Genomic DNA, 70,642 nt, shown 5'->3' with positions numbered 1-70,642 from the left:
CCTTTCCAGATGACATAAACAGTGGTTTCAGAAGTGTCAGCTACTACACTTCCCTTGTGGCTCAGCTGGTCAAGTATGCACCTGCAATGCGGGAGACATGGGTTCAATCCCTGGGTTGGGAAGAGGCCCTGCAGGAGGGAAAGGCTACCCACTCCAGTGTTCTGGACTAGAGAGCTCCAAGGACTATACAGTCACAGGGGCCACAGAGAGTCAGACACGACGGAGTGACTTTCACTTTCAACTCTGGAAAGGACTCCATCCAACAACGCCTCCTGCTTAGGTATGGTCCATTTTACCTTTAGTCTAGAGAGTCTCTTTATTTCTAAAATTCATTTAGGTCAGCTCCTTTACCTCATCCCCTATGGTGAAGTTTTTCCATATATTTCCAATACAGTTTGATTCTTCTGTATTTGAAATTCCATTCTGTGCACTCCTAGAACCTAAAAAAGGAAATTTGAATGGATCATGATTGACCCCTTGGACTATATGAATTGATATGTTTAACAAACGCAGAATAACAGGAATCCATCTGAAGGATCACTTCAAATTCCCCACCCCAGGATCTCTTTTCACATCTGTGTAAATTTGCCATTCCAAAAATGTCATCAAAGGGGTCATACTGTACTCAGCCTCTTCAGACTGCATTCTTTCACTTAGCCACATGCATCGAACATTTATCCCTGTCTAGCAAGGGCTGACTTTTCACTCCTGTCCACTGTTGAGTATTATTTCTTTGCATGTGTATAGGAGGAGCAGCACGTGGAGCTGCTCGCCGTGTGTCAGGGCTGGACACAGTGCGATGCCCCAAGAGCAGGGCTAGGAGTCCAGTCACTGTGTCCGTGTGCTCAGAGTCCTGGGACGTGCTTCCACGCATCCTCTCGACGCACCACTTTGTCCTCTGCAGACAAAATGGTCATGACACACCTCTGCCCTTCCCAAGCCCTGTTTCACATTCAAGGGAGCAAGGACTCCTGTTTCAGGATGGGTTTGGAGATCCTCTGCTAGCCTATTAGAATAAATTATTCAGTCAAAAACCACCCGCAAGCACCATCACATGCTGCTCCGACCTTGGAGGTCTATTCGTTGTTGTTTGGAGTCGAGGGCGTGGCCTAGGGCGAGTGAATTTTCTGCAAGGAAGCACCTGAGACACTGAATCACAGAATCACTTTGCTGTATGCCTGAATCTAAAATTCATTACAAATCAACAATGTTTAAATTAAAAAAAAAGGATTCACTCATCAAAAATTGTTCTAAAATGTGTCAAGTTTTTCTTTGAAGTGTTGGTTCTTGGTATGTGTCTAATCTTTGGTGGTTTCTGTGAGGTAGGGACCTGACGTCCTTTCCCAATGGATATCAACGAGTCCCAGTGGGCCTCCTTTCTCCCTTTACATGTTTAGAAAGACTTCTCCAAATCCAAAGTATCAAAGGCTTCAGGTCTTTGGTCATTTGGGAAGCACCCAAGAGGCAGGTGTCCTTTTCCGAGTCTTCTCCTCGCATTTGGCCACTGCCAGGTTCTGGTATACACAAGTGCCCCAGAAAGTTCTGTGTAGTGAACCGTGCATGTTTCTGTGAGGACAGAGGATGTGAGCACGGAGGAGGGGCTGAGTCCATAGCGACCACTGACCATGCTGAGCAACTCCACCGTCAAGTCTGGCTGAGACTTCCAAAGGCAAGTTCTGTGTTTCTTCCTTTGGTGTCTGGCTGCACACAGGAAGGTTGGTGGATTGGGACTTTGGTCTCTGGGATCAGCAGTGGAGTTGAATCTAACCAGCAGATTAGACTCACAGCCTGATTGTCCATTCTGTTTCCACCATGTGGGCTCTCCTGAGCTGGAGTGGAGATATTTCTGATACATTTCTGCTAAAGGCCTGAAAAGCAGTCAATCCTTCTGCTTTCCACCCCCTGCCTTGTCTGTACTTCTGTCATTTTTTAAAAATAGAGTTCCTCTTCAATGTTGCTAGTCCTTGTGTCATTCTGACAGTTAGGCACCTGCGGATTAATAGACCTAAAGCTCCCGAGAGCTCTTGGCCTGGTGGACACATGGAGAACTCAGGGAGCAGCACCACATCACACTGGAGCCTGGACAAGAGAGAAGGTCCTTGCCAGGAAGAGGCCAGCCCTGCGGTGGGGGTTCCGAGTTATCACTTCTGATCTTGCATCCCCCGCTCCCGGGTTTAGGCCCCACTCTGAGATCTGGAAAGGAGATGGCCTCCTTCCCGGACCCACGACGACTATCATTTTCGTCCTGGTCGTCGACCAGCCCCATCTGGCTCCCCAGCTCCACACTTGACCCTTGCCCACAGGATGAGGAGAGCACAGGTCCAGAGAAGTTGGACACAAGGAGAGGCTGCTGGAGACCCTCCAATCCCCTGGTCTAAATAAGCATTTCCCTTTAGTTTCACAACCCTGGCAAGGAGGTACTGGTTTTGTGTCCATCTTGCAGTTGAAATGGTTGAGCCTCAGATCATTGTCTCATTTGCCCAGGGTCACTCAGCAGGTTAGCAAGTGAGCGGGGATATCAACCCAGAATTCCCACCTCAGAATCCAGGACTCTGTGCAAGTCTTTCAGCTCCTGGTTGAAATTGATTTCAAGGTACTTCACTCCTTTGGATGCATTTAGAAGTTCAGTCACTCAGTCGTGCCCAACTCTGTGACCCCATGAATCACAGTACGCCAGGCCTCCCTGTCCATCACTAACTCCCGGACTCCACCCAAACCCATGTCCATCGAGTCAATGATGCCATCCAACCATCTCATGCTCTGTCGTCCCCCTCTCCTCCTGCCTTCGATCTTTCCCAGCACCAGGGCCTTTTCCAATGAGTCAGCTCTTCGCATCAGGTGGACAAAGGATTCGAGTTTCAGCTTCAACATCAGTCCTTCCAATGAACACCCAGGACTGGTCTCCTTTAGGATGGACTGGTTGGGTCTCCTTGCAGTCCAAGGGACTCTCCAGAGTCTTCTCCCCAGGCTCAAAAGCATCAATTCTTCGGCGCTCAGCTTTCCTTCTAGTCCAAATTTGTCATCGATACATGACCACTGGAAAAGCCATCGCCTTGACAAGATGGACCTTTCTTGACAAAGTCATGTCTCTGCTTTTTAAGATGCTCTCTAGGTGGGTCATAACTTTCCTTCCAAGGAGTAAGCGTCTTTTCATTTCATGGCTCCAATCACCATCTGCGGTGATTTTGGAGCCCAGAAAAATAAAGTCAGCCACTGTTTCCGCTGTTTCCTTCCCCATTATCTGCCAGGAAGTCATGGGACCAGATGCCAAAATCTGAGTGTTCTGGATGTTGAGCATTGAGCCAGCTTTTCCACTCTCCTCTTTCACTTTCTTCAAGAGGCTCTTTAGTTCTTCTTCACTTTCTGCCATAAGGGTGGTGTCATCTGCATACCTGCGGTTATTGATATTTCTCCCAGCAATCTAGATTCTAGCTTGTGCTTCCTCCAGCCCAGCGTTTCTCATGATGTCCTCTGCATGTAAGTTAAATAAGCAAGGTGACCAGATAGAGCCTTGAAGTACTGCTTTCCCTATTTGGAACCAGTCTGTTGCTCCATGTCCACATCGAACTGTTGCTTCCTGACGTGCATACAGATTTCTCAAGAGATCCTTTAGATGGATTCCTGTTCATATGCATTCACTAAACATGTCGATCTGTATAGTCCAAGGGGTCAATCATCATCTATTCGAATATACTTATTTAGGCTATAAGAGTGTCACAGAATGGAATTCCAAATATGACAGAATCTAACTGTATTAGAAATGCATGGAAAAACCTCACAGTAGGGGATGGGGCAAAAGATGCTGACCTAAGTGAACGTTAACAATGAACAGACTCTCTGAATTAAAGGCAAAATGGACCATACAGAAGCAGGAGGCTTTGTTTGATGGAGTCCTTTCCAGAGTGTGAAAGTGAAAGTCACTCCGTCGTGTCTGACTCTCTGTGGCCCCTGTGACTGTATAGTCCTTGGAGCTCTCTAGGCCAGAACACTGGGGTGGGTAGCCTTTCCCTCCTGCAGGGCCTCTTCCCAACCCAGGGATTGAACCCATGTCTCCCGCATTGCAGGTGCATACTAGACCAGCTGAGCCACAAGGGAAGTGTAGTAGCTGACACTTCTGAAACCACTGTTTATGTCATCTGGAAAGGTCCAATGCACAGATAAATGGCAGATGGTGGAAGTCTGGCTCCTGCCTGTGGGAGTGGCAGTTATAGAGTAGCAAGGGGACAAAAGAGATATAGAGAAACCCTCCACATCCTGGATCTAGACTTCCTGCGAGGATGGTGTGGGGAGTCGACGACCTGGGGAAATGCACAGATCTTCATACCTGGAGTGCCATGCAGATGGACTCACCTCACACCCCATCCTTCCACCCACACTAGCTGGAAATGAGGCAGAAGAGAGATGGGCCCCAGGCTGAGAACCTGGAGGCCCTCCCATGTGGACAGACACAGTAAGATGAAGACAATAGCAGGAGGGAATACGACCCGATCCCTGTCCAGAGAACTGACGAAAGACCATAGAGTCCTCATTGTCAGGGTCGAGGAGACCTGTTCGACTACACAGGTGCAGAAAAGCTCCCAAGGGTCAAAGGACGAGAGGGCGCCACCCTACAGTCAGTCAGTGACATCAACTCCCCTTAGGCTTCCTTGCTAGAACCTGCCTTGGCTAAGTGATGCACACACATGGGAAGGAACCTGAGAGAAACCAAATACAGACTCAGAACCAGACAGAGCAAGATGGTGGGCCAGAGGAAACCTGAGAGAAACACTGCATGTGAGTGATTTAAGCCACCGCAATGGGGACATCTCTTTCTGAGCGCACAGTTTTGGCTATTCACACAGACGGTCTTTCCACTTAATAAACACTTGACTTGTTTCAATCCTTTCTGCTTCTTTGTGGAAATTCATTTCTACAAAGCCACTCAGCCAGGGCCTTCTCACTGACCACTGGTCTACTGGTTAGGATTCAACTCTTTCACTGCCATTGCCTGACTTCATGCTACTGGAGTCGGTAGCCTTTCCCTACTCCAGGGCATCTTCCCAACCCAGGGATGGCACCCAGGTCTCCCGCATTGCAGGTGGATTCTTTACCAGCTGAGCCACAAGGGAAATGTAGTAGCTAACACAGGGGAAGCGTGAGCTTACTACTTCTGCATGGCATTCCAGCCATGAAGGTCTGTGCATTTCCCCAGGTAGTCAACTCCCCACACCATCCTCCCAGGAAGCATAAAGCTAGGATGTGGAGGGCTTCTCTGTATATCTTATCTCCCTTTCCTTATCCATAACTTCCACTCCCACAGTGAGAACCAGGCTCCCACCATCTGCCATTTGTTTGTGCATTGGATCTTTCCAGATTACATACACAATGGTTTCAGAAGGGTCAGCTACTACACTTCCCTTGTGGCTCAGCTCGTGAAGAATCCGCCTGCAGTGCGGGAGACCTGGGTTCGATCCCTGGGGTGGGAAGATCCCCTGGAGAAGGGAAAGGCTACCCACTCCAGTACTCTTGCCTGGAGAACTCTTTGGACTATCCATAGGGTCACAAAGAGACAGACACAACTGAGTGACTTTCACTTTCACACTCTGGACAGAACTCCAGAAAACAAAGCCTACTGCTTAGGTATGGTCCATTTTGCCTTTAGTCTAGAGAGTCTCTTCATTTCTAAAGTTCATTTAGGTCAGCACCGTTACCTCATCCCCTATGGTGAAGTTTTTCCATGCATTTCTAATACAGTTTGATTCTGTGGTATTTGGCATTCCATTCTGTGCACTCCGATAGCCTGAAAAAGGAAATTTGAATAGATCATGACTGACCCCTTGGACTATATGAATCGATCTGTTTAGCAAACGCATATTAACAGGAATCCATCTGAAGGATCACTTCAAATTCCCCACCCCAGGATCTCTTTTCACATCTGTGGAGATTTGCCGTTCCAAGAATGTCATCAATGGGGTCATACTGTACTCAGCCTCTTCAGACTGCATTCTCTCACTTAGCCACATGCATCGAACGTTTATCCCTGTCTTTCAAGGGCTGACTTTTCACTCCTGTCCACTGTTGAGTATTATTCCTTTGCATGTGTATAGGAGGAAACACAATTTCCCTCTGCCCTTTTGGTTCTTGGTTGAGCCTTCCTTCTCCATCATGAAAGCCAAAATATCAGGAGAGAAACAGAAGTTGAATAACATGTATATCTTGCATGTGGGGAAGAGGCCAAGGAAACTGAGTCACTTCCTGCAGTGACCAAAGCCATCAGCGTAAATACCGTCTACAGCTCAAAACATAGCAAAGACCTTGGGGGAAGCTGGGAGGCCAGTTATGGCAGGTTATCATGGAAAGCACAGTAAACAAGCATATGATTCTCTGCAGACTTATGCCGGGACCTCTTCACTGAGAAGAGTTCCTTCAGATGGAACTATCCTATTTCAGGTGCAAGGCGGGACATACCCTTACAAACAGAGACTTCCCTACTAAACGGAAATGGAACTCACAAAAGGGCAACCTCGGGCTCCCCTGGTCTTCTACCAGTTAAGGAGCTGCCTGCTAATGCATGGGATACGGGTTTGGTTCTCTGTCCAGGCGTATCTCACATGCCTCAGAGGAGCTAAACTCATCCACCACACGCACTGAGCCAGCGCTCTACAGCCTGGGAGTCACAACTCCTAAACACATGCAGCACAACGACTGAAGCCTGGACACCTGCACCCGTGCTCTGCAACAAGAGGAGCCCCACTCACCAGAACTAGAGGAAGCCCTCTCAAAGCAATGAAGCCCTAGCACGGCCAAAAATCAATTAGTAAATCTTAAAATCAAGAAGGGCAACTTCTACTCAGGTTTTCTCTTTTTTTATTTTATTGAATTAAACACAGCAAACTCACCCGATGTCGGAGACACATCTTAGGATGACATGTTCTGCCCCCAGTGACTTGGATGTAATCCAATTGACCTACACATTCATCTACTGAAGGATATCACGACTTCTTAACATGGATAGCCATTTTGAACAGAACTGCTGTACATAATTGCATCCATGGTTGCATTTTCAGAGCAGTTGCCTGAATGCAGGGAGCCATTCTATGCTCAGCCACCCACAGAAGCCAAGCTGGGAGACTTGAACCAGAATCTCGATGGAAAAAGAGGACCAGAAAGTTGGCTCCTCTTTCATATAAGAGAAGGCGACCTTCCAGTCTTCCTTTCAGCCCCGCAATTGGGGGGTGGGGTCTTGAAAAGGCAGCAAGGGGAGTGTCTTTTCCTAGGTCCCAGAGCCTGTTTCTGCCCCATTCCGTGCTAGGTCAGCCCTGTATTGAATCCTTCCTTTGGGAAGTCTCAGTGCACAAACTCCATGTGATACCAGCCCCAGGTGGAAAGGCATGGGGGTCTCGGAGGCCAACAGATCTGGGCAGGAGATGGGAGAATGACCCCCGCTCGGCAGATGGAAAGACTGGGGAAACCCTGAGGGGCACATGCTTGTCTAGGGCCACGTGACCTAGGAGAAGGAGGAGCCTGGTCTGAAAGCAGCTGTGTCCTCAGAGCTCAGGCCCTGGCGGAACCCAGGCCTCCCCCAAGGCTGAGGGCTGGGCGGTGTGCGTGCCACTGTGCCCGCACGGGGCCTAAGGGTGTGGTTGCACACTCAGAAACACCCAGGTTCCCTTGGGGAGCTCTGTGGAAGGGACCTCAGCAACGAACCCAAGAAATGATGTCACTTCCTGGCAACAGAACTCAACAGAACCCAGAACCCAGGGACCCAGGCACCACTGCGAGAGGAGACCCCAGCCAGATCACTTGCTGCCAAGATGTTCTGCTGTTTGCCCCTGCCCAGAGGCCGGGGCCTCGGGAGGGCTCACAGGCAGAGTGTGTGGGATCGCTGGCGACGCTGGCTCAGGGCCCCCCGAGGAGGCCTCTGGCCCTTTGCCCGAAGGAACAGGAAGGTAACCCGGGAGCCCCAGGCCGGGCCCGGCCGCCTCTCCCATCCCACCCGGGCAACCCCGAGTCCTTTCCCTGGGAATGGGGACGGGGGGTTCTCGGGGTGTGTCTGCCTCAAGCAAGCCCAGAAGGATGTGCGGTCAGAAGCCTGTGCACCGGTGGCATCCCCACCCCAGGGGAGAGCAGGCTGGGCGGGAGGGGGAGAGCCCAGGCAGCGCTGACTGCCCAGGTTGACCTGATGCCCTAAGAGGTGTCTCCTTCCTCCCGGGTGGGTATCTGAGCAGACACACATCTCCGCTGGGACCAGAAATTCAAGTGGGCAGAAGCAGCAGCCATACTGGCCAGGCCCAGCTCGGAAAACACCAAGCAGGCCTGGCTGACGCTTACTGTCATTGCAGAGCTTCCCACCGGATGTGGCCGATGAGGGGGACACGCCGTCCACCTCCTCGAGGGAGGGGTCGGAGCCCCATCCCCCTGCCCGTGAGGCCCAGTGCAGGGTCCAGGTGAGCGTGCCCATGGAGGGGTCAGCCCAAGGGGCAGTGAAGAGCAAGAGGGGAAGGCCTCCCCAGAAACCACCCAGGACACACCGCGGGGCCCAGTCTCGGGCTGCTTCGCGGCTCAGCACACCTGGCTCCGACCCAGAGCCCCGAGCACCCCTCCCTCTGAGGCAGCACGAGGACCTGGAGCCCAGCGCCGCAGAGCACAGAGGTGAGGAGCCCGGGGCTGGGAATCTGAGTGTGTGGGGAGGGGCGCTGAGCTTCACAGGGAGGAGTCCTCCAGAGCTGGGGCTGGGCCTGGAGCAACGGCTGGCCTCACACCATCTTGCAGACTGCAGTCAGAGAAGGCATCCTATGCTGGGTATTCTACTGGAAGTCCTGGGAAGCTTTAGAGCCCAGTTAGGCCCGTGACAAGGGAGACCTCTGGGTAATCTCTTCTTCTCTCCCAGCTCTAGCTCTGACCTTCCAACTCAACCAGGCTCCATTTCCAACACCTGTCCCTACAGAGGTGCTTGCTGCACATGCAGGACCCAGGGATCCACTGAGGGGACATCGAGACCTGATCCATCCTGCCTCAAAGACACTGGACCAGCTGGTTCCTGGCCACCACACTGGGCAGATCGGACCTCTGTGCCTGCAGGACCCCCAGCCCCAGGCACCGATGTCCCTTCCCCTCGGCCCAAACGTCCACCTCCACCTGCACCTGCACCCGCTCGGGCTTTGGCAGGAGAACCCGAGTCAGGGCATGAGTTACCACCTCTGCAGGGACAGCCTGCCCTGGCTCCTGCTCAACACCCAGACGCCCACGATGACTGACCAACCGCTGCAGGGACAACGGGCCCCTCTTTTGGACAGAGACCCAGAGCCCGTTCTGGAAACACCAGGTCCAGGGGAGCCGTGGGCTCTGCAGCCGCTATCCCTGTCTGCCCCCCATGGATGCCATCAACTCGCTCCCCACCCAGGGGAGACTGACTTCCCTTCCCTTGAGGGTCTGTTTATTTGGTTTTTCTCTACCTATTTTGTGCTCTTTTACTTGTTCTATGGTGTTCTGTACTTTTCTTGGTTCAGTTTGAAAGAATAAAATTATTCATTTATTTAATAATAACAATGTCATAGTAACAATTATTGTTGTTTAATAATTGTTATTGTTGTTAACAATTATCGTTGTCTAATAATAACAATTATTGAAAACGGCTGCAATCTGGGGACACTGAGGACCGACAAAGCGCTGTGTAACCATGGCCACCTTGTAGTTTCAGACCCTTTGAAGATTTCCGCCTCACCTCCCAGCAAACCCTGTATTCACGGCAAGCACTCCCTGTTCTTCCGTCTCCCTGACCACGAACAAACTTGAAACCTTTTCTCTTCATTTCTCCGTATATTCTGGGTGTCCCCATCAATGACTATCAGTGAAACAATGAGGTCCTTTTGTTCTGACTCCGCACATTTTCAAGGCTACGTTTGAGAATTCTTGTTTTGATTTTATTTGAAGTACCTTTGAGTATCTGAAAGGATGGTGTAGGTACTTTCAAGATATCATGGGCCAGATGAAGCCCTTTAGGCAAATGCCGTCATATTCCCCAGGCAGTCATTGCTGTTGTTAAGAATGACATCTCAGCCAGAACGCGAATGCTGAACTTTTCCTGTGGCACAAACAAAGTCACATAATCAGCCAAGAAAGAGAGCTGGATAAACAAACAACCCCAACAACTAGGAAGCCATTCCTCAGGAGACAAGGTTAGAGAATGACCTAACATCCTGGTGACCCAAAAACCCTCTAGAAAATTCATGTTCTGGAAAGAAGAGAACACATGGGAAGAACGAAGGAGAGGCAATGCACATGGCCAGTCTAGCTTAGAGATGGCCTGACCGCTCCAATGGAGACGCACCACTGGAAACCCTTTGCAGACAGCAGTGATGGTCATCACCATGGTAACTGTTCTGTCTGGTGACAACCTGCCCTGGGCACCAGCCGAGGGAGCAGACCTGCTTCTCGTCCTTTGGCCCCACACCACCCCCTCGTGAAGGCGGCTCAGGTGCCATCCTGCCCCGCCTGCCTGTCTGACTCATCCATGGGCTCTCACCACCTCCAGGGCAGGCCTCCACTTTCTCCTCTCTCTGCACCGTGAACCTGCACACAGTGGGCCTTCAGAACCTCAGGAGACTCGAGCCATTCCCACTATAGCCAGGACTCTCCCCAGGCATTCAAACGCCTGTGGAGTCACTTTGGCGCAAGCACAGGTTCCAGAACCCTGGAGGCTACGACACCCTCTCCACTGTGAAGAGTCAGGCCCCTTTGTACAGAGCTTCTGAGTTGTCAGATCTGAGCTGTTGTTTCATTGTCAGCTCTGTCCGGCCGGTGGCAGCCAGGCGGGCCACGCTGCAGACAAAGGAGCTCACAAGCTGAGTTTCAAGGGAGCTATGGCAAGGACAGTGAGGGATACAAACTGAGTGAGGGGCCCCACAACATGTGGAAAAGGCCTGTGGTGTGCAAGTGGGGACTAGGGCCCCCAAGGTCCACAGAAAGAGAGGCACTCGGGAGCAAAGGCCGTTGGCTTCTCCTCTAGCAGCTCCACATGGCAGCCCGTGAACAGGAGTCAGCAAAGGTGGTCACGAGAGAGTGACTCTGTCACTTCCTCAGAAATCGAGAGAAAGGTGTCAGTGTCAGTGGGAATCTGGAGGGTGTGGTGGGGTGGATGAAGCCAGGTGCCCTTCCTCCCTTCAGCGCAAACTGCTTTTGGAAATCTCAAAGCTACCACATGGCAGTTACCAAGTCAGGCCCCAACAGTGTCCAGTATGGGCTGATGCCTTAGCCCCTGACACACGGACAACCCACACCAGTGGCTTCCCTGCGTTCAAACGGCAGGATCCGGGGCTTCTGTCTGGGTGCACGCCTCCTTGCTGGAGCCACGTCACCCCCTTCTCTGAGCAGCAGTCTCATGCTCTAGAATGAGGACATGGACTGCTCCCTTAGCAGGTTTCTATCTCACTGCTGTGAAGACTACTTCGGGTTATCCTAGAATTAATATCTGACCCGAAGAGATATCACCTCATCCAGATTCAACTGGAGTCTCCCAGCGGCATCTGGCATTTCTTCCTGAAGCCAGCCAAAACCCACACAGTTGCATTTCCATGTCTCCACTTAGCCAGCTGAATAGAAAACCCAGCGAGGTTCAAACAAGCTGACAGACAAGCAGAAGAGGACTCACGAGCAGACGGTTTCCCCTCAGGTCTCAGGAGGAGCTCCGGGTCCACACCGGGAACGGGCGCTCTCAACCCCTGGGCTCAGCAGCGCCCTCATCCTCAGGCTGGCGGCTCTGCCCTGACGGGAGCTGGAAGGCCACCAACCGCCCCAGGCCGACCTCACTCCCCTTCCACTGCTGGAGCCTGACGACAGCCAGCCGCACCCCTTCCGGCAGAACCAGAGCCCCTCTGCCCCTTGATGCCAGGGTCAAGCCTGGCCCTGGGTCCTGATTGCTCACTGCCCTAGTCCTGAGCCAATCACGGTGGCCAGGGAGGACGGAACACACCCACTGGCCAGGTCCGGGTCATGTCACCTTCCCTAGGGCACGTGGGAGCTGCTCGCCGTGTGTCAGGGCTGGACACAGTGCGATGCCCCAAGAGCAGGACTAGGAGTCCAGTCACTGTGTCCGTGTGCTCAGAGTCCTGGGACGTGCTTCCACGCATCCTCTCGACGCACCACTTTGTCCTCTGCAGACAAAATGGTCATGACACACCTCTGCCCTTCCCAAGCCCTGTTTCACATTCAAGGGAGCAAGGACTCCTGTTTCAGGATGGGTTTGGAGATCCTCTGCTAGCCTATTAGAATAAATTATTCAGTCAAAAACCACCCGCAAGCACCATCACATGCTGCTCCGACCTTGGAGGTCTATTCGTTGTTGTTTGGAGTCGAGGGCGTGGCCCAGGGCGAGTGAATTTTCTGCAAGGAAGCACCTGAGACACTGAATCACAGAATCACTTTGCTGTATGCCTGAATCTAAAATTCATTACAAATCAACAATGTTTCAATTAAAAAAAAAGGATTCACTCATCAAAAATTGTTCTAAAATGTGTCAAGTTTTTCTTTGAAGTGTTGGTTCTTGGTATGTGTCTAATCTTTGGTGGTTTCTGTGAGGTAGGGACCTGACGTCCTTTCCCAATGGATATCAACGAGTCCCAGTGGGCCTCCTTTCTCCCTTTACATGTTTAGAAAGACTTCTCCAAATCCAAAGTATCAAAGGCTTCAGGTCTTTTTGGTCATTTGGGAAGCACCCAAGAGGCAGGTGTCCTTTTCCGAGTCTTCTCCTCGCATTTGGCCACTGCCAGGTTCTGGTATACACAAGTGCCCCAGAAAGTTCTGTGTAGTGAACCGTGCATGTTTCTGTGAGGACAGAGGATGTGAGCACGGAGGAGGGGCTGAGTCCATAGCGACCACTGACCATGCTGAGCAACTCCACCATCAAGTCTGGCTGAGACTTCCAAAGGCAAGTTCTGTGTTTCTTCCTTTGGTGTCTGGCTGCACACAGGAAGGTTGGTGGATTGGGACTTTGGTCTCTGGGATCAGCAGTGGAGTTGAATCTAACCAGCAGATTAGACTCACAGCCTGATTGTCCATTCTGTTTCCACCATGTGGGCTCTCCTGAGCTGGAGTGGAGATATTTCTGATACATTTCTGCTAAAGGCCTGAAAAGCAGTCAATCCTTCTGCTTCCCACCCCCTGCCTTGTCTGTACTTCTGTCATTTTTTAAAAATAGAGTTCCTCTTCAATGTTGTTAGTCCTTGTGTCATTCTGACAGTTAGGCACCTGCGGATTAATAGACCTAAAGCTCCCGAGAGCTCTTGGCCTGGTGGACACATGGAGAACTCAGGGAGCAGCACCACATCACACTGGAGCCTGGACCAGAGAGAAGGTCCTTGCCAGGAAGAGGCCGGCCCTGCGGTGGGGGTTCCGAGTTTTCGCTTCTGATCTTGCATCCCCCGCTCCCTGGTTTAGGCCCCACTCTGAGATCTGGAAAGGAGGTGGCCTCCTTCCCTGACCCACGACGACTATCATTTTCGTCCTGGTCCTCGACCAGCCCCATCTGGCTCCCCAGCTCCACACTTGACCCTTGCCCACAGGATGAGGAGAGCACAGGTCCAGAGAAGTTGGACACAAGGAGAGGCTGCTGGAGACCCTCCAATCCCCTGGTCTAAATAAGCATTTCCCTTTAGTTTCACAACCCTGGCAAGGAGGTACTGGTTTTGTGTCCATCTTGCAGTTGAAATGGTTGAGCCTCAGATCATTGTCTCATTTGCCCAGGGTCACTCAGCAGGTTAGCAAGTGAGCGGGGATATCAACCCAGAATTCCCACCTCAGAATCCAGGACTCTGTGCAAGTCTTTCAGCTCCTGGTTGAAATTGATTTCAAGGTATTTCATTCCTTTGGATGCATTTAGAAGTTCAGTCGCTCAGTCATGTCCAACTCTGCGACCCCATGAATCACAGCACGCCAGGCCTCCCTGTCCATCACCAACTCCCAGACTCCACCCAAACCCATGTCCATCGAGTCAGTGATGCCATCCAACCATCTCATGCTCTGTCGTCCCCCTCTCCTCCTGCCTTCGATCTTTCCCAGCATCAGGGCCTTTTCCAATGAGTCAGCTCTTCGCATCAGGTGGACAAAGGATTGGAGTTTCAGCTTCAACATCAGTCCTTCCAATGAACACCCAGGACTGGTCTCCTTTAGGATGGACTGGTTGGGTCTCCTTGCAGTCCAAGAGACTCTCCAGAGTCTTCTCCCCAGGCTCAAAAGCATCAATTCTTCGGCGCTCAACTTTCCTTCTAGTCCAACTTTGTCATCCATACATGACCACTGGAAAAACCATCGCCTTGACAAGATGGACCTTTCTTGACAAAGTCATGTCTCTGCTTTTTAAGATGCTCTCTAGGTGGGTCATAACTTTCCTTCCAAGGAGTAAGCGTCTTTTCATTTCATGGCTCCAATCACCATCTGCGGTGATTTTGGAGCCCAGAAAAATAAAGTCAGCCACTGTTTCCCCTGTTTCCTTCCCCATTATCTGCCAGGAAGTCATGGGACCAGATGCCAAAATCTGAGTGTTCTGGATGTTGAGCATTGAGCCAGCTTTTCCACTCTCCTCTTTCACTTTCATCAAGAGGCTCTTTAGTTCTTCTTCACTTTCTGCCATAAGGGTGGTGTCATCTGCATACCTGCGGTTATTGATATTTCTCCCAGCAATCTAGATTCCAGCTTGTGCTTCCTCCAGCCCAGCTTTTCTCATGATGTCCTCTGCATGTAAGTTAAATAAGCAGGGTGACCAGATAGAGCCTTGAAGTACTCCTTTCCCTATTTGGAACCAGTCTGTTGCTCCATGTCCACATCGAACTGTTGCTTCCTGACGTGCATACAGATTTCTCAAGAGATCCTTTAGATGGATTCCTGTTCATGTGCATTCACTAAACATGTCGATCTGTATAGTCCAAGGGGTCAATCGTCATCTATTCGAATATACTTATTTAGGCTATAAGAGTGTCACAGAATGGAATTCCAAATATGACAGAATCTAACTGTATTAGAAATGCATGGAAAAACCTCACAGTAGGGGATGGGGCAAAAGATGCTGACCTAAGTGAACATTAGCAATGAACAGACTCTCTGAACTAAAGGCAAAATGGACCATACAGAAGCAGGAGGCTTTGTTTGATGGAGTCCTTTCCAAGTGTGAAAGTGAAAGTCACTCCGTCGTGTCTGACTCTCTGTGGCCCCTTTGACTGTAAAGTCCATGGAGCTCTCTAGGCCAGAACACTGAGGTGGGTAGCCTTTCCCTCCTGCAGGGCCTCTTCCCAACCCAGGGATTGAACCCATGTCTCCCGCATTGCAGGTGCATACTTGACCAGCTGAGCCACAAGGGAAGTGTAGTAGCTGACACTTCTGAAACCACTGTTTATGTCATCTGGAAAGGTCCAATGCACAGATAAATGGCAGATGGTGGAAGCCTGGTTCCTGCCTGTGGGAGTGGCAGTTATAGAGTAGCAAGGGGACAAAAGAGATATAGAGAAACCCTCCACATCCTGGATCTAGACTTCCTGCGAGGATGGTGTGGGGAGTCGACGACCTGGGGAAATGCACAGATCTTCATACCTGGAGTGCCATGCAGATGGACTCACCTCACACCCCATCCTTCCACCCACACTAGCTGGAAATGAGGCAGAAGAGAGATGGGCCCCAGGCTGAGAACCTGGAGGCCCTCCCATGTGGACAGACACAGTAAGATGAAGACAATAGCAGGAGGGAATACGACCCGATCCCTGTCCAGAGAACTGACGAAAGACCATAGAGTCCTCATTGTCAGGGTCGAGGAGACCTGTTCGACTACACAGGTGCAGAAAAGCTCCCAAGGGTCAAAGGACGAGAGGGCGCCACCCTACAGTCAGTCAGTGACATCAACTCCCCTTAGGCTTCCTTGCTAGAACCTGCCTTTGCTAAGTGATGCACACACATGGGAAGGAACCTGAGAGAAACCAAATACAGACTCAGAACCAGACAGAGCAAGATGGTGGGCCAGAGGAAACCTGAGAGAAACACTGCATGTGAGTGATTTAAGCCACCGCAATGGGGACATCTCTTTCTGAGCGCACAGTTTTGGCTATTCACACAGACGGTCTTTCCACTTAATAAACACTTGACTTGTTTCAATCCTTTCTGCTTCTTTGTGGAAATTCATTTCTACAAAGCCACTCAGCCAGGGCCTTCTCACTGACCACTGGTCTACTGGTTAGGATTCAACTCTTTCACTGCCATTGCCTGACTTCATGCTACTGGAGTCGGTAGCCTTTCCCTACTCCAGGGCATCTTCCCAACCCAGGGATGGCACCCAGGTCTCCCGCATTGCAGGTGGATTCTTTACCAGCTGAGCCACAAGGGAAATGTAGTAGCTAACACAGGGGAAGCGTGAGCTTACTACTTCTGCATGGCATTCCAGCCATGAAGGTCTGTGCATTTCCCCAGGTAGTCAACTCCCCACACCATCCTCCCAGGAAGCATAAAGCTAGGATGTGGAGGGCTTCTCTGTATATCTTATCTCCCTTTCCTTATCCATAACTTCCACTCCCACAGTGAGAACCAGGCTCCCACCATCTGCCATTTGTTTGTGCATTGGATCTTTCCAGATTACATACACAGTGGTTTCAGAAGGGTCAGCTACTACACTTCCCTTGTGGCTCAGCTCGTGAAGAATCCGCCTGCAGTGCGGGAGACCTGGGTTCGATCCCTGGGGTGGGAAGATCCCCTGGAGAAGGGAAAGGCTACCCACTCCAGTACTCTTGCCTGGAGAACTCCTTGGACTATCCATAGGGTCACAAAGAGACAGACACAACTGAGTGACTTTCACTTTCACACTCTGGACAGAACTCCAGAAAACAAAGCCTACTGCTTAGGTATGGTCCATTTTGCCTTTAGTCTAGAGAGTCTCTTCATTTCTAAAGTTCATTTAGGTCAGCACCGTTACCTCATCCCCTATGGTGAAGTTTTTCCATGCATTTCTAATACAGTTTGATTCTGTGGTATTTGGCATTCCATTCTGTGCACTCCGATAGCCTGAAAAAGGAAATTTGAATAGATCATGATTGACCCCTTGGACGATATGAATCGATCTGTTTAGCAAACGCATATTAACAGGAATCCATCTGAAGGATCACTTCAAATTCCCCACCCCAGGATCTCTTTTCACATCTGTGTAGATTTGCCGTTCCAAGAATGTCATCAATGGGGTCATACTGTACTCAGCCTCTTCAGACTGCATTCTCTCACTTAGCCACATGCATCGAACATTTATCCCTGTCTTTCAAGGGCTGACTTTTCACTCCTGTCCACTGTTGAGTATTATTCCTTTGCATGCGTATAGGAGGAAACACAATTTCCCTCTGCCCTTTTGGTTCTTGGTTGAGCCTTCCTTCTCCATCATGAAAGCCAAAATATCAGGAGAGAAACAGAAGTTGAATAACATGTATATCTTGCATGTGGGGAAGAGGCCAAGGAAACTGAGTCACTTCCTGCAGTGACCAAAGCCATCAGCGTAAATACCGTCTACAGCTCAAAACATAGCAAAGACCTTGGGGGAAGCGGGGAGGCCAGTTATGGCAGGTTATCATGGAAAGCACAGTAAACAAGCATATGATTCTCTGCAGACTTATGCCGGGACCTCTTCACTGAGAAGAGTTCCTTCAGATGGAACTATCCTATTTCAGGTGCAAAGAGGGACATACCCTTACAAACAGAGACTTCCCTACTAAACGGAAATGGAACTCACAAAAGGGCAACCTCGGGCTCCCCTGGTCTTCTACCGGTTAAGGAGCTGCCTGCTAATGCATGGGATACGGGTTTGGTTCTCTGTCCAGGCGTATCTCACAGGCCTCAGAGGAGCTAAACTCATCCACCACACGCACTGAGCCAGCGCTCTACAGCCTGGGAGTCACAACTGCTAAACACATGCAGCACAACGACTGAAGCCTGGACACCTGGACCCGTGCTCTGCAACAAGAGGAGCCCCACTCACCAGAACTAGAGGAAGCCCTCTCAAAGCAATGAAGCCCTAGCACGGCCAACAATCAATTAGTAAATCTTAAAATCAAGAAGGGCAACTTCTACTCAGGTTTTCTCTTTTTTTATTTTATTGAATTAAACACAGCAAACTCACCCGATGTTGGAGACACATCTTAGGATGACATGTTCTGCCCCCAGTGATTTGGATGTAATCCAATTGACCTACACATTCATCTACTGAAGGATATCACAACTTCTTAACATGTATAGCCATTTTGAACAGAACTGCTGTACATAATTGCATCCATGGTTGCATTTTCAGAGCAGTTGCCTGAATGCAGGGAGCCATTCTATGCTCAGCCACCCACAGAAGCCAAGCTGGGAGACTTGAACCAGAATCTCGATGGAAAAAGAGGACCAGAAAGTTGGCTCCTCTTTCATATAAGAGAAGGCGACCTTCCAGTCTTCCTTTCAGCCCCCCAATTGGGGGGTGGGGTCTTGAAAAGGCAGCAAGGGGAGTGTCTTTTCCTAGGTCCCAGAGCCTGTTTCTGCCCCATTCCGTGCTAGGTCAGCCCTGTATTGAATCCTTCCTTTGGGAAGTCTCAGTGCACAAACTCCATGTGATACCAGCCCCAGGTGGAAAGGAATGGGGGTCTCGGAGGCCAACAGATCTGGGCAGGAGATGGGAGAATGACCCCCGCTCGGCAGATGGAAAGACTGGGGAAACCCTGAGGGGCACATGCTTGTCTAGGGCCCCGTGACCTAGGAGAAGGAGGAGCCTGGTCTGAAAGCAGCTGTGTCCTCAGAGCTCAGGCCCTGGCGGAACCCAGGCCTCCCCCAAGGCTGAGGGCTGGGCAGTGTGCGTGTCACTGTGCCCGCACGGGGCCTAAGGGTGTGGTTGCACACTCAGAAACACCCAGGTTCCCTTGGGGAGCTCTGTGTGAGGGACCTCAGCAACGAACCCAAGAAATGATGTCACTTCCTGGCAACAGAACTCAACAGAACCCAGAACCCAGGGACCCAGGCACCACTGCGAGAGGAGACCCCAGCCAGATCACTTGCTGCCAAGATGTTCTGCTGTTTGCCCCTGCCCAGAGGCCGGGGCCTCGGGAGGGCTCACAGGCAGAGTGTGTGGGATCGCTGGCGACGCTGGCTCAGGGACCCCCGAGGAGGCCTCTGGCCCTTTGCCCGAAGGAACAGGAAGGTAACCCGGGAGCCCCAGGCCGGGCCCGGCCACCTCTCCCATCCCACCCGGGCAACCCCGAGTCCTTTCCCTGGGAATGGGGACGGGGGGTTCTCGGGGTGTGTCTGCCTCAAGCAAGCCCAGAAGGATGTGCGGTCAGAAGCCTGTGCACCGGTGGCGTCCCCACCCCAGGGGAGAGCAGGCTGGGCGGGAGGGGGAGAGCCCAGGCAGCGCTGACTGCCCAGGTTGACCTGACGCCCTAAGAGGTGTCTCCTTCCTCCCGGGTGGGTATCTGAGCAGACACACATCTCCGCTGGGACCAGAAATTCAAGTGGGCAGAAGCAGCAGCCATACTGGCCAGGCCCAGCTCGGAAAACACCAAGCAGGCCTGGCTGACGCTTACTGTCATTGCAGAGCTTCCCACCGGATGTGGCCGACGAGGGGGACACGCCGTCCACCTCCTCGAGGGAGGGGTCGGAGCCCCATCCCCCTGCCCGTGAGGCCCAGTGCAGGGTCCAGGTGAGCGTGCCCATGGAGGGGTCAGCCCAAGGGGAAGTGAAGAGTAAGAGGGGAAGGCCTCCCCAGAAACCACCCAGGACACACCGCGGGGCCCAGTCTCGGGCTGCTTCGCGGCTCAGCACACCTGGCTCCGACCCAGAGCCCCGAGCACCCCTCCCTCTGAGGCAGCACGAGGACCTGGAGCCCAGCGCCGCAGAGCACAGAGGTGAGGAGCCCGGGGCTGGGAATCTGAGTGTGTGGGGAGGGGCGCTGAGCTTCACAGGGAGGAGTCCTCCAGAGCTGGGGCTGGGCCTGGAGCAACGGCTGGCCTCACACCATCTTGCAGACTGCAGTCAGAGAAGGCATCCTATGCTGGGTATTCTACTGGAAGTCCTGGGAAGCTTTAGAGCCCAGTTAGGCCCGTGACAAGGGAGACCTCTGGGTAATCTCTTCTTCTCTCCCAGCTCTAGCTCTGACCTTCCAACTCAACCAGGCTCCATTTCCAACACCTGTCCCTACAGAGGTGCTTGCTGCACGTGCAGGACCCAGGGATCCACTGAGGGGACATCGAGACCTGATCCATCCTGCCTCAAAGACACTGGACCAGCTGGTTCCTGGCCACCACACTGGGCAGATCGGACCTCTGTGCCGGCAGGACGCCCAGCCCCAGGCACCGATGTCCCTCCCCCTCGGCCCAAACGTCCACCTCCACCTGCACCTGCACCCGCTCGGGCTTTGGCAGGAGAACCCGAGTCAGGGCATGAGTTACCACCTCTGCAGGGACAGCCTGCCCTGGCTCCTGCTCAACACCCAGACGCCCACGATGACTGACCAACCGCTGCAGGGACAACGGGCCCCTCTTTTGGACAGAGACCCAGAGCCCGTTCTGGAAACACCAGGTCCAGGGGAGCCGTGGGCTCTGCAGCCGCTATCCCTGTCTGCCCCCCATGGATGCCATCAACTCGCTCCCCACCCAGGGGAGACTGACTTCCCTTCCCTTGAGGGTCTGTTTATTTGGTTTTTCTCTACCTATTTTGTGCTCTTTTACTTGTTCTATGGTGTTCTGTACTTTTATTGGTTCAGTTTGAAAGAATAAAATTATTCATTTATTTAATAATAACAATGTCATAGTAACAATTATTGTTGTTTAATAATTGTTATTGTTGTTAACAATTATCGTTGTCTAATAATAACAATTATTGAAAACGGCTGCAATCTGGGGACACTGAGGACCGACAAAGCGCTGTGTAACCATGGCCACCTTGTAGTTTCAGACCCTTTGAATATTTCCGCCTCACCTCCCAGCAAACCCTGTATTCACGGCAAGCACTCCCTGTTCTTCCGTCTCCCTGACCACGAACAAACTTGAAACCTTTTCTCTTCATTTCTCCGTATATTCTGGGTGTCCCCATCAATGACTATCAGTGAAACAATGAGGTCCTTTTGTTCTGACTCCCCACATTTTCAAGGCTACGTTTGAGAATTCTTGTTTTGATTTTATTTGAAATACCTTTGAGTATCTGAAAGGATGGTGTAGGTACTTTCAAGATATCATGGGCCAGATGAAGCCCTTTAGGCAAATGCAGTCATATTCCCCAGGCAGTCATTGCTGTTGTTAAGAATGACATCTCAGCCAGAACGCGAATGCTGAACTTTTCCTGTGGCACAAACAAAGTCACATAATCAGCCAAGAAAGAGAGCTGGATAAACAAACAACCCCAACAACTAGGAAGCCATTCCTCAGGAGACAAGGCTAGAGAATGACCTAACATCCTGGTGACCCAAAAACCCTCTAGAAAATTCATGTTCTGGAAAGAAGAGGACACATGGGAAGAACGAAGGAGAGGCAATGCACATGGCCAGTCTAGCTTAGAGATGGCCTGACCGCTCCAATGGAGACGCACCACTGGAAACCCTTTGCAGACAGCAGTGATGGTCATCACCATGGTAACTGTTCTGTCTGGTGACAACCTGCCCTGGGCACCAGCCGAGGGAGCAGACCTGCTTCTCGTCCTCTGGCCCCACACCACCCCCTCGTGAAGGCGGCTCAGGTGCCATCCTGCCCCGCCTGCCTGTCTGACTCATCCATGGGCTCTCACCACGTCCAGGGCAGGCCTCCACTTTCTCCTCTCTCTGCACCGTGAACCTGCACACAGTGGGCCTTCAGAACCTCAGGAGACTCCAGCCATTCCCACTATAGCCAGGACTCTCCCCAGGCATTCAAACGCCTGTGGAGTCACTTTGGCGCAAGCACAGGTTCCAGAACCCTGGAGGCTACGACACCCTCTCCACTGTGAAGAGTCAGGCCCCTTTGTACAGAGCTTCTGAGCTGTCAGATCTGAGCTGTTGTTTCATTGTCAGCTCTGTCCGGCCGGTGGCAGCCAGGCGGGCCACGCTGCAGACAAAGGAGCTCACAAGCTGAGTTTCAAGGGAGCTATGGCAAGGACAGTGAGGGATACAAACTGAGTGAGGGGCCCCACAACATGTGGAAAAGGCCTGTGGTGTGCAAGTGGGGACTAGGGCCCCCAAGGTCCACAGAAAGAGAGGCACTCGGGAGCAAAGGCCGTTGGCTTCTCCTCTAGCAGCTCCACATGGCAGCCCGTGAACAGGAGTCAGCAAAGGTGGTCACGAGAGAGTGACTCTGTCACTTCCTCAGAAATCGAGAGAAAGGTGTCAGTGTCAGTGGGAATCTGGAGGGTGTGGTGGGGTGGATGAAGCCAGGTGCCCTTCCTCCCTTCAGCGCAAACTGCTTTTGGAAATCTCAAAGCTACCACATGGCAGTTACCAAGTCAGGCCCCAACAGTGTCCAGTATGGGCTGATGCCTTAGCCCCTGACACACGGACAACCCACACCAGTGGCTTCCCTGCATTCAAACGGCAGGATCCGGGGCTTCTGTCTGGGTGCACACCTCCTTGCTGGAGCCACGTCACCCCCTTCTCTGAGCAGCAGTCTCATGCTCTAGAATGAGGACATGGACTGCTCCCTTAGCAGGTTTCTATCTCAATCCTGTGAAGACTACTTCGGGTTATCCTAGAATTAATATCTGACCCGAAGAGATATCACCTCATCCAGATTCAACTGGAGTCTCCCAGCGGCATCTGGCATTTCTTCCTGAAGCCAGCCAAAACCCACACAGTTGCATTTCCATGTCTCCACTTAGCCAGCTGAATAGAAAACCCAGCGAGCTTCAAACAAGCTGACAGACAAGCAGAAGAGGACTCACGAGCAGACGGTTTCCCCTCAGGTCTCAGGAGGAGCTGCGGGTCCACACCGGGAACGGGCGCTCTCAACCCCTGGGCTCAGCAGCGCCCTCATCCTCAGGCTGGCGGCTCTGCCCTGACGGGAGCTGGAAGGCCACCAACCGCCCCAGGCCGACCTCACTCCCCTTCCACTGCTGGAGCCTGACGACAGCCAGCCGCACCCCTTCCGGCAGAACCAGAGCCCCTCTGCCCCTTGATGCCAGGGTCAAGCCTGGCCCTGGGTCCTGATTGCTCACTGCCCTAGTCCTGAGCCAATCACGGTGGCCAGGGAGGACGGAACACACCCACTGGCCAGGTCCGGGTCATGTCACCTTCCCTAGGGCACGTGGGAGCTGCTCGCCGTGTGTCAGGGCTGGACACAGTGCGATGCCCCAAGAGCAGGACTAGGAGTCCAGTCACTGTGTCCGTGTGCTCAGAGTCCTGGGACGTGCTTCCACGCATCCTCTCGACGCACCACTTTGTCCTCTGCAGACAAAATGGTCATGACACACCTCTGCCCTTCCCAAGCCCTGTTTCACATTCAAGGGAGCAAGGACTCCTGTTTCAGGATGGGTTTGGAGATCCTCTGCTAGCCTATTAGAATAAATTATTCAGTCAAAAACCACCCGCAAGCACCATCACATGCTGCTCCGACCTTGGAGGTCTATTCGTTGTTGTTTGGAGTCGAGGGCATGGCCCAGGGCGAGTGAATTTTCTGCAAGGAAGCACCTGAGACACTGAATCACAGAATCACTTTGCTGTATGCCTGAATCTAAAATTCATTACAAATCAACAATGTTTAAATTAAAAAAAAAGGATTCACTCATCAAAAATTGTTCTAAAATGTGTCAAGTTTTTCTTTGAAGTGTTGGTTCTTGGTATGTGTCTAATCTTTGGTGGTTTCTGTGAGGTAGGGAACTGACGTCCTTTCCCAATGGATATCAACGAGTCCCAGTGGGCCTCCTTTCTCCCTTTACATGTTTGGAAAGACTTCTCCAAATCCAAAGTATCAAAGGCTTCAGGTCTTTTTGGTCATTTGGGAAGCACCCAAGAGGCAGGTGTCCTTTTCCGAGTCTTCTCCTCGCATTTGGCCACTGCCAGTTTCCGGTATACACAAGTGCCCCAGAAAGTTCTGTGTAGTGAACCGTGCATGTTTCTGTGAGGACAGAGGATGTGAGCACGGAGGAGGGGCTGAGCCCATAGCGATCACTGACCATGCTGAGCAACTCCACCATCAAGTCTGGCTGAGACTTCCAAAGGCAAGTTCTGTGTTTCTTCCTTTGGTGTCTGGCTGCACACAGGAAGGTTGGTGGATTGGGACTTTGGTCTCTGGGATCAGCAGTGGAGTTGAATCTAACCAGCAGATTAGACTCACAGCCTGATTGTCCATTCTGTTTCCACCATGTGGGCTCTCCTGAGCTGGAGTGGAGATATTTCTGATACATTTCTGCTAAAGGCCTGAAAAGCAGTCAATCCTTCTGCTTCCCACCCCCTGCCTTGTCTGTACTTCTGTCATTTTTTAAAAATAGAGTTCCTCTTCAATGTTGTTAGTCCTTGTGTCATTCTGACAGTTAGGCACCTGCGGATTAATAGACCTAAAGCTCCCGAGAGCTCTTGGCCTGCTGGACACATGGAGAACTCAGGGAGCAGCACCACATCACACTGGAGCCTGGACCAGAGAGAAGGTCCTTGCCAGGAAGAGGCCGGCCCTGCGGTGGGGGTTCCGAGTTTTCGCTTCTGATCTTGCATCCCCCGCTCCCTGGTTTAGGCCCCACTCTGAGATCTGGAAAGGAGGTGGCCTCCTTCCCTGACCCACGACGACTATCATTTTCATCCTGGTCCTCGACCAGCCCCATCTGGCTCCCCAGCTCCACACTTGACCCTTGCCCACAGGATGAGGAGAGCACAGGTCCAGAGAAGTTGGACACAAGGAGAGGCTGCTGGAGACCCTCCAATCCCCTGGTCTAAATAAGCATTTCCCTTTAGTTTCACAACCCTGGCAAGGAGGTACTGGTTTTGTGTCCATCTTGCAGTTGAAATGGTTGAGCCTCAGATCATTGTCTCATTTGCCCAGGGTCACTCAGCAGGTTAGCAAGTGAGCGGGGATATCAACCCAGAATTCCCACCTCAGAATCCAGGACTCTGTGCAAGTCTTTCAGCTCCTGGTTGAAATTGATTTCAAGGTATTTCATTCCTTTGGATGCATTTAGAAGTTCAGTCGCTCAGTCATGTCCAACTCTGCGACCCCATGAATCACAGCACGCCAGGCCTCCCTGTCCATCACCAACTCCCAGACTCCACCCAAACCCATGTCCATCGAGTCAGTGATGCCATCCAACCATCTCATGCTCTGTCGTCCCCCTCTCCTCCTGCCTTCGATCTTTCCCAGCATCAGGGCCTTTTCCAATGAGTCAGCTCTTCGCATCAGGTGGACAAAGGATTGGAGTTTCAGCTTCAACATCAGTCCTTCCAATGAACACCCAGGACTGGTCTCCTTTAGGATGGACTGGTTGGGTCTCCTTGCAGTCCAAGAGACTCTCCAGAGTCTTCTCCCCAGGCTCAAAAGCATCAATTCTTCGGCGCTCAACTTTCCTTCTAGTCCAACTTTGTCATCCATACATGACCACTGGAAAAACCATCGCCTTGACAAGATGGACCTTTCTTGACAAAGTCATGTCTCTGCTTTTTAAGATGCTCTCTAGGTGGGTCATAACTTTCCTTCCAAGGAGTAAGCGTCTTTTCATTTCATGGCTCCAATCACCATCTGCAGTGATTTTGGAGCCCAGAAAAATAAAGTCAGCCACTGTTTCCCCTGTTTCCTTCCCCATTATCTGCCATGAAGTCATGGGACCAGATGCCAAAATCTGAGTGTTCTGGATGTTGAGCATTGAGCCAGCTTTTCCACTCTCCTCTTTCACTTTCATCAAGAGGCTCTTTAGTTCTTCTTCACTTTCTGCCATAAGGGTGGTGTCATCTGCATACCTGCAGTTATTGATATTTCTCCCAGCAATCTAGATTCCAGCTTGTGCTTCCTCCAGCCCAGCTTTTCTCATGATGTCCTCTGCATGTAAGTTAAATAAGCAGGGTGACCAGATAGAGCCTTGAAGTACTCCTTTCCCTATTTGGAACCAGTCTGTTGCTCCATGTCCACATCGAACTGTTGCTTCCTGACGTGCATACAGATTTCTCAAGAGATCCTTTAGATGGATTCCTGTTCATGTGCATTCACTAAACATGTCGATCTGTATAGTCCAAGGGGTCAATCGTCATCTATTCGAATATACTTATTTAGGCTATAAGAGTGTCACAGAATGGAATTCCAAATATGACAGAATCTAACTGTATTAGAAATGCATGGAAAAACCTCACAGTAGGGGATGGGGCAAAAGATGCTGACCTAAGTGAACGTTAGCAATGAACAGACTCTCTGAACTAAAGGCAAAATGGACCATACAGAAGCAGGAGGCTTTGTTTGATGGAGTCCTTTCCAGAGTGTGAAAGTGAAAGTCACTCCGTCGTGTCTGACTCTTTGTGGCCCCTGTGACTGTATAGTCCATGGAGCTCTCTAGGCCAGAACACTGGGGTGGGTAGCCTTTCCCTCCTGCAGGGCCTCTTCCCAACCCAGGGATTGAACCCATGTCTCCCGCATTGCAGGTGCATACTTGACCAGCTGAGCCACAAGGGAAGTGTAGTAGCTGACACTTCTGAAACCACTGTTTATGTCATCTGGAAAGGTCCAATGCACAGATAAATGGCAGATGGTGGAAGTCTGGCTCCTGCCTGTGGGAGTGGCAGTTATAGAGTAGCAAGGGGACAAAAGAGATATAGAGAAACCCTCCACATCCTGGATCTAGACTTCCTGCGAGGATGGTGTGGGGAGTCGATGACCTGGGGAAATGCACAGATCTTCATACCTGGAGTGCCATGCAGATGGAGTCACCTCACACCCCATCCTTCCACCCACACTAGCTGGAAATGAGGCAGAAGAGACATAGGCCCCAGGCTGAGAACCTGGAGGCCCTCCCATGTGGACAGACACAGTAAGATGAAGACAATAGCAGGAGGGAATACGACCCAATCCCTGTCCAGAGAACTGACGAAAGACCATAGAGTCCTCATTGTCAGGGTCGAGGAGACCTGTTCGACTACACAGGTGCAGAAAAGCTCCCAAGGGTCAAAGGACGAGAGGGCGCCACCCTACAGTCAGTCAGTGACATCAACTCCCCTTAGGCTTCCTTGCTAGAACCTGCCTTGGCTAAGTGATGCACACACATGGGAAGGAACCTGAGAGAAACCAAATACAGACTCAGAACCAGACAGAGCAAGATGGTGGGCCAGAGGAAACCTGAAAGAAACACTGCATGTGAGTGATTTAAGCCACCGCAATGGGGACATCTCTTTCTGAGCGCACAGTTTTGGCTATTCACACAGACGGTCTTTCCACTTAATAAACCCTTGACTTGTTTCAATCCTTTCTGCTTCTTTGTGGAAATTCATTTCTACAAAGCCACTCAGCCAGGGTCTTCTCACTGACCACTGGTCTACTGGTTAGGATTCAACTCTTTCACTGCCATTGCCTGACTTCATGCTACTGGAGTCGGTAGCCTTTCCCTACTCCAGGGCATCTTCCCAACCCAGGGATGGCACCCAGGTCTCCCGCATTGCAGGTGGATTCTTTACCAGCTGAGCCACAAGGGAAATGTAGTAGCTAACACAGGGGAAGCGTGAGCTTACTACTTCTGCATGGCATTCCAGCCATGAAGGTCTGTGCATTTCCCCAGGTAGTCAACTCCCCACACCATCCTCCCAGGAAGCATAAAGCTAGGATGTGGAGGGCTTCTCTGTGTATCTTATCTCCCTTTCCTTATCCATAACTTCCCCTCCCACAGTGAGAACCAGGCTCCCACCATCTGCCATTTGTTTGAGCATTGGATCTTTCCAGATTACATACACAATGGTTTTAGAAGGGTCAGCTACTACACTTCCCTTGTGGCAAAGCTCGTAAAGAATCCGCCTGCAGTGTGGGAGACCTGGGTTCGATCCCTGGGGTGGGAAGATCCCCTGGAGAAGGTAAAGGCTACCCACTCCAGTATTCTGGCCTGGAGTGGGGATTTTAACACCCCACTTCTACCAATGGACAGATCATCCATACAGAGAATCAATATAGGAAGAGGCCTTAAATCACACATTAGACTAGATGGTCCTTATTGATATCTGTAGCATATTCCATCCCCAAACAGCTGAGTACAGTTTTTTCCTCAAGTGCACATGAAATACTCTCCGGAATGGAGCACATTTTAGGTCACAAATCAAACCTCGGTAAATTTAAGAAAACTGAAATCATAGCAAACTTATTTTCCAATCACAATGCTAAGTGATTAGGGACCATTTAAAGGAAAAAAAATTGTATAAAACACAAACACATGCAGAAATCAAACAGGTCACTGAGGAAATCAAGCAGAAAATTTAAAAATACCTAAAACCAAATGGCAGTGAATAAATGACAACCCCAAACCTATGTGATGCAATTAAAGCAATGCTAAGAAGTAATTTTATAGCAATACAAGAAGCCTACCACAAGACATGAAAACAACATCAATTAGAAAACCTAATCTTACACCTAAATAACCTAGAAAAGGAAGAAAAATTGTCATAAAACTGCCAAAGTCAGCAGAAGGAAACAAATTATAAAGAACAGAGCAGAAACAAGTGAAAAAGAAATGATGAAACTCTAGCAAAGATCAATCAACAGTAAGATAAGTCTTGGAGAAGATGAACAAAATTGATAAATCATTAGCCAGACTCATCAAGACAAATAGGGGGAAGACTCAAATCAATTCAAGAGAAAAAAGGAGACATTACTACAGACAACACAAAAAGAGAAAGGATCGATCGTAAGACACAATTAGAAACAACTATCTGCCAATAAAATGGCAACGTGGAACAAATGGACAAATTCTTAGAAAAGTACAATCTTCTAAGACTGAACCAGGAAGAAATAGAAAATATGAATAAATCAATCACCAATCACAAACTCTAACTATGAACACAACAATCACAAGCACTACTAACTGTGATCAAAAGTCTCCAACAAGCAAAAGGCCAGGACTTCACAGGTGAAAGCTCTCAAATGACAGAGATGTGACAATCCCTATCTTAATGGCCACCAGAAATGTGGAGGGAGGGATATCCCCAGCTCATTCTGTGAGGCAACCATCACCATGAACCGAAATGAAACCAAAATGCCACACAGAAAAGAAAATTACAGGCTAACATCACTGATGAACAGAAACACAACAGTCCTGAGGAAAACGCTGGCAGAGAAAAGAAAAACACACTGAAAGGGTGGTGCACCGAGTTCAAGTGGGGCTCACCCCAGGGCTGCAAAGATCCCTCACCATCTGCAAGTCAGTCAGTGTGATCCACGATGTCAACAGATTGAAAGATAGAAACCATATGATAACCTCGATAGGCGCAGAAGATTTTGACAAAATTTAACAACAGTTTATGATTTTAAAACGCATATAGGAAAATCTCTCAGCAAACATTATTCTCCATGGTGTCAAAATTTAAACATTTCCTCTAAGATCAGGATCAAGACCATGGTGCCCACCCTCACTGCTATTATCCAATATAGTTTTGTAAGTCACAGACACAGCAATCAGAGAAGAAAAAGAAAAAGAATGCCTACCTGAAAAGAAGAAGTACGTCTCTCACTGCTTGCAGACGAGCTGTTTGTTCACAGAAAACCCTAAAGATAGAACCAGAAAATTAAGCACTAATCAGTGAATTTACGAAAGCACAAGATACAATATTAATACACAGAAATCCTTTGCATTCCTATAACACAACAAGAAAATCAGAAAGAGAAAATAAAGAAACAGTGCCATTTCCCACTGCAACGAGAAGAAAAACATAGCTAGGAATAAACCTGCCTCAACAGACAAAACACGTGTATGCAGAAAGACAGGCTCTATGATGAAAGATGTCAACGAGGAAACACACAGATAGAAAGACATGCCATGTTCTTGAATTGGAAGAAATCAGTGTTGTGAAGATGACTATACTACCCAAAGCAAAATTCACCCCTATCAAACAATCAATGACATCTTTTTAAAGAACTAGGAGTAATAACTTTACAATTTATAGGGGAAAAAATAAGACCCAGAATGGCCATAGCAATCTTGGAAAGAAATGTGGAACTGGAGGAATCAACCTTTCTGACTTCAGACTATACTACCTATCAAGCTAGAGTCATCAAGACACTAAGGTACAGGCACAAAAACAGCAACATAGAGCAATGGACCAAGATACAAAGCGAGGGATAAACCCACACTCCTATAGGCACCTTTTCTTAGACAGGGGAGCAAGCATGTACAATGGAGAAAGGACAGAAAAGAGAGCCTCTTCAATAACTGGGGCTGGAAAATGGGGCAAATACATGTAGAAGAATGAAATTAGAACACTTCTTAACACTATACACAAAAATAAATTCAAAACGGATTAAAGACCAAATATAAGGACAGAAACTATGAAATTCTTACAGGAAATCATAGGCAGAACACTCTTTGACATTTATCACAGCAAGATCTTCGTTGACCCACCTCGTAGAGTGACTGAAATATGAGCAAAAATTAAAAATGGAATCCAGAGAAACTTCAAATATTTACACAGCAAAGAAAACTATAAACAAGATGAAAACACAGCCCTCAGCATGGGAGAAAATGATTGTAAATGAAGCAACTGACAAAGGATTATCTGCAAAGGACACAAGTAGATCATAGAGCCAGATATTAATCAGGAAAAAGAGAACCAATTGAAAACGAGCAGAGACTTGAACACATTCCTCCAAAGAAGACATGAGGAAGGCCACCAAATACATGAGAATATGCTCCACATCGCTCATTATTAAGGAAATGCAAATCAAAACTCCATGAGGTATCACCTCTCACCAGTCAGAATGACAATCATCAACAATTCTACAAATAATAAATACTGGACCGGACATGGAAGAAAGGGAACCCTCTTGCACTGTTGGTAGACATGTAAATGGATACAGCCACTATGGAGAAGAGAATGTAGGTTTCTTAAAACACTAGGAATAAAGCTCACATATGACCCAACAATCGCCTATTGGGCATATACCGTGAGAAAACAATAACTCTAAAAAGACACATGTACCCCAATGTCCACTGAAGCATTATTTAAAATAGCCAGGGCATGGAAGCAACCTAATGTCCATCAGTAGAATAGTGGATAAAGAAGTTGTAGAACATATACACAATAGAATTTTACTCACCCATGAAAAGGAAAAAAAGTATGAGTAAGTTTAATTGAGGTGGATGAACCTAGAACCTGTGATACAGAGTGAAGAAAGGCAGAAAGAGAAAAGCAAATATAGTATATGAATGCAACATATGGGATCTTGAAAAATGGTACTGGTGAACATTTAAAGGGCAGATATAGATACACAGATGTAGAGGAAGGGCTTGTGAACTCAGCTGGAGAAGGAGAGGGTGGGATGAATTGAAACAGTACCATTGCAACACAGCCACAACCATATGTAAACTAACTCACTAGTGGGAAATTGCTATATAACATAGGGAGCCCAGCATGGTGCTCTGTGATGACCTAGAGGGTGGGATGGGAGGAAGTGGGAGGGAGGCTCACCAAAGAGTGGATAATATACTTCTGGCTGATTCATGTTGATGTATGAGGAAAAATGACCAAAATTGTAAAGCAGTTGTTCTTTAATTAAAAATAAATAAATACAAACCAAAAACTATCATTCAACACATCTGTACTGTCATCTGAGCTATATGCGATCATCGTCCATTCCTAGCTACTTTTCCACTATATATTCGTGCTTATAAATGTCATTAAAGGTTTTGAAAATATGATTTTAATAGCTACACAGTATTCCTTAATATCCTATACATAAATTATAAAAATTTCAGCCTCATCATAGAATCATAATACCAAAAAAGGGTTACATTTTATTTTATTTTTATTTCTGTTTCCAAAAAGGTTTACATTTTAAACTAAAGCTTGCGTTTTCAATTCAGTTAAATGATCATTCCTCTGAAGATGTAAAATTCTTATGAAAAATAAATTATTTGGACTCCTTGATTTCATTGTTGTATCTTATTGTCATTTATTTCTATGGACTCTTTGACTTGTGACAATTTTGCCTTTGACTGTACTGTTTCGCTGAGATAAAATCTTAAATTGAGGCATTAAGAATGGCAAGAAGAACCCTAGTTAAGTGTGAGTCATTCAGTCACGTCCAGTTATTTATGACCCATGGACTGAAGCCCACCAGGTCCTCTGTCCATAGAATTTTCCAGGCAAGAATCCTGGGCTGGGTAGCCATTCCATTCTCGAGGGGATCTTCCTGACCCAGGGGTCAAACCCAGGTCTCCCGCATTGCAGGCAGATTCTTTACCACATGAACCACCAGAGAACCCTGACCGTGGTGTACATGGATGTACAAATCCTCAGAAGGATATTAGCAAACCAAATGGAACAATACATTAATAGAATCATACACTGTGATCAAATGGAATTTAACCTGTGCCTGCAAGGATGATTTATTATCTTCACATCAATCAATGTGATACACAATATAAACAAAATTAAGAAGAAAATCATGTGATCTTCTCAATAAATGCAGAAAAAGCTTTTGACAAAGTGTAACATCAATTTTGATATAATCTTTCAATACAGTGGTTATACAAGGAACATTCTAAAGGGTATATACCACAAGCCCACAGCTAACATCTGACTCAGTGGTGAAAAGGTGAAACATTTTCCTAAAAGATCAGGAATAGTACAAGGATGCACACTCTCACCAATTTTGTTCAACATAATAGTGGAAGTGTCCTACCCAGAGTAACTAGGCAAGAAAAGGAAATAAAATGCATGAGCATTGGAACAGAAGAAGTAACACTGTCACTATTCGATTATGACAGGATTTATATGAAACCCTTAAAACTTCACCAAGTAACAACTATTAAAACTAATATCACCAAGATAGCAGGATATGAAGCATCAGGGAGAGACAAGAACAGTCCCATATACAAATGCATCAAAAAAAAAAAATAACCTGAAATAAATTTAACCAAAAAGCAGAAACACCTGTGCAATCATGGACTCCAAGACAGAGAGTCTGGGTTCAAATCCCAGCTCACCCGCTGACCTGCAGAGCGACCCAGGGAAAACCAGACAATGATCTGAGGCGCAACATATTCAAGTAAAATGGACACAGACCCAGGATCTCCTCCCAGGGTTATGGAATTCCAAGGAAATGCTTGGGCCAAAGGGTTGGAGTGTCTCCAGGAGCCTCTTCTTGTATCATCTCCTCTAGAACCGGACTCTTCTGATCCGGTGGGTGAGGGTCCAGGGTAGAACCTGGGAGCGAAATGGGACTGGACGAGGACCAGGACAAAAAAAAAAAAGTACTAGTTTTGTGTAATGAAGGGAAGCCATGTCCTTTCCAGATCTCACAGTGGGGCCTGCACCAAGGGCCCAGGGGATGCACAATCAGAGGTGATAACTCTGACCACCCCCCCCCAACAGGAGGGAAGGAGCCTTCCTGGCAAGGACCTTCTCTCTGTCCCAGGCTCCAGTGTGATGTGGGGTTGCTCCCTGAGTTCTCCTTGTCTCCACCAGCCAAAGAGCTCCCAGGAGCGGGAGGTCTATTAAACCACAGGTGCCTGAGTGTCAGAATGACACAAGGATGAGCAACATTGAAAATTAGCTATATAAAGCCCATGGGCTGGTATCACATGGAGTTCATGCACTGAGACACAGGAAGGATTCAATGCAGGACTGATACAGCACAGAATGGGGCAGAAACAGGCCTGGATAGGCTCTGGGACCTAGGAAAAAGGACTCGTCTCCCCTTCCTGCCTATGTAGAGACCACCTAGTGGGACGACCAAAGGGAAGATTCATACATCACCCCCTCTTATATACAAATTTCTGGTCCTCTAATTAGTTTTCATGAGGCCTGGTGTGTCCACATCAGGCCATCTTTCCTCAGATTGTACTGAATATTTAGGCTCTTTCGTGCTTCCATACACACTTTGGAATTCTTTCTTTTAGTTCCCTCAGAACATCCCTTGGTATTTTAAGAGGAATAACCTGCAAATTATTAGCTTGATATCCTGGTTTACATTAGCTTGAGACAGAGAATTGGATGAATATTTAGAACTATTTCTGGGACCTGTGAGCTAAAGGCAAATTAAAGAAATGGGTTCCATGAAAGGGGACATCACTCAGGCAAGTCCTGGCACTGGATACTTTTAAACTGCAGTACCAAATGCATAGATGTACCTGTTTTAAAGATTTTTAATGCTCTCTCTCAATCGCTCTATTCTCAATTGCCATGCAGAAACTCTACTGATATACCCTGGATACCCAGGTCGCTTGACAAATGGTCAGTCCTGAAACAAATGATAAAGTCAGATGATTAAAAGGAAAAAGAGAGACAGCAAATAAAAATATGAATATCCAGGAATTCCCTGGTGGTCCTGGTGCTAAGACTGTGCACTCACCAAGCAGGAGTCGAGATTCGATTCCTAGTCAGGGAACTGTATGTCACAGACCACAACTGAGACCCAGAGCAGCCAAAAAATTAAAAAGACAAATGCCACAGACAGCATAAAAAAATAGTGGTATCCATATATTTCTGATAAATGTTATTAAAAATGGGGACACTTCCTTTTCTTGAAATGACCTGAGGATTATTAGAAATAAATTAAGCAAATTTAACAACAAACAAAAAGCAACAACAGAAAATATACTATGCCAAACAAAAGAAGTCAGACACAAACGAAAACACATGATCCGATTTTTATGAAAAGCTCGAAAACAGATCTAATCTCTGGAGACCAGCAGATAATTGCCTGCCTGGTGTTGACCAAAGTGGTTGGGAAAATGCCAAGATGATTTGGGGTGATAGAAACATTCTCTATCTTGCCTGTGGTGGCTGTACCTGGGTGTATTTATCTGTCAGAAATCATAAAACTATACTGCTAAAGTAAGTTTTATTGCATGTTGATTATACTAAGCTCATGAAAAGATAATTAACATTGTTTGTCACTAGAGAAATGCAATTTAAAACCACAATGAGAAACCACCTCATATTTAAGAAAGCTTCAACGTAAAGATCAGAAACAATAGAATAGAACAAGGCTGCACAGGATTAACAAGTGGAGGGAGAACGTGGAGACACTGGAACCCTGGATCTTGCTGGGAAGAATGGAAGATGATGTGACCACTGTGGAAAACAGTTCACAGATTCCTCCAAAAGTTAAAATTACCATATGACCTGACAATACTGCTCCTAGGTCCTAATCCACAAGAATTGCCAGTAGGGACTTCAACAGATACTTCTACATGAATATTCATAACAGCATTGTTAACACCCAAAAGGGAGATGCAACCGAAACCTTCTTCAGTGGGGCAATAGATAAACAAAATGTGTTATAACACAGTTACCCCTCAAACAACACAGATTTGAACTGCACAGGTCAGTTACATCCGGATCTTTTTCAATACATACATACTATGAAATGTCACATGGTTTTTGAATCCACAGAAGTTAAACTGAGCTGATAGAGGGCTGACTGTAAAGTGTACACGGATTGTTGGCTACATGGAAGGTCTTAATACTTTTTGCTTTCATAGACCTAATTTTGTAAAGGGAATGGTGCTCAGAGATACAGCTTGAGCTTTCACCTCCCCCTGCCTACCTCCCATCTTCCTTTTGAAGTCTGAGAGACGCCTCAGTGTCCGCCGGGCCCACAGCATGACTTTCCGCCTCTGCTCTGTTTCTGGTGCCCCTCCCATTCCTCACCCAAGAGCTGTCACAGCTTCTTACTTCTCAGGCCCAAGCAACAATTCCATTCTTGGCTCCTTCCTCTCCCACCAACTCCAGCCATGAATTGAAGAAACATAAAGTTGATTCTGTCTTTGAAATGTATCTAATTCTACCCATGTATGAGCACTTGCTTTATTACACTACTAGTACTAGTGACTTCGCTGATAGCTCAGATGGTAAAGAATCTGTATGCAACACAGGAGACATTGGTTTAATTCCTGGTTTGGAAAGATCCGCTAGAGAAGGGATAGGCTACCCACTCCAGTATTCTGGCCTGGAGAACTCCATGGACTGTACAGTCCATGTGGTTGACAAGAGTCGGCCATGACTGAGTGACTCTCACGCATTCACTCACTGACTCGGCACCAGAGAGCAGGGAAGCAGATTTTCAGTTCAGTTTAGTTCAGTCGCTCAGTTGTGCCACGTCCAGTCCTAATTGCTGCTTCCTGACTTGCATATAGGTTTCTCAAGAGGCAGGTCAAGTGGTCTGGTACTCCCATCTCTTTCAGAATTTTACACAGTTTATTGTGATCCACACAGTCAAAGGCTTTGGTATAGTCAATCAAGCAGAAATAGATGTTTTTCTGGAACTCTCTTGCTTTTTCAATGATCCAGCAGATGTTGGCAATTTGATCTCTGGTTCCTCTGCCTTTTCTAAAACCAGCCTGAACATCTGGAAGTTCACGGTTCACGTATTGCTGAAGCCTGGCTTGGAGAATTTTGAGCATTACTTTACTAGCGTGTGAGATGAGTGCAATTGTGCAGTACTTTGAGCATTCTTCAGCACTGCCTTTCTTTGGATTTGGAATGAAAACTGACTTTTTCCAGTCCCCTGGCCACTGCTGATTTTTCCAAATTTGCTGACACATTGAGTGCAGCACTTTCACAGCATCACCTTTTAGGATTTGAAATAGCTCAACTGGAATTCCATCAGCTCCACTAGCTTTGTTCATAGTGATGCTTCCTAAGCCCCCCATTGACTTCAGATTCCAGGATGTCTGGCTCTATGTGAGTGATAGCACCATGATGATTGTCTGGGTCATGAAGATCTTTTTTGTATAGTTCTTCTGTGTATTCTTCCCACCTCTTCTTAATATCTTCTCCTTCTTTCAGGACCATACCATTTCTGTCCTTTATTAAGACCATCTTCGCATGAAATGTTCCCTTGGTATCTCTGATTTTCTTGAAGAGATCTCTAGTCTTGCCCATTCTATTGTTTTCCTCTATTTCTTTGCACTGATCGCTGAGGAAGGCCTTCTTATCTCTCCTTGCTGTTCTTTGGAACTCTGCATTCAAATGGGAATATCTTTCGCTTTCTCCTTTGCTTTTCGCTTCTCTTCTTTTCACAGCTATTTCTACAAAAGCCAGCCATTTTGTTATTTTGCATTCATTTTTCTTGGGGATGGTCTTGATCCCTATCTTCTCTACACTGTCATGAACCTCCATCCATAGTTCATCATGCACTCTGTCAGATCTAGTCCTTGAAATCTATTTGTCACTTCCACTGTATAATCATAAGGGATTTGATTTAGGTCATACCTGAATGCTTTAGTGTTTTCCCCAGTCTCTTCAATTTAAGTCTGAATTTGGCAGTAAGTGTGATATTATGTAGCCATTAAAGGAATGAAAGTGGGTCCTTTGTAAAGATGTTGATGAATAGTCAGTCATACAGTGAAATGAGACAGAAAAAACACACACTAAATATTGTATATTTACACGTAGATATGTGTGTACATATATATATGGGCTTCCATGGTAGTGAAGAGGAAAAGCTAAAATTTTACACCACCTCCTTCTCCTTCTGCCTCTGTAACTCAGCTGGCCCCTTGCAAAGTCTAGATCACGTAGGTCACGTGGTCTCAGAAAGTGGGGACTTGCAATACTAAGAACTGGAGTTTATCTCACTCACCCTTGTCCGGCTCTTTGCAATCCCCCCATCCCCTGCAAACCTGCTTCTTCATGCCTGTCCAGGCCAGGCATCGCCCCTCCCTATCTTGACCAAGGGTCTTGCACACGTGGAACCCCTTAGTTTAAACCAGCCTATTTACAGCTAGTGTTGCCCACTACTGTCTGTCTATAAAAACTCTGTAATCCCTTTGTTCGGGACTCAGAGCCTGGAGTGTTAACTCCTCTGGGCCGCCGGCATAATCAACCTGAGCTCTCCAGCTCTCCCAGTGTGGTGCTTGGTTTCTGCAACAGCAGCTCAGCTGGTAAAGAATCCTCCTGTGAGGCGGGAGACCCCAGTTCAATTCCTGGGTTGGGAAGATCCCCTGAGAAAGGATAGGCTACACACTCCACTATTTTTGGGCTGCCCGTGTGGCTCAGATGGTAAAGAAACTGCCTGCAATGTGGGAAACCTGACTTTGATCTCTGGTTTGGGAAGATACCCTGGAGAAGGGCACGGCAGCCCACTCTAGCATACCTGTGTGGAGAGTTCCCTTTGGCAGAGGAGCCTGCAGGATACAGCCCATGGCCAGAGGAGCCTGCAGGCTGCAGTGTGAACAGGATTCAGCAACTAAGCACAGCATACATAGAAAAATGGGAGGGATGACCTTACCTGCAGAGCTCAAGTAGAGGCACAGTACAGAGAACGAGACTGTGGACACAGCAGGGGAAAGAGGAGGGGACAAATGGGACTAGCATTGACATATATACACTGCCATGTGTAATCAAATAGCTAGTGGAAAGCGGCTGTGTAGCATACGGAGCTCAGCTTGGTGCTCTGCATTGACCTCAGGAGGAGGAATGGGGGGGGGGGGGAGGGAGGCTCAAAGGGGGCTGGATATATGTATACATATGAATGATTCACTTAATGTACAGCAGAGAGGAAATAACATGGTAGAATGATTATAAAACAATTTAAACAAGAAAAAAAGAGACCAGTAAAAATATGAATATCCAGAATTCCCTGCTGTTCCTGGTGCTATAACTCTGCGCTCCCAGTACCGGGCAGCAAGGAAATAGATTTTAAGTAAATGCGTCTTAATTAACTGCCCATCTAGAAGGAATAAAATCAAAAGTCAGTTCCAAGTGAACAGTGAATCTAAGTAGAAAGGGAAGAAAAACCAGTAGATGACATAAGGGAATCTCTTCATGATCTCAGGGAGGCAAAAATCCAAGGGCAGGGAATCATGTCTCTTGTACTCACTACCCAATCTCCAGTGTAGATGGGCAGTATTTACAGTGGGAACATAAAGGAAACTTCAACACCATCTGGGGAAATCGACACACATGCAAGTCATATAGTGTTAATGATCAGATTGAATGTCTTATAAATGTCACTTCTTATTAGTCTAACATCTAATGCAATCCTAATCAAGAACCATTCCGATGGAGTTTCAGGATAAACTGATTCTAAGTTTCACATAGAACAATGAGCAAGAATACCTAGGAAAGCCCTGAGGGAAAAAGATACCAGGTCCAGTGATGAGGCATGATAAGGCCTACCAGGAGATAAGACAGATTCAAAGCCATGACCATTATCAATTTTTGAACAATCCAGGCCACTACTATTACAAGCTCCATTATTGGCTTAGGGACCACTACCAAAAACACCATTACTAAGGCTGTCTTGTTAGGTGCCTCCCGATTCAGAGATCTCTGCTCTTTGCTTATTTCTTGTTTTTCACTCAGATCATTGATTAAAAGTGACAGCTGGGTGACCCCATTTATGTTGATGCAACACAAAAAGTCACATACATACTGAGAGAGTCAATAGCCTCTGTAGGCAGGTTAGAGGTGCACAGGTGGCAGGGGGAAATAAAACTGCAATTGGTGGACTTCTTACATTCCTTTTATCTTTGAAAATTCTGTGTTGTCATGACAATACCTGGTTCTGCCTGAATTTAACTGTCTCAAATTTTCAGTTTACCAATACATTTTTCTCATGGAAATGTCTTCCTTAGACGATGTTAATGTGTTAAAAAAATCGTTTTGCATGGAAATCTGCCTTTCTTCAAGATTCCTGTCACCTGTTTTATGGCCAGGCATGACTCACTTTGTGCCAATGCTGTCTCAAAATCATTGTGGTAGGTGAGGTGCCTGGTGCAACTCTCTCAGCTTCGAGGCGTTTCTTTTCTCTAATGGCAACTTCCCTGGTGGCTCAGACCATAAAGCGTCTGCCTACAATGCGGGAGACCCGGATTCAATCCCTACGTCGGGAAGATCTCCTGGAGAAGGAAATGGCAACCCACTCCAGTATTCTTCCCTGGAAATTCCCATGGACGGAGGAACCTGGTAGGCTATAATCAGTCCATGGGGTCGAAAAGAGTCGGACACCACTGAGCAACTTCACTTTCACTTTTCTCTAATGAGAATTTGCTAATAGTTATAAAACTCCTTGCTAGAAACTAGCAACGGGGCACTCTTTTGCCCCCTTCTGATGTCTATGTCAGAAGCTTTCTCTATCTCTTTTATACTTTAATAAAACTTAATTGTATAAAAAGCTCTGAGCAATCAAGCCTCATCACTGGCCTCAGATCGGATTCCTCTTCTCCAGAGGCCAAGAATCCCGGTGTCATTCACAGTTCATCACAGCAACATTTCAATACAAAAAAGATCCTTCCAGAACTAAGAGTCTTTCAGTAGTACAGAGCTGAGGATTAAAAATGAAAATACATATGACCTCCTAATTTGTGTGGCTTCACATGTGGCACTATGTGGGTCAGGAAAATGCCCTGGAGGAGGGCATGGCAATCCATCCAGTATTCTTGCTTGGAGAATACCATGGACAGAGGAGCCTGGCAGGCGACAGCACATAGGGTCGCACAGAGTGGGACACCAATAAAGTGACCTTGCGCTCACACGCCCTAATTTGTCAGGAAATAGCTGGAGCAACATGCTGCTTTGACCTTGGAGTGCAGAATGAAGCAGGGCAAAGGCTAACAGAATTGTGCCAAGTGAACACACTAGTCACAGCAAGTACCCTCTTCCAACATCACGAGAGACGACCCCACGCATGGACATCACCAGATGGTCAATAACAAAATCAGACTGATTATATTATTTGCAGCCAAAGATGGAGAAGCTGTATACAGTCAGCAAAACAAGACTGGGAGCAGACTGTGGCTCAAATCATGAACTCCTTATTGTCAACTTCAGATTTCAATTGAAGAAAGTAGGGAAAACCAATAGACCCTTCAGGTATGACCTAAATCATATCCCTTACAATCAGACAGTGGAAGTGAAAATAGATTCAGAGGATTAGATCTGGTAGACGGACTACCTGAAAAACTATGGACAGAAGTTGGTGACATTGTACACGGAGCAGTGATCAAGACCATCCCTAAGAAAAAGAAATCCAAAAAGGCAAAATGGCTGTTTGAGGAGGCCTTAAAAACAGCTATAAAAAGAAGAGAAGTGAAAGGCAAAGGAGGTAAGGAAAGATACACCCATTTGATGCAGAGTTCCAAAGAATAGGAAGGAGAGATCAGAAAGTCTTCCTCAGTGATCAATGCGAAGAAATAGCGGAAAACAAGAGACTATGAAAGAGAGGAATCGGGTGGAGAGGGAGTTGGGAGGGAGGATTGGGATGGGGAATACATGTAACTGCATGGCTGATCCATGTCAGTGTATGACAAAACCCACTGAAATGTTGTGAAGTAATTAGCCTCCAACTAATAAAAATAAATAAAAAAAAAAAAGAAAGAGTAGAGATAGCTCCAACAAAATTAGAGACACTAAGGGAACTTCTCATACCAAGAGAGGCACAATAAAAGACAGAAATCGTATAGACCTAACAGACATAGAAGATATTAAGACGAGGTGGCAAGAATACACAGAAGAATTATGGAAAAAAAGATCTTCACATCCCCAGATAATCACCATGGTGTGATCACTCACCTAGAGTCAGACATTCTGGAATTCGAAGTCAAATGGACCTTATGGAAGCATCGGCATGAACAAAGAAAGTGGAGGTGATGGAATTCCAGTTGAGCTATTTCAAATCCTAAAAGATGATGCTGTGAAAGTGCTGCACTCAGTATGCAAGCAAATTTGGAAAACTCAGCAGTGGCCACAGAACTGGAAAAGGTCACTTTTCATTCCAATCCCAAAGAAAGGCAATGGCAAAGAATGCTCAAACTACCACACTATTGCACTCATCTCACACGTTACCGACGTAATGCTCAAAATTCTCCAAACAGGTCAAAAGTAAATGAATCGTGAACTTCCAGATGTTCAAGTTGTATTTAGAAAAAGTAGAGGAACCAGAGACCAAATTGCCAGCATCCCTGGCATCATTGGAAAAGCAAGAGAGGTCCAGAAAAACATCTCCCTCTGCCTAATTGACTACCCCAAAGCCATTGACTGTGTGGATCACAACAGACTGTGTAAAATTCTTCAAGAGATGGGAATACCAGACCACCTGACCTTCCTCATAAGAAATCTGTATGCAGGTCGAGAAGCAACAGTTAGACCTGGACATGGAACAACAGGCTGGTTCCAAATTGGGAAAGGAGTAAGTCAAGGCTGTATATTATCATTCTCTTTATTTAACTGATATGCAGAGTCCATCAGGAGAAATGCTGATGGATGCTTGGATGAAGCCCAAGCTGGAATCAAGAGTGCCAGGAGAAATATCAATAACCTCAGATATGCAGATGACACCACACTTATGGCAGAAAGCAAAGAGGAACTGAAGAGCATCTTGATGATGGTAAAAGAGAGAGAAAAAACTGGCTTGAAACTGAACATTTGAAAAAACAAAGATCATGGCATATGGTCCCATCACACCATGGCATATACACACGGAAACAGTGGAAACAGTGAGAAACATTATTATTTTGGACTCCAAAATCACTGCAGATTGTGACTGCTTCCAGCAAATTAAAAGAAGCTTGCTCCTAGGTAGAAAAGTTATGACCAACATAGACAGCATATTAAAAAGCAGAGACATTACTTTGCCAACAAAGGTCCATCTATGGAGTCAAAGCTATGGTTTTTCCAGTAGACATGCATGGATGTGAGAGTTGGACTCTAAAGAAAGCCGGGTGCCAAAGAATTGATGCTTTAGAACTGTGGTATTGGAGAAGGCTCTTGACAGTCCTTTGGACAGCAAAGAGATCAAACTAGTCCATCCTAAAGGAAATCAGTCCTGCACATTCACTGGAAGGACTGATGCTGAACCAGAAACTCCAATAGTTTGGCCACCTGATGAGAAGAACTGACATATCTGAAAAGCCCTTGAGGCTGGGAAAGACTGATGGTGGGAGGAGAAGGGCATGACAGAGGAAGAGACGCTGGATAGCATCACCGACTCAATGGACATGAGTTTGAGTAATCTCTGGGAGTTGGTGAAGGACTGGGAGTTCTGGTGTGCTGTAGTCCATGGGTTCGCAAAGAGCTGGACACAACTGAGTAACTGAAGTGAACAGAACCCTAATTTGTTAGGAAATGATTGTCACAGACAATATGAGGAGGGCTGAAATACACGTGCAGGTACAAAATGAACAATGAAAGCAACAAATTTGCACCCTCCAAACACTCTGATAGGCAGAACAGACAGTAGACATGTGAAACAGCAGATACAAACAAACCTCTGTCATTCCTGAAGATGTGTTCATTAAGTAAAGTCTATGGAAGGGGTCTGTTTTGAAGATGCAAGTTCGATGAAACAGCTGCCTCTAGACATGCCTATCTTAAGAAAATTCCTACCTTGCCCCTGTCTAGATTCCACTTCAAAAAATGGATCAACTTCACCCTCCATATCTAGACACTTGGAAACTGTAACAAAATGGAAGGAACACAAAGGCAGCCGTGGTGTACCCACTCCCCAGCTGTGATCCGAGCTCACCTGTCCTTCAGTCCAGCTGCCTTTCTCACCAACGGGGATGGGACGGCTACTGGCAGGGACACAGAGCTGTGTCTGCTCAAGTCAGGGTCACCCGAATGACCCGCCTGAAAGGCTGAAGTCTGAGCCACAGACCACACAGCGAGTGTATGTTGTGAACGTCCGGAGTCTAGGACAACACATTTCCCACCAGGACGGTGGAACCTTGGACTTCACTCATAGGCTGCCCTATTCTCCCCTCCCATTCATTTGGGAAGACTCAACTGCCTTCCCAGCCTTCAGTCCAGAAAGTTGTTTCAGTCTCTGAGAGCCAGGCTGACCTTGGGAACCTCTGCTCAGGGACAAGGTCCGGATGACCCGATGCACCCCTACAGGCTGGGTTACGGCTCTGCTGCACATCGGGAAGCAGATGAGCACTGGCCAGGTCAGGAGGGCAAGAGGCTGGTCCAGACAATGCCCTGGTGCCCAGCAAGTCTTCTTGAATTTCAGTTTCCCCATCTCTAAAAGTCAATGTATACTATCTATGGTGAAACAGATCACCAGCCCAGGTGGGATGCATGAGACAAGTGCTCCGGCCTGGTGCACTGGGAAGACCCAGAGGAATCGGGTGGAGAGGGAGATGGGAGGGGGATCGGGATGGGGAATAAGTGTAAATCTATGGCTGATTCATATCAATGTATGACAAAACCCACTGAAATGTTGTGAAGTAATTAGCCTCCAACTAATAAAAAAATTAAAAAAAAAAAAAAAAGTCAATGACCAGATTCCCCAACACCACTTGTTGAAGAAACTGTCTTTTTTTCCCCTCCATTGTGTGTTCCTTTTATATTTAATTCTGTATTTTAAGGAAAGATGGGATCCTAGCTGTTACCATGGCCCACCTTCACTGAAAACCTAGCTATAACCCATAGGAATGTCACTTTTTCAACTTTTTAAATATATTTTCAGGGAGTGAAATTCATTACAAAATTTATTATTTTTACATACACCTTTTGGAGGCTGTTTGTGGTGTCTGCATTATGAACATATTTCCTCACTGCTATAAAACTTCTGACAGATGATGCTTGACACATGTAATTGTTATGTAGGGAACAGAAAAGTGTATACCTGACAACGGGGGAAAGTAGTGAATGTGATCAGTCAAAGTAGCTGTCATAGAAATGAATTTACCCTAGATTTACTTGGGCCTGGAGTGCTAGGCTAAAATGTAACACTCAGTTGTTGCTATATTGGTCCCATGAAATCCTTTTACTGTTTCATTGCAAATTAGGTCAAGTATTAAGAAAAGTATCACCAAAAAATACATACTATGTAAGTCAGAGAAAGGCAACTATTGTATGCTAATGCATGGGTATGGAAACTACAAAGATTACTAGGCTAAAGATTAAAGGTTACTGATGAACCTATTTGTAAGGCAGCTATGGAGACGCAGACATAGAGAACAGACCACAGACTTGTGGACACAGTCCAGGAACAGAGGGTGGGACCAACTGAGGAAACAGCATGGAGACATTTGTATTACTTTATGTAACCAGAGCAGGTGAGAATTTGCTCTGTGACACAGGGAGTTCAACCCAGTGCTCTGCGAGAACCTAGAGGCGTGGGATGGGCAGGGAGAGGGAGGGGGTTTCAGCAGCAAGGGACATATGTGCACCCGTGGCTGAGTCACCCTGATGTATGTCAGAAAACAACACAAGACTGTAAAATAATTGTTTTCCCATTAAAAAACTGGAAAGAAACACTATGCAGTAAACACAAAATTAAAGGCTATTGAGAAAGACAGACCAGCTTGATTTTCTATCATAGAAAAACATTTGTGGTGTTAATAGCATTTTCACTGCTATGACTACATCTGAAGAAGCTTTAAATAAATCCTTTAGACTAACCTTCATATAACAACATTATAGGCGACAAAAATTGACCTTTTTTTCTTTGAAGAGAGTAAAAAGTGAAATATTTGTTATGGTTATATTCTTTAATATCCATAAAAAAGATCAACTTCACTTTAAATACTTTTTGCTTTATCAAATAAGGTATAAAATATTGAATTATACATACGTAAACACTATTACTTTTAGAATCAGTCATCTCTTCATACTGACAGCATGTTTTCAATGCTTCCACATTGATAAATATATGTCTGAAAAATCATGAACTCTGAAAAAATAACACATAAAAAGCACAATTGAGGCAGTGTGCCATCCTAATGAGGGAAGGTGATCCTGTCACCCCTAGTGATTAGTGAGGCTGAGCATGTAAAACTTACACATTTGTGTGTCTTTGGAGAAACGTCATAATGTTGAGAGTCCAGAAACATATCCAAGCATCCATGGTCATCTCATCTGTGACAAGGAAGGGGAAAACATACAAATGGGAACAAGAAAGCCTCTTCAGTAAATGTCCATGGAAAACCAGACAGCTACATCCAAAGAATTCTATTGGTTTTTATCTCATACCACGTCAATATCAGTGAAACACATCAACCCAAAGACTGACGTTATGAGATTTCTAGAAATAAGCATAGGTCGTAGGCTCCTTAACATCACAGTCTGCTTCACATTTGGTGGGCAGAAGCAGAAATGGGAGTCTTCAAGTGAGGGAAACAGGAAAACAAACTACACCAATGGCTTTCCATCCAACTGAACAGCTTTGCAATGGACAAGCTAAGCAGTCACAAATCACAAAAAGATGGTAAACTGAACATGAGAGACCACTTGCAAGTGGTGTATCTGATAAGGGGCTCACATGTAAAATAGAAAAAGCAAAAACAGCACTCAGGTCCCGAGATAACACACCCTTGTCCTTCCACCAAACCAACTCCAAGCTAAACCTTTCTCTCTCTCTAACCTGGACCTAAAACCTAACGCTAAGCTAAAAATACACATGAGCATTCAAAGCCATCCATCCATCCACAGGAGAGACAGAGAGAAAGAAACAGGAAGACATAGACTGAATTCTGAAAGGAAAAGAAAGAGACACATCTAGAGAGAGACACTGAACAAAAGAGAGGAAATGACTAGATTGTACAGACTTTTCATAAATCTGTCTCGAAGATAGAGGCATGGACAATGCCCATCCACCAAAGATGGCCGAAATGACCCAAGGTAATAAGAGTAAAAGACAAGAATGCAGGGGGCCATTACAAGCTCCCACAGAAGCTAAGCTGGGACAATTGAACCAGAATCTTGATGGAAAAAGAGGACCACAAAGTTGGCTAGTCTTTTATATAAGAGAGAAGGTGACCTTCGAGACTTCCATTCAGTCTTCCAATTGGGGGGGGTGGGGTCTTGAAAAGGCAGGAAGGGGAGTGTCTTTTCCTAGGTCCCAGAGCCCATCCAGGCCTGCTTCTGACCCATTCTGTGCTAGGTCAGCCATTTGTTGAATCCTTCCTTTGGGAATTCTCAGTGCACAAACTCCATGTGATACCAGCCCCAGGTGGAAAGGCATGGGGGTCTCGGAGACCAACAGATCTGGGCAGGAGATGGGAGAATGACCCCCGCTCGGCAGATGGAAATGCTGGGGAAACCCTGAGGGGCACATGCTTGTCCAGGGCCACGTCACTTATGAGAAGGAGGAGCCTGGTCTGAAAGCAGCTGTGTCCTCAGAGCTCAGGCCCTGGCGGAACCCAGGCCTCCCCCAAGGCTGAGGGCTGGGCAGTGTGCGTGTCACTGTGCCTGCACGGGGCCTAAGGGTGTGGTTGCACACTCAGAAACACCCAGGTTCCCTTGGGGAGCTCTGTGTGAGGGACCTCAGCAACGAACCCAAGAAATGATGTCACTTCCTGGCAACAGAACTCAACAGAACCCAGAACCCAGGGACCCAGGCACCACTGCGAGAGGAGACCCCAGCCAGATCACTTGCTGCCAAGATGTTCTGCTGTTTGCCCCTGCCCAGAGGCCGGGGCCTCGGGAGGGCTCACAGGCAGAGTGTGTGGGATCGCTGGCGACGCTGGCTCAGGGACCCCCGAGGAGGCCTCTGGCCCTTTGCCCGAAGGAACAGGAACGTAACCCGGGAGCCCCAGGCCGGGCCCGGCCACCTCTCCCATCCCACCCGGGCAACCCCGAGTCCTTTCCCTGGGAATGGGGACGGGGGGTTCTCGGGGTGTGTCTGCCTCAAGCAAGCCCAGAAGGATGTGCGGTCAGAAGCCTGTGCACCGGTGGCGTCCCCACCCCAGGGGAGAGCAGGCTGGGCGGGAGAGGGAGAGCCCATGCAGCGCTGACTGCCCAGATTGACCTGACGCCCTAAGAGGTGTCTCCTTCCTCCCGGGCGGGTATCTGAGCAGACACACACCTCCGCTGGGACCAGAAATTCAAGTGGGCAGAAGCAGCAGCCATGCTGGCCAGGACCAGCAAAGAAAACACCAAGCAGGCCTGGCTGACGCTTACTGTCATTGCAGAGCTTCCCACCGGATGTGGCCGACGAGGGGGACACGCCGTCCACCTCCTCCTCGAGGGAGGGGTCGCAGCCCCACCCGCCTGTCCGTGAGGCCCAATGCAGGGTCCAGGTGAGAGTGCCCATGCAGGGGTCAGCCCAAGGGGGAGTGAAGAGCAAGAGGGGAAGGCCTCCCCAGAAACCACCCAGGACACACCGCGGGGCCCAGTCTCGGGCTGCTTCACGGCTCAGCACACCTGGATCCGACCCAGAGCCCCGAGCACCCCTCCCTCTGAGGCAGCACGAGGACCTGGAGCCCAGCGCGGCAGAGCACAGAGGTGAGGAGCCCGGGGCTGGGAATCTGAGTGTGTGGGGAGGGGCGCTGAGCTTCACAGGGAGGAGTCCCCCAGAGCTGGGGCTGGGCCTGGAGCAACGGCTGACCTCCCACCATCTTGCAGACTGCAGTCAGAGAAGGTATCCTATGCTGGGTATTCTACTGGAAGTCCTGGGAAGCTTTAGAGCCCAGTTAGGCCCGTGACAAGGGAGACCTCTGGGTAATCTCTTCTTCTCTCCCAGCTCTAGCTCTGACCTTCCAACTCAACCAGGCTCCATTTCCAACACCTGTCCCTACCGAGGTGTTCGCTCCACGTGTAGGACCCAGGGATGCACTGAGGGGACTTCAAGACCTGATGCATCCTGCCTCAAAGACATTGGGCCAGCTGGTTCCTGGCCACCACACTGGGCAGATTGGACCTCTGTGCCTGCAGGACCCCCAGCCCCAGGCACCGATGTCCCACCCCCTCAGCCCAAACGTCCACCTCCACCTCCACCTGCACCTGCCCCTGCTCGGGCTTTGGCAGGAGAACCCGAGTCAGGGCATGAGTTACCACCTCTGCAGGGATAGCCTGCCCTGGCTCCTGCTCAACACCCAGACGCCCATGATGACTGACCAACCGCTGCATGGAGAACGGGCCCCTCTTCTGGACAGAGACCCAGAGCCCGTTCTGGAAACACCAGGTCCAGGGGAGCCGTGGGCTCTGCAGCCGCTATCCCTGTCTGCCCCCCATGGATGCCATCAACTCCTTCCCCACCCAGGGGAGACTGACTTCCGTTCCCTTGAGGGTCTGTTCATTTGGATTTTCTCTACCTATTTTGTGCTCTTTTACTTGTTCTATGGTGTTCTGTACTTTTCTTGGTTCAGTTTGAAAGAATAAAATTATTCATTTATTTAATAATAACAATGTCATAGTAACAATTATTGTTGTTTAATAATTGTTATTATTGTTAACAATTATTGTTGTTCAATAGTAACAATTATTAAAAAGGGTTGGAATCTGGGAACACTGAGGACCTACAAAGGGCTGTGTAACCATGGCCACCTTGTAGTTTCAGACCCTTTGAATATTTCCGCCTCACCTCCCAGCAAACCCTGTATTCACGGCAAGCACTCCCTGTTCTTCCATCTCCCTGCCCACGAACAAACTTGAAACCTTTTCTCTTCATTTCTCCGTATATTCTGGGTGTCCCCATCAATGACTATCAGTGAAACAATGAGGTCCTTTTGTTCTGACTCCCCACATTTTGCAAGGCTACGTTTGAGAATTCTTGTTTTTCTTTCATTTGAAGTACTTTTGAGTATCGAAAGGATGGTGTAGGTACTTTCAAGATATCATGGGCCAGATGAAGCCCTTTAGGCAAATGCCATCATATTCCCCAGGCAGTCATTGCTGTTGTTAAGAATGACATCTCAGCCAGAACGCGAATGCTGAACTTTTCCTGTGGCACAAACAAAGTCACATAATCAGCCAAGAAAGAGAGCTGGATAAACAAACAACCCCAACAACTAGGAAGCCATTCCTCAGGAGACAAGGCTAGAGAATGACCTAACATCCTGGTGACCCAAAAACCCTCTAGAAAATTCATGTTCTGGAAAGAAGAGAACACATGGGAAGAACGAAGGAGAGGCAATGCACATGGCCAGTCTAGCTTAGAGATGGCCTGACCGCTCCGATGGAGACGCACCACTGGAAACCCTTTGCAGACAGCAGTGATGGTCATCACCATGGTAACTGTTCCGTCTGGTGACAACCTGCCCTGGGCACCAGCCGAGGGAGCAGACCTGCTTCTCGTCCTCTGGCCCCACACCACCCCCTCGTGAAGGCGGCTCAGGTGCCATCCTGCCCCGCCTGCCTGTCTGACCCATCCATGGGCTCTCACCACCTCCAGGGCAGGCCTCCACTTTCTCCTCTCTCTGCACCGTGAACCTGCACACAGTGGGCCTTCAGAACCTCAGGAGACTCGAGCCATTCCCACTATAGCCAGAACCCTCCCCAGGCATTCAAACGCCTGTGGAGTCACTTTGGCCCAAGCACGGGTTCCAGAACCCTGGAGGCTATGACACCCTCTCCACTGTGAAGAGTCAGGTCCCTTTGTACAGAGCTTCTGAGCTGTCAGATCTGAGCTGTTGTTTCATTGTCAGCTCTGTCCGTCCGGTGGCAGCCAGGCGGGCCACGCTGCAGACAAAGGAGCTCACAAGCTGAGTTTCAAGGGAGCTATGGCAAGGACAGCGAGGGATACACACTGAGTGAGGGGCCCCACAACATGTGGAAAAGGCCTGTGGTGTGCAAGTGGGGACTAGGGCCCCCAAGGTCCACAGAAAGAGAGGCACTCGGGAGCAAAGGCCGTTGGCTTCTCCTCTAGCAGCTCCACATGGCAGCCCGTGAACAGGAGTCAGCAAAGGTGGTCACGAGAGAGTGACTCTGTCACTTCCTCAGAAATCGAGAGAAAGGTGTCAGTGTCAGTGGGAATCTGGAGGGTGTGGTGGGGTGGATGAAGCCAGGTGCCCTTCCTCCCTTCAGCGCAAACTGCTTTTGGAAATCTCAAAGCTACCACATGGCAGTTACCGAGTCAGGCCCCAACAGTGTCCAGTATGGGCTGATGCCTTAGCCCCTGACACACGGACAACCCACACCAGTGGCTTCCCTGCGTTCAAACGGCAGGATCCAGGGCTTCTGTCTGGGTGCACACCTCCTTGCTGGAGCCACGTCACCCCCTTCTCTGAGCAGCAGTCTCATGCTCTAGAATGAGGACATGGACTGCTCCCTTAGCAGGTTTCTATCTCAATCCTGTGAAGACTACTTCGGGTTATCCTAGAATTAATATCTGACCCGAAGAGATAGCACCTCATCCAGATTCAACTGGAGTCTCCCAGCGGCATCTGGCATTTCTTCCTGAAGCCAGCCAAAACCCACACAGTTGCATTTCCATGTCTCCACTTAGCCAGCTGAATAGAAAACCCAGCGAGGTTCAAACAAGCTGACAGACAAGCAGAAGAGGACTCACGAGCAGACGGTTTCCCCTCAGGTCTCAGGAGGAGCTGCGGGTCCACACCGGGAACGGGCGCTCTCAACCCCTGGGCTCAGCAGCGCCCTCATCCTCAGGCTGGCGGCTCTGCCCTGACGGGAGCTGGAAGGCCACCAACCGCCCCAGGCCGACCTCACTCCCCTTCCACTGCTGGAGCCTGACGACAGCCAGCCGCACCCCTTCCGGCAGAACCAGAGCCCCTCTGCCCCTTGATGCCAGGGTCAAGCCTGGCCCTGGGTCCTGATTGCTCACTGCCCTAGTCCTGAGCCAATCACGGTGGCCAGGGAGGACGGAACACACCCACTGGCCAGGTCCGGGTCATGTCACCTTCCCTAGGGCACGTGGGAGCTGCTCGCCGTGTGTCAGGGCTGGACACAGTGCGATGCCCCAAGAGCAGGACTAGGAGTCCAGTCACTGTGTCCGTGTGCTCAGAGTCCTGGGACGTGCTTCCACGCATCCTCTCGACGCACCACTTTGTCCTCTGCAGACAAAATGGTCATGACACACCTCTGCCCTTCCCAAGCCCTGTTTCACATTCAAGGGAGCAAGGACTCCTGTTTCAGGATGGGTTTGGAGATCCTCTGCTAGCCTATTAGAATAAATTATTCAGTCAAAAACCACCCGCAAGCACCATCACATGCTGCTCCGACCTTGGAGGTCTATTCGTTGTTGTTTGGAGTCGAGGGCGTGGCCCAGGGCGAGTGAATTTTCTGCAAGGAAGCACCTGAGACACTGAATCACAGAATCACTTTGCTGTATGCCTGAATCTAAAATTCATTACAAATCAACAATGTTTAAATTAAAAAAAAAGGATTCACTCATCAAAAATTGTTCTAAAATGTGTCAAGTTTTTCTTTGAAGTGTTGGTTCTTGGTATGTGTCTAATCTTTGGTGGTTTCTGTGAGGTAGGGACCTGACGTCCTTTCCCAATGGATATCAACTAGTCCCAGTGGGCCTCCTTTCTCCCTTTACATGTTTAGAAAGACTTCTCCAAATCCAAAGTATCAAAGGCTTCAGGTCTTTGGTCATTTGGGAAGCACCCAAGAGGCAGGTGTCCTTTTCCGAGTCTTCTCCTCGCATTTGGCCACTGCCAGTTTCTGGTATACACAAGTGCCCCAGAAAGTTCTGTGTAGTGAACCGTGCATGTTTCTGTGAGGACAGAGGATGTGAGCACGGAGGAGGGGCTGAGTCCATAGCGACCACTGACCATGCTGAGCAACTCCACCATCAAGTCTGGCTGAGACTTCCAAAGGCAAGTTCTGTGTTTCTTCCTTTGGTGTCTGGCTGCACACAGGAAGGTTGGTGGATTGGGACTTTGGTCTCTGGGATCAGCAGTGGAGTTGAATCTAACCAGCAGATTAGACTCACAGCCTGATTGTCCATTCTGTTTCCACCATGTGGGCTCTCCTGAGCTGGAGTGGAGATATTTCTGATACATTTCTGCTAAAGGCCTGAAAAGCAGTCAATCCTTCTGCTTCCCACCCCCTGCCTTGTCTGTACTTCTGTCATTTTTTTAAAATAGAGTTCATTATTAATCTTGTTAGTCCTTGTGTCATTCTGACAGTCAGGCACCTGAGGCTTAATAGACCTAAAGCTCCCGAGAGCTCTTGGCCTGGTGGACACATGGAGAACTCAGGGAGCAGCACCACATCACACTGGAGCCTGGACCAGAGAGAAGGTCCTTGCCAGGAAGAGGCCGGCCCTGCGGTGGGGGTTCTGAGTTATCTCTTCTGATCTTTTATCCCCTGGTTCTTCGTTCAGGCACCACTCTGAGATCTGGAAAGGAGGTGGCCTCCCTCCCTGACCCACAGCTAGTATCATTTTTGTCGTTGTCCTCGTCCAGCCCCATCTGACTCCCCAGCTCCATACTTGACCTTTGCCCACAGGATGAGGAGAGCACAGTTCCAGAGAATTTTACACAAGGAGAGGCTGCTGGCGACCCTCCAACCCCCTGGTCTCCATAACCATTTCCTTTTAGTTTCACAACCCTGGGAGGAGGTTGGTGTTGTGTCCATCTTGTAGTTGAAATGGTTGAGCATCAGATCATTGTGTGATTTGCCCAGGGTCACTCAACAGGTTAGCAAGTCAGCGGGGATATGAACCCAAAATTCCTACCTCAGAGTCCATGGCTCTCTAGGTCTTTCAGCTCCTGGGTTACAATTATTTCAAGGTATTTTATTCTTTTTGATGCATTTATAAATGGGACTGTTTCTTCATCTCTCTCTCGGATGGTTCATATCCTGTTATCTGGATGATTTATTAGTTCTAACAGTTGTTTTCCTGTGGAGTTGTTAGGGTTTCATATCATCAGTTCAGTTCAGTCTCTCAGTTGTGTCTGACTCTTTGTGACCCCATGAATTGTAGCATGCCAGGCCTCCCTGTCCATCACCAACTCCCGGAGTCCACCCAAACTCATGTCCATCAAGTCAATGATGTCATCCAAACATCTCATGCTCTGTCGTCCCCCTCTCCTCCTGCCCTCAATCTTTCCCATCACCTGTGTCTTTTCCAATGAGTCAGCTCTTCACATCAGGTAGACAAAATATTGGACTTTCAGCTTCAACATCAGTCCTTCCAATGAACACCCAGAACCGTTCTCCTTCAGGATGGATTGGTTGGATCTCGCCGCAGTCCAAGGGACTCTCGAGAGCCTTCTCCAACACCACTGTTCATAAGCATCAATACTTTGGCGCTCAACTTTCTTTATAGTCCAACTTTTACATCCATACATGACCACTGGAAAAACCATAGCCTTGACCTGATGGAACTTTGTTGACAAAGTAATGTCTCTGCTTTTTAATATGCTCTCTAGGTTAGTCATAACTTTCCTTCCAAAGAGTAAGCGTCTTCTAATTTCATGGCTCCAGTCACCATCTGCGGTGATTTTGGAGCCCAGAAAAATAAAGTCAGCCACTGTTTCCCCTCTTTCCCCACTATCTGCCATGAAGTGATGGGACCAGATGCCATCATCTTAGTTTTCTGGATGTTGAGCTTTAAGCCAACTTTTCCACTCTCCTCTTTCACTTTCATCAAGAGGCTCTTTAGTTTTTCTTCACTTTCTGCCATAAGGGTGGTGTCGTCTGCATACCTGAGGTTATTGATATTTCTCCCAGCAATCTAGATTCCAGCTTGTGCTTCCTCCAGCTCAGCGTTTCTCATGATGTTCTCTGCATAAAAGTTAAAGAAGCAGGGTGACAAGATACAGCCTTGACATACTCCTTTTCCTATTTGGAACCGGTCTATTGTTCCATGGCCATTTCTAACTCTTGCCTTCTGACCTGCATACAGGTTTCTCAAGAGGCAGTTCAGGTGATTTGGTATTCCCATCATTTTCAGAATTGTCCACAGTTTATTGTGATGCACACAGTCAAAGGCTCTGGCACAGTCAATAAAGCAGAAATAGATGTTTTTCTGGAGCTCTCTTGCTCTTTCAATGATCCATCGGATGTTGGCAGTTTGATCTCTGGTTCCTCTGCCTTTTCTAAAACCAGCTTGACATATCATGTCATAATGTAATAGTGACAGTTTTCCTCCTTCTGGTCTAATGGGGATGCCTTTTATTTCCTTTTTGTTCCCTAATTGCTCTGGGTAGCACTTACAATACTACGGTGAATAAAATTGGCAAGAGCAAACATCCTTGAACTATTCCTCATCTTTAGGGAAAACTTTCAGCTTTTTATCACTGAGTCTGATGTAAGCAGTGGTCTTATATAGCCTTTAGGATGTTCCATGTATAAACACTTTATTGAAAGTTGGATTGATATATAGATATTACACTTGATCAAGAGCTTTTTCTGCAACAGTTGAGGTACTCATATGACTTTTATTCTTTATTTTGCTCATATGCTGTATGACATTGATTGATTTGCAGATCATGTCATCCTTGCTTCCCTAGAAATGATTCCATTTGATTATAGTGTATGATTCTTTTAATGTATTCTTGAATTTGGCTTGCTAATATTCTTTTGAGGATTTTTGCATCCATTTACACCATAGTTGGGCTTCTCCGATGGTTCAGATGTTAGAGAATCTGCCTCCTTTTGGGAGACCCAGGTTTGATCCCTGGGTCAAGAAGGTTCCCTGGAGGAGAGAACAGCCACCCTCTCCAGTATTCTTGCCCAAAGAATTCTTTGGACAGAGGAGCCTGGCAGGATACAGTCCGTGGGTCACAAAGAATCGGACACGACTAAGACTAACACAAACGGGTCCCTCTTGACATTTTTACATTGAAAATGTTATTTCAGTGAACAAGTATAGTCAAAGGAAAAATGTCAAAAGGAAACAAGTCCTTAGAAGCAAATGACCATAAGGCATAACAAATGAAAAAAATATTCCAAGTAATGACTTTTCAGAAGACTTCAGATCTTTAGAGGAATTCTTTTTAAACTGAATTTAAAGTGAAAACTCTATGTTTAAATATAAGCCTATTTTGGTATTATATTTCTATGATGAGATTTAAATTTTTCAAATTTACATAAGATATTAAGGAATAGTGTATAGCTATTAAAATCATATTTTCAAAACCTTTAAGGAATGAATAAGCACTAATATATAGTGGAAAGGTAGTTAGGAATAGAGGATGATCCCATAGAGTTCAGATGATAGTACAGACCAACTGAGTAAGAGTTTTCACATTCATGTATTTTTAGTTGAGGAATCACTGCTTTACAATGTTTAGTTGCTTTCCCTCATACAACAACATGAATCAGTTGCAAGTATATATTCCCTCTTTGGTGAGCCTCCCTCCCACCTCCCACCATCCCATCCTTCTAGGTCATCACAGAGCACTGTGTTGGGCTCCCTATATCCATAGCAACTTCCCACTACCTAGTTATTTTACATAGATAGTGGCTATTTTTTCATGCTATTCTCTCAGTTTGTCCCACCCTCTCCTACCCCAGATGGGCAGACAAGTCTTTCCTCTGCATCTGTGTATCTAGTTCTGCCTTCCAAAAAAGTTTACCAGTACCATTTTTCAGGATTCCATTTGTATGCATTAAGATATGATATTTGTTTATCTCTTTCAGACTTATTTCAGTCTGTATCAAAGGCTCTAGATTCATCCACTTCAGTTAAATTGTATTTAATCTTTTTAAGGGCTCAGTCAAATTCCATTGTGTATATGTTCCACAACTTCTTCATCCATGCATCTGTCGATGGACATCTTGGTTGCCTCCATGTCCTGGCTTTGTAAACAGTGCTGCAGTGAGCTTTGGAGTATATATGTCTTTTTTTCAATTATGTTTATCTCAGGGTATATATTCAGCAGGGGATTGTCTGGTCCTAAGATAGTTTTAGTCCTGTTTTGAAAGAAACCTCCATAGTGTTCTCCATAGTGGCTGTATCCATTTGTATTCCCTCCAACAATGCAAGAGGCTTCTCTTTCTCCCATTTCCTGTCCAGCATTTATTGTTTGTAGAATTTTTGATGATGGCCATTCTGCCTGGTGTGACATGATAGCTCATGTCGTTTTGATTTGCATTTCTTTAATAATGAACAGTGTGGATCAGGAGAAGGAAATGGCAACCCACTCCAGCATTCTTGCCTGGGGAATCCCAGGGACACAGGAGCTTGGTGGCCTGCTATCTACGGGGTTGCACAGAGTCGGACACGAGTGCAATGACTTAGCAGTAGCAGCAGTGTTGATCATCTTCTCATATGCTTGTGGGCCCTCGTGATGTCTTCTTTGAAGAAATGTCTGTTTAAGTCTTCTGCTTATTTCTTATTTGGTTGTTTGTTTTTCGGATATTGAACTGTATGCCCTCCCTAGAAACTTTGTCGATTAATCATTTTTCAGTTGCTTCGTTTGCGATTATTTTCCCCCATACTGTGGGTTGTTTTTTCATCTTGTTTATAGTTTTTCTTGCTGCTTAAATACTTTGAAGTTTAGCTAAATGCCATTATTTTTTTGTTTGTTTGTTTGTATTTCTATTACTCTAGGAGGTGGGTCAAAGAGGATCTTGCTTTGCTATATGTCAAAGAGTGTTCTGCCTATGTTTTCCTCTAATGTTTTAACGTTTCTGAACTTACATTCAGGTCTTTAATCAATTTTGCATCTATTTTTGTGTATAGGGCTAAGAAGTGTTCTAATTTCATTCTTGTGCATGTAGCTGTCCAGTTTCCCCAGCACCACTTATTGAAGAGGCTCTCTTTTCTGTCTTTTATCCATTGTATATTCTTGCCTCCTTTGTGAAAGAAAAAGGTGCCTATAGATGCATGAGTTTGTCTCTCAGCTTTGTATCTTGTTCCATTGGCTTATCTTTCTGTTCTGTGCCAGTAACATACTGTCTTGATGACTCTAGCTCTGTAGTATAGTCTGAGGTCAGAAAAGTTGAAACCTCTGGTTCTACTTTTCTTTCTCAAGATTGCTTTGGCCATTAGGGGTCTTGATTTTTCCCATACAAATTGTAAAATTATATGTTCTAGTTCTTTGAAAAATGTCATTGGTCATTTGACAGGGATGAATGGAATCTGCAGATTGCTTTGGGTATGACAGTCATTTTCACAATATTGTTTCTTCCAGTTCAAGAAGATCATATACCTTTCTGTTTGTGTCATCTTTGATATCTTTCTTCATACAGCATTTCTGTCTGCATACACATGTTTTGCGTCTTAATTTAGGTTTATTCCTAGATATTTTATTCTTTTTTCAGTTGAGAATGGTATTCTTTTCTTTACTTCTCTTTCTGATTTTTCATTGGTGTTGTATAGGAATGCAAGGGATTTCTGTGTATGAATTATGTGTCCTGTGCTTCACTAGATTCATTGATTAGCTCTTGTAATTCTGTGGTTCTATCTTTAGGGTTTTTCACGTTTAGAAACAGGTCATCTGCAAACAATGAGAGGTTTACTTCTTGTTTTATCTGGATTGTTTTTATTTCTTTCTCTTGTCTGGTTGCTCTCGCTATGAGTAAGAAAACTATATTATATAATAATGGTGAGAGTGGGCACCCTTGTCTGGCTGCTGATCTTAGAGGAAATACTGCCAGGTTTTTACCATCAAGAATAATGTTTTCTGTGAGATTGTCATATATGACTTTTATTATGTTGAGGTAGGCTCTTTCTATGCCCATTTTCTGGAGAGTTGTTTTTTTTCTTTAATCATAAATTGGTGTTGAATTTTGTCAAAAAGATGTTTCTGCATCTTTTGAGTTTATCATGTGATTTTTATGTTTCAATGTGTTAATATAATGTATCATATTTCTTGATTTGCAAATAGGGAAAAATCTTCACACCTGTGGGATAAATTCCACTTGAACTTGGTGTATGATCCTTCCAAGGTAGCATTCTGTGTTTTTCTTATCTTCTGGTTTTTTTGTTCAAGATTTTTGCATCTATGGTCATCAGGGTTACCATTTTGTTATTTTCTTTTCTGTGTGGTATTTCTTCTGATGGCTTTGGTATCATGGTGATGGTAGCCTCACAGAATGATTTTGGGAGTGTCCCCCAGCCTGCAGTTTTTGAAAGACTTTGATCAGGATGGGTATTAACTGACATGAAAAATGCAGCTGATGCATCAATAGATTAGATGATTCAGAAGGACACATCAGTAAGCTGAAATACAGAGTAATGGAAATCACCCAATTTCAGCACCAAAAAGGAAAATTAAGACAAAAGTTTGAGGGAAGGTTAATGCATTTGGTGGATAATATCAAGCATACTAACATTCCCATTATAGGGATTCAAGGAGGCGAGAGAGAGAGAAAGATAAAAACTCACACGAAGAAACAATGGCTGGAAATTTCCCTATCTTGGTGAAGGAAACACACACAAGTCCAAGAAGCACAGACAGTCCAATACAGGGTCAGCCAAAAGAGAGACATGCCAAGACACATAGTAAGAAAAATTAAACAAAAAGAGAAAATATTCAAAGCAGAAAGGGAAAAGCAAAAAATAACAAGGGAATCCCCATAAGGGTAACAGGTGATCTTTCAGAAGAAATGCTGCAAGCCAGGAGGGTGTGGCATGACATACTTCAAGTTATGAAAGGGAAAAACTTACCAGCATGATTATTGTGGCCAGCTAAGATCTCACTCAGATTCAAAGAAGAACTCAGTAGTTTTACAAATAAGCAAACGTTCAGAAATTCAGCACCACCAAAGGTGCTTTACAACAAATGTTAAAGCACATTCTCTAGGCAGGAAATAGAAGGGAATGAATAGACTTGGGGGGAAAAAAAACAGAACCATAAAGTAAATAATAATAGTTTCATACATATCAATAATTAATTTAATATAAGTTGAATGCTCCAACTGAAACACAGAGTGGTTGAACGGAAGCAAAAACAAGATCCATATAACTGCTGTCGTTTATACATCCACGCGACACGTAGGGACACACACAGGCTAAAAGTGAGGGCCTGGAACAAGATATTCCATGCAAATCGAAATAAAAAAAGCTGCAGTAGCAATTCTCGCATCAAATAAAAGACTTTTAAATACAGATTATTGCAAGAACCAAGGAAGGACACTAGATAATGATAAAGAGATAAATCGAGGAAGAACATATTACAATTATAAATAAACATGCATCCAACATAGGACCACCTAAATACATAAGAAAAATACAGCTAACCATTAAAGGGGAACCCGACAGTAAAAAAAATAATAATAATACTAGGGGATTTTAACACCCCACTTATACCAATGTACAGATCATCCATACAGAGAATTAATATAGAAACAGTCCTTAAATCACACATTAGACTAGATGGACCTTATTGCTATCTTTAGCATATTCCATCCCCAAACAGCAGAATACAGTTGTTTTTTGTCAAGTGCACATGAAATACTCTCCGGAATGGAGCACATTTTAGGTCACAAATCAAACCTCGGTTAATTTAAGAAAACTGAAATCATAGCAAACATCTTATCCGATAACAATGCTAAGTGATTAGGGACCATTTAAAGGAAAAAAAAAAATTGTATAAAACACAAACACATGGAGAAATCAAACAGGTCACTGAAGAAATCAAAGAGGAAATTAAAAAATACCTAAAACCAAATGGCAATGAAAAAATGACAACCCCAAACCTATGTGATGCAATTAAAGCAATGCGAAGAAGTAATTTTATAGCAATACAAGAAGCCTACCACAAGACATGAAAACAACATCAAATAAAAAACCTAATCTTACACCTAAATAACCTAGAAAAGGAAGAAAAAGAGTCATAAAACCGCCAAAGTCAGCAGAAGGAAACAAATGATAAAGAACACAGCAGAAACAAGTGAAAAAGAAATGAAGGAAACACTAGCAAAGATCAATCAACAGTAAGCTAAGTCTTGGAGAAGATGAACAAAATTGATAAATCGTTAGCCAGGCTCATCAAGACAAATAGGGGGAAGACTCAAATCAATTTAAGATAAAAAAGGAGACATTACTACAGACAACACAAAAAGAGAAAGGATCGATCGTAAGAGACAATTAGAAACAACTATCTGCCAATAAATGGCAACCTGGAACAAATGGACAAATTCTTAGAAAAGTACAATCTTCTAAGACTGAACCAGGAAGAAATAGAAAATATGAATAAATCAATCACCAATCACAAACTCTAACTATGAACACAACAATCACAAGCACTACTAACTGTGATCAAAAGTCTCCAACAAACAAAAGCCCAGGACTTCACAGGTGAAAGCTCTCAAATGACGGAGATGTGACAATCCCTATCCTGATCGCCTCCAGAAACGTGGAGGGGGGGACATCCCCAGCTCATTCTGTGAGGCAACCATCACCATGAACCGAAATGAAACCGAAATACCACATAGAAAAGAAAATTACAGGCTAACATCACTGATGAACATAAACACAAAAATCCTGAGGAAAATGCTAGAAGAAAAAAGAAAAACACACACTAAAAGGATGGTGCATCAAGTTCAAGTGGGGTTTATCCCAGGGATGCAAAGATTCTTCACTATATGCAAATCAGTCAATGTGATACACGATATTAACAAATTGAAAGATAGAAACCATATGATAATCTCGATAGATGCAGAAGAAGATGTTGACAAAATTTAACACCAGTTTATGATTTTAAAACGCCCTGTAAATGAGCATAGAAGATACCTACCTCAACATAATAGAGGTCATACAGGAAAATCTCTCAGCAAACATTATTCTCAATGGTGTCAAAATTTAAACATTTCCTCTAAGATCAGGATCAAGACTATGGTGCCCACTCTCATTCCTATTATTCAATATAGTTTTGTAAGTCACAGACACAGCAATCAGAGAAGAAACAGAAAAAGAATGCCTACCTGAAAAGAAGAAGTACGCCTCTCACTGCTTGCAGATGAGCTGTTTGTTCACACATAACCCTAAAGACAGAACCAGAAAATTAAGTGCTAATCAGTGAATTTACGAAAGCACAAGATACAATATTAATACACAGAAATCCTTTGCATTCCTATAACACAACAAGAAAATCAGAAAGAGAAAATAAAGAAACAGTGCCATTTCCCACTGCAACGAGAAGAAAAACATAGCTAGGAATAAACCTGCCTCAACGGACAAAACACGTGTATGCAGAAAGACAGGCTCTATGATGAAAGATGTCAACGAGGAAACACACAGATAGAAAGACATGCCATGTTCTTGAATTGGAAGAAATCAGTGTTGTGAAAATGACTATACTACCCAAAGCAATCTGCAGATTCAACTCACCCCTATCAAACAATCAATGACATCTTTTTAAAGAACTAGGAGTAATAACTTTACAATTTATAGGGGAAAAAATAAGACCCAGAATGGCCATAGCAATCTTGGAAAGAAATGTGGAACTGGAGGAATCAACCTTTCTGACTTCAGACTATACTACCTATCAAGCTAGAGTCATCAAGACACTAAGGTACAGGCACAAAAACAGCAACATAGAGCAATGGACCAAGATACAAAGCGAGGGATAAACCCACACTCCTATAGGCACCTTTTCTTAGACAGGGGAGCAAGCATGTACAATGGAGAAAGGACAGAAAAGAGAGCCTCTTCAATAACTGGGGCTGGAAAATGGGGCAAATGCATGTAAAAGAATGAAATTAGAACACTTCTTAACACTATACACAAAAATAAATTCAATATGGATTAAAGACCAAATATAAGGACAGAAACTATGAAATTCTTACAGGAAATCATAGGCAGAACACTCTTTGACATTTATCACAGCAAGATCTTCATTGACCCACCTCCTAGAGTGACTGAAATATGAGCAAAAATTAAAAAATGGAATCCAGAGAAACTTCAAATATTTAAACAGCAAAGAAAACTATAAACAAAATGAAAACACAGCCCTCAGCATGGGAGAAAATGATTGTAAATGAAGCAACTGACAAAGGATTATCTGCAAAGGACACAAGTAGATCATAGAGCCGGATATTAATCAGAAAAAGACAACCAATTAAAAATGAGCAGAGACTTGAACACATTCCTCCAAAGAAGACATGAGGAAGGCCACCAAATACATGAGAACATGCTCCACATCGTTCATTATTAAGGAAATGCAAATCAAAACTCCATGAGGTATCACCTCTCACCAGTCAGAATGGCCATCATCAACAACTCTAAAAATAATAAATACTGGACAGGACATGGAAGAAAGGGAACCCTCTTGCACTGTTGGTAGACATGTAAATGGATACAGCCACTATGGAGAAGAGAATGTAGCTTTCTTAAAACACTAGGTATAAAGCTCACATATGACCCAACAATCCCCTATTGGGCATATACCGTGAGAAAACAATAACTCTAAAGAGACACATGTTTCATCCATCTCATTAGAACTGATTCAAATGAATTCTTTTTAATGGCTGAGTAATATTCCATGGTGCATATGTACCAGAGCTTCCTTATCCATTCATCTGCTGATGGGCATCTAGGTTGCTTCCATGTCCTGGCTATTATAAACAGTGCTTCAATGAACACTGGGATGCACGTGTCTCTTTCAGGTCTGGTTTCCTCAGTGTGTATGCCCAGAAGTGGGACTGCTGGGTCATATGGCAGTTCTAGTTCCAGTTTTTTAAGAAATCTCCACACTGTTCTGCATAGCGGCTGTACTAGTTTGCATTCCCACCGACAGTGTAAGAGGGTTCCCTTTTCTCCACACCCTCTCCAGCATTTATTGCTTGTAGACTTTTGGATAGCAGCCATCCTGACTGGAGTGTAATGCTACCTCATTGTGGTTTTGATTTGCATTTCCCTGATAATGAGTGATGTTGAGCATCTTTTCATGTGTTTGTTAGCCATCTGTATGTCTTCTTTGGAGAAATGTCTGTTTAGTTCTTTGGCTCATTTTTTGATTGGGTCATTTATTTTTCTGGAATTGAGCTTCAGGAGTTGCTTGTATCTTTTTGAGATTAATCTTTTGTCTGTTTCTTCATTTGCTATTATTTTCTCCCAATCTGACGGCTATCTTTTCACCTTACTTATAGTTTCCTTTGTAGTGCAAAAGCTTTTAAGTTTCATTAGGTCCCATTTGTTGAGATGGATGAAACTGGAGCCCATTATACAGAGTGAAGTAAGCCAGAAAGATAAAGAACATTACAGCATACTAACACATATATATGGAATTTAGAAAGATGGTAACGATAACCCTATATGCAAAACAGAAAAAGAGACACAGAAGTACAGAACAGACTTTTGAACTCTGTGGGAGAAGGTGAGGGTGGGATGTTGCGAAATAACAGCATGTATATTATCTATGGTGAAACAGATCACCAGCCCAGGTGGGATGCATGAGACAAGTGCTCAGGCCTGGTGCACTGGGAAGACCCAGAGGAATCGGGTGGAGAGGGAGGTGGGAGGGGGGATCGGGATGGGGAATGCATGTAACTCTATGACTCATTCATATCAATGTGTGACAAAACCCACTGAAATGTTGTGAAGTAATTAGCCTCCAACTAATAAGAAAAAAATAAAAAAAATAAAGAGACACATGTATCCCAATGTCCACTGAAGCACTATTTAAAATAGCCATGGCATGGAAGCAACCTAATATCCATCAGTAGAATAGTTGATAAAGAAGTTGTAGAACATATACACAATGGAATTTTACTCTGCCATGAAAAGGAAAAAGATACGAGTCAGTTTAATTGAGGTGGATGAAGGTAGAACCTGTGATACAGAGCGAAGGAAGGCAGAAAGAGAAAAACAAATGTAGTATATTAATGCATACACATGGGATCTTGAAAAAATGGTACTGGTGAACATTTGAAGCGCAGATATAGGTACACAGATGTAGAGGAAGGGCTTGTGAACTCAGCTGGAGAAGGAGAGGGTGGGAGGAATTGAGAGAGTATCAGTGGTTTCATGGTAGCCACTACCATGTGTAAAACAACTAACTAGTGGGAACTTGCTACATAACATAGGGAGCCCAGCATGGTGCTCTGCCAGGACCTAGAGGGTAGGATGGCAGGAAGTGGGAGGGAGGCTCACCAAAGAATGGATAATATACTTATGACTGATTCATGTTGATGTATGAGGAAAAACAACCATAATTGCAAAGCTTTTCTTCAACTAAAAATAAATAAATACAAACCAAAAACTATCATTCAACACATCTGTACTGTCATCTGAAGCTATATGTGATCATCGTCCATTCCTAGCTACTTTTCCACTATATATTCGTGCTTATAAATATCATTAAAGGTTTGAAAATATGATTTTAATTGCTACACAGTATAGCTTAATATCTTATACATAAATTATAAAAATTTCAGTCTCATCATAGAATCATAATTCCAAAAATGTTTATATTTTATTTTATTTTAATTTCTCTTTCAAAAAAGGTTTACATTTTAAACTAAAGCTTGCGTTTTCAATTCAGTTTAATGAGAATTCCTCTGAAGATCTAAAATTCTTATGAAAAGTAAATTATTTGGACTCCTTGATTTCATGTGTTATGCCTTATTGTCATTTACTTCTATGGACTCTTTGACTTTTGCCATTTTTGCCTTTCACTTCACTGTTTCACTGAGATAAAATCTTAAATTTAGACATTAAGAATGACAAGAAGAACCTGAGTTAAGTGTGAGTCACTCAGTCATGTCCAGTTATTTATGACCCATGGACTGAAGCCCACCAGGTCCTCTGTCCATAGAATTTTCCAGGCAAGAATCCTGGGCTGGGTAGCCATTCCATTCTCGAGGGGATCCTCCTGACCCAGGGGTCAAATCCAGGTCTCCCGCATTGCAGGCAGATTCTTTACCACATGAACCACCAGAGAACCCTGACCGGGGTGTACATGGATGTACAAATCCTCAGAAAAATATTAGCAAACCAAATGGAACAATACATTAAAAGAATCATACACTGTGATCAAATGGAATTTATCCTATACCTGCAAGGATGATTTATTATCTGCACATCAATCAATGTGATGCACAATATAAACAAAATTAAGAAGAAAATCATGTGATCTTCTCAATAAATGCAGAAAAAGCTTTTGACAAAGTGTAACATCAATTTTGATACAATCTTTCAATACAGTGGTTATACAAGGAATATTCTAAAGGGTATATACCACAAGCCCACAGCTAACATCCGACTCAGTGGTGAAAAGGTGAAACATTTTCCTAAAAGATCAGGAATAGTACAAGGATGCATACTCTCACCAACTTTCTTCAGCATAGTACTGGAAGTGTCCTACCCAGAGTAACCAGGCAAGAAAAGGAAATAAAATGCATCAGCATTGGAACAGAAGAAGTAACACTGTCACTATTCGACTATGACAGGATTTATATGAAAGCCTTAAAACTTCACCAAGTAACAACTATTAAAACTAATATCAGCAAGATAGCAGGGTATGAAGCATCAGAGAGAGACAAGAACAGTCCCATATACAAATGCATCAAAAAAAATAAATAACCTGAAATAAATTTAACCGAAAAGCAGAAACACCTGTACAATGATGGACTCCAAGACAGAGAGTCTGGGTTCAAATCCCAGCTCACCCGCTGACCTGCAGAGCGACCCAGGGCAAATCACACAATGATCTGAGGCGCAACGTAGTCAAGTAAAATGGACACAGGCCCAGGATCTCCTCCCAGGCTTGTGAAACTCCAAGGAAATGCTTGGGCCAAGGGGTTGGAGTGTCTCCAGGAGCCTCTTCTTGTATGATCTCCTCTAGAACCAGACTCTCCTAATCCTGTGGGTGAGGGTCCAGGGTAGAACCTGGGAGCGAAATGGGACTGGACGAGGACCAGAACAAAAAAAAAAAAAAAATACTAGTTTTGTGTAATGAAGGGAAGCCACGTCCTTTCCAGATCTCACAGTGGGGCCTGCACCAAGGGACCAGGGGATGCGCAATCAGAGGTGATAACTCCAACCCCCCCATTAGCACGGATGGAGCCTTCCTAGCAAGGACCTTCTCTCTGGTCCAGGCTCCAGTGTGATGTGGGGTTGCTCCCTGAGTTCTCCTTGGCTCCACCAGCCAAAGAGCTCCCAGGAGCGGGAGGTCTATTAAACCACAGGTACCTGAGTGTCAGAATGGCACAAGGATGAACAACATTGAAAATTAGGTATATAAAGCCCATGGGCTGGTATCACATGGAGGTCATGCACTGAGACGTCACACAGGAAGGATTCAATGCAGGACTGATACGGCACAGAATGGGGCAGAAACAGGCCTGGATAGGCTCTGGGACCTAGGAAAAAGGACTCGTCTCCCCTTCCTGCCTATTTCGAGACCACCCAGTGGGAGGACCAAAAGGAAGACTCAGACATCACCCCCTCTTATATACAAATTTCTGGTTCTTTAATTAGCTTTCACGAGGCCTGGTGTGTCCATATCAGGGCTTCGTTTCTCAGATTGTACTGAATATTTAGGCTCTTTCGTCTTTCCATACACAATTTGGAATTCTTTCTTTTAGTTCCCTGAGAACATCCCTTGATATTTTAAGAGGAATAACCTGCAAATTATTAGCTTGATATCCTGGATTACATTAGCTTGAGACAGAGAATTGGATTAATATTTAGAACTATTTCTGGGACCTGTGAGCTAAAGGCAAATTAAAGAAATGGGTTCCATGAAAGGGGACATCACTCAGGCAAATCCTGGCACTGGATACTTTTAAACTGCAGTACCAAATGTATAGATGTACCGGTTTTAAAGATTTTTAAATAGAAAGATGGTAACGACAACCCTATATGCAAAACAGAAAAAGAGACACAGAAATACAGAACAGACTTTTGAACTCTGTGGGAGAAGGTGAGGGTGGGATGTTTTGAAAGAACAGCATGTATATTATCTATGGTGAAACAGGTCACCAGCCCAGGTGGGATGCATGAGACAAGTGCTCGAACCTGGTGCACTGGGAAGACCCAGAGGAATCGGGTGGAGAGGGAGGGGGGAGGGGGATCGGGATGGGGAATACGTGTAACTCTATTGCTGATTCATGTCAATGTATGACAAAACCCCCTGAAAAAATAAATAAATAAATTTAAAAAAAAAAAGAAAAGATTTTTAATGCTCTCTCTCAATCGCTCTATTCTGAATTGCCATGCAGAGACTTTACTGATATACCCCGGATACCCAGGTCGCTTGACAAATGGTCAGTCCTGAAACAAATGATAAAGTCAAATGATTAAAAAGAAAAAGAGAGACAGCAAATAAAAATATGAATATCCAGGAATTCCCTCCTGGTCCTGGAACTAAGACTCTGCACTCACCAAGCAGGAGTTGAGATTCAATTCCTAGTCAGGAAACTATATGTCACAGACCACAACTGAGACCCAGAGCAGCAAAAAAAAAAAAAAAAAAAATTAAATACGAATGCCACAGACAGCATAAAAAAAATAGTGGTATCCATATATTTCTGATAAATGTTATTAAAAATGGGGACACTTCCTTTTCTTGAAACGACCTGAGGATTATTAGAAATATATTAAGGAAATTTATCAACAAACAAAAAGCAACAACAGAAAACATACTATGCCAAACAAAAGAAGTCAGACACAAATGAAAAATATGATCCGATTTTTATGAAAAGCTCAAAAACAGATCTAATCTCTGGAGACCAGCAGATAATTGCCTGCCTGGTGTTGACCAAAGTGGTTGGGAAAATGCCAAGATGATTTGGGGTGATAGAAACGTTCTGTATCTTGCCTGTGGTGGCTGTACCTGGGTGTATTTATCTGTCAGAAATCATAAAACTATACTGCTAAAGTAAGTTTTATTGCATGTTGATTATACTAAGCTCATGAAAAGATAATTAACATTGTTTGTCACTAGAGAAATGCAATTTAAAACCACAATGAGAAACCACCTCCTATTTAAGAAAGCTTCAACATAAAGATCAGAAACAACAGAATAGAACAAGGCTGCACAGGATTAACAAGTGGAGGGAGACCGTGGAGACACTGGAACCCTGGATCTCGCTGGGGAGAATGGAAGATGATGTGACCACTGTGGAAAACAGTTCGCAGATTCCTCCAAAAGTTAAAATTACCATATGACCTGACAATACTGCTCCTAGGTCCAAATCCACAAGAATTGCCAGTAGGGACTGCAACAGATACTTCTACATGAATATTCATAACAGCATCGTTAACACCCAAAAGGGAGATGCAACCGAAACCTTCTTCAGTGGGGCAATAGATAAACAAAATGTGTTATAACACAGTTACCCCTCAAACAACACAGATTTGAACTGCACAGGTCCACTTACACCTGGATTTTTTTCAATACATACATACTATGAAATGTCACAGGGTTTTTTAATCCACCGAAGTTAAACTGAGCTGATAGAGGACTGACTGTAAAGTGTACACAGATTTTTGACTACATGGAGGGTCTTAATACTTTTTGCTTTCATAGACCTAATTTTGTAAAGGGAATGGTGCTCAGAGATACAGCTTGAGCTTTCACCTCCCCCTGCCTACCTCCCATCTTCCTTTTGAAGTCTGAGAGACGCCTCAGTGTCCGCCGGGCCCACAGCATGACTTTCCGCCTCTGCTCTGTTTCTGGTGCCCCTCCCATTCCTCGCCCAAGAGTTGTCACAGCTTCTTACTTCTCAGGCCCAAGCAACAATTCCATTCTTGGCTCCTTCCTTTTCCACCAACTCCAGCCATGAATTGAAGAAACATAAAGTTGATTCTGTCTTTGAAATGTATCTAATTCTACCCATGTATGAACACTTGCTTTATTACACTACTAGTACTAGTGACTTCCCTGATAGCTCAGATGGTAAAGAATCTGTATGCAACGCAGGAGACGCCGGTTTAATTCCTGGCTTGGAAAAATCCGCTAGAGAAGGGATAGGCTACCCACTCCAGTATTCTGGCCTGGAGAATTCCATGGACTGTGCAGTCCATGTGGTTGAAAAGAGTCGGCCATGACTGAGTGACTCTCACGCATTCACTCACTGACTCAGCACCGGAGAGCAGGGAAGCAGATTTTCAGTTCAGTTTAGTTCAGTTGCTCAGTTGTTCCATGTCCAGTCCTAATTGCTGCTTCCTGACTTGCATATAGGTTTCTCAAGAGGCAGGTGAAATCGTCTGGTACTCCCATCTCTTTCAGAATTTTACACAGTTTATTGTGATCCACACAGTCAAAGGCTTTCACATAGTTAATAAAGCAGAAATAGATGTTTTTCAGGAACTCTCCTGCTTTTTCAATGATCCAGCAGATGTTGGCAATTTGATCTCTGGTTCCTCTGCCTTTTCTAAAACCAGCCTGAACATCTGGAAGTTCACAGTTCACGTATTACTGAAGCCTGGTTGGGAGAATTTTGACCATTACTTTACTAGCATGTGAGATTAGTGCAATTTAGAGTAGTCTGAGCATTCTTCAGATTTGCCTTTCTTTGGATGTGGAAAGAAAACTGCCTTTTTCCAGTCCCCTGGCCACTGTGATTTTTCCAAATTTGCTGACACATTGAGTGCAGCATTTTCACAGCATCATCTTTTAGGATTTGAAATAGCTCAACTGGAATTCCATCACCTCCACTAGCTTTGTTCATAGTGATGCTTCCTAAGCCCCCCATGACTTCAGATTCCAGGATGTCTGGCTCTAGGTGAATGATGGCACCACGGTGATTATCTCGGTCATGATGATCTTTTTTGTATAGTTCTTCTGTGTATTCTTGCCACCTCTTCTTAATATCTTCTGCTTCTTTCAGGTCTATACCTTTTCTGTCCTTTATTGAGCCCATCTTTGCATGAAATATTCTCTTGGTATCTCTGATTTTCTTGAAGAGATCTCTAGTCTTTCCCATTCTGTTGTTTTCCTCTATTTCTCTGCACTGATCGCTGAGGAAGGCCTTCTTATCTCTCCTTGCTGTTCTTTAGAACTCTGCATTCAAATGGGAATATCTTTTGTTTTCTCCTCTGCTTTTCACTTCTCTTCTTTTCACAGCTATTTC

The 70,642-nt window shown here is 45.9% G+C and overlaps 1 protein-coding gene and 1 long non-coding RNA gene across 2 annotated transcripts; one reads left to right on the top strand and one right to left on the bottom strand.

Moving 5' to 3' along the window:
• The first annotated feature begins 7,404 nt into the window (after positions 1–7,404).
• On the top strand, positions 7,405–9,236 carry LOC122685229 (skin secretory protein xP2-like). The gene is made up of 4 exons (XM_043889818.1): positions 7,405–7,928; positions 8,322–8,426; positions 8,568–8,631; positions 9,061–9,236. Exons 1-4 carry the CDS (start codon positions 7,794–7,796, stop codon positions 9,234–9,236), a joined length of 480 nt encoding a protein of 159 aa, XP_043745753.1. The 5' UTR covers positions 7,405–7,793.
• A 711-nt stretch (positions 9,237–9,947) lies between these two features.
• LOC122685441 lies at positions 9,948–61,595 on the bottom strand. The gene is made up of 5 exons (XR_006338391.1): positions 61,547–61,595; positions 45,820–45,895; positions 29,571–29,630; positions 21,150–21,297; positions 9,948–10,063 (listed from the first exon to the last, which is right to left on the bottom strand). It is a non-coding gene; the product is annotated as an uncharacterized LOC122685441 (long non-coding RNA).
• Positions 61,596–70,642: the final 9,047 nt, after the last annotated feature.

Source organism: Cervus elaphus, chromosome 28 (genome assembly GCF_910594005.1).
Source record: "Cervus elaphus chromosome 28, mCerEla1.1, whole genome shotgun sequence".
In the NCBI taxonomy this organism is placed as follows: Eukaryota; Metazoa; Chordata; class Mammalia; order Artiodactyla; family Cervidae; genus Cervus; species Cervus elaphus.
The sequence above is the reverse complement of the archived record's forward strand: the minus strand, read 5'-3'. Positions and strand labels throughout refer to the sequence as shown.

Excerpts from the sequence above, each read along its gene's own strand:
- LOC122685229 (XM_043889818.1), top strand. The coding sequence starts at position 7,794 with ATGTTCTGCTGTTTGCCCCTGCCCAGAGGCCGGGGCCTCGGGAGGGCT. Across the intron at positions 7,929-8,321 it reads TTGCCCGAAGGAACAGGAAG|AGCTTCCCACCGGATGTGGC; the intron begins GTAACCCGGGAG and ends CTGTCATTGCAG. Across the intron at positions 8,632-9,060 it reads CAGCGCCGCAGAGCACAGAG|GACCCCCAGCCCCAGGCACC; the intron begins GTGAGGAGCCCG and ends CTGTGCCTGCAG.